This window comes from Haliotis cracherodii, unplaced genomic scaffold (assembly GCF_022045235.1).
Source record: "Haliotis cracherodii isolate W230 unplaced genomic scaffold, xgHalCrac1.p SCAF_5, whole genome shotgun sequence".
NCBI classification, from domain to species: Eukaryota; Metazoa; Mollusca; class Gastropoda; order Lepetellida; family Haliotidae; genus Haliotis; species Haliotis cracherodii.
In genome coordinates this window covers 25,792,269-25,864,357 of record NW_027266308.1, presented here as the reverse complement: position 1 = coordinate 25,864,357, position 72,089 = coordinate 25,792,269, and the positions used below count along the sequence as shown (strand labels likewise).

General features: G+C 39.3%; 3 protein-coding genes across 6 annotated transcripts in view; 1 reads left to right on the top strand and 2 right to left on the bottom strand.

Moving 5' to 3' along the window:
- LOC139443320 (REST corepressor 1-like) overlaps positions 1 to 11,046 on the bottom strand; it is a 17,102-nt gene extending 6,056 nt beyond the window's left edge. For both annotated transcript variants that reach the window (XM_071224300.1, XM_071224301.1), the window contains exons 1-7: positions 10,821 to 11,046; positions 10,656 to 10,712; positions 4,205 to 4,276; positions 3,273 to 3,325; positions 1,901 to 2,062; positions 647 to 768; positions 147 to 204 (exon numbers count right to left, since the gene is read on the bottom strand). In XM_071224300.1, coding sequence (XP_071080401.1) covers positions 147 to 204; positions 647 to 768; positions 1,901 to 2,062; positions 3,273 to 3,325; positions 4,205 to 4,276; positions 10,656 to 10,712; positions 10,821 to 10,923 — 627 coding nt within the window. In that variant the 5' untranslated portion in view covers positions 10,924 to 11,046. The remainder of the gene's footprint in view (positions 1 to 146; positions 205 to 646; positions 769 to 1,900; positions 2,063 to 3,272; positions 3,326 to 4,204; positions 4,277 to 10,655; positions 10,713 to 10,820) is intronic.
- Positions 11,047 to 22,377: 11,331 nt separating this feature from the next.
- Positions 22,378 to 23,052, bottom strand: LOC139442122 (uncharacterized). The gene has a single exon (XM_071222924.1). It carries the CDS (start codon positions 23,050 to 23,052, stop codon positions 22,378 to 22,380), a length of 675 nt encoding a protein of 224 aa, XP_071079025.1.
- A 3,482-nt stretch (positions 23,053 to 26,534) lies between these two features.
- Positions 26,535 to 56,978, top strand: LOC139442797 (CLK4-associating serine/arginine rich protein-like). 3 transcript variants are annotated; one of them, XM_071223688.1, is made up of 19 exons: positions 26,535 to 26,599; positions 30,263 to 30,406; positions 32,394 to 32,491; positions 33,972 to 34,070; positions 34,809 to 34,891; positions 35,667 to 35,751; positions 37,187 to 37,317; positions 38,068 to 38,164; positions 39,914 to 39,992; positions 40,754 to 40,827; positions 41,726 to 41,767; positions 42,746 to 42,934; positions 43,517 to 43,915; positions 45,013 to 45,183; positions 45,661 to 45,706; positions 46,825 to 46,885; positions 48,663 to 48,721; positions 53,722 to 53,885; positions 54,577 to 56,978. In XM_071223688.1, the coding sequence occupies exons 2-19, from the start codon at positions 30,308 to 30,310 to the stop codon at positions 54,671 to 54,673; spliced, it is 2,073 nt and encodes a 690-aa protein (XP_071079789.1). In that variant the 5' UTR covers positions 26,535 to 26,599; positions 30,263 to 30,307; the 3' UTR covers positions 54,674 to 56,978. The 3 variants fall into 3 exon arrangements, with proteins under 3 accessions (XP_071079789.1, XP_071079788.1, XP_071079790.1); XM_071223687.1 differs by having other exon boundaries at positions 26,541 to 26,588; XM_071223689.1 differs by lacking the exon at positions 54,577 to 56,978 and having other exon boundaries at positions 26,541 to 26,588; positions 45,661 to 45,710; positions 53,722 to 53,808.
- The last annotated feature ends 15,111 nt before the right edge of the window (positions 56,979 to 72,089 follow it).

Sequence of the window (72,089 nt, the reverse complement as noted above, 5' to 3'; positions counted from 1 at the left end):
GGCCAAGTATGAGGTTATCTGGATCTACTCTACACTTTTTAAACCAAGACATATTTTGGTAGTGGAGGACATAAATGCGAGCTCATCTCTAAATGCATATACAAATTTTCTGAAATTCTTTCACTAGGGAAGCTGGAAGTACCTACCCCGTTCTCCTTGTTATCTGTCTCGCTGTCACTCTTACTGCCTTCATCAGATGCATCACTGGAAGAAGAAATCATTATCATAAATATCATAAATGTAACAGAGGTATGGGGAGCACTGACAGTACATCACAGCCTTGAAAGTGTCTTAGACAGATAATAATTCATGGTAAAAGTTCCATTACAGAAAACAGAGAGCCTATTTTTAGATTTTTAATGCATATTTATTAACAATGGTCTATTCACAGTATTCGAGTTCTAAGTACCAAATGATTTTGAGTGTTTCTTAGGCCTTGTAATAGCAGTTACGGACTTTAGCCACTAGTCCAAAGTCCATGTCCAGTAAAATTCTGTTCAGACCGGTAACCTCAGCCAATAATTGTCCACATAATAACAATAAAATCTTCTGAAAATGATTTTAAGAGCTTTGTTGTGTTGGTAGTCTCAAATGTATTTGGCACAGACTGTAATTATACTAATAGTAATAATGGTACGGTACGCACCTGTCCCCATCCCTCTGACTGGCTAGCTTCTTTGCCTGGCGATCCATCAGACTGGTCCGTGACCGTGTCTTCTTCCATGAGTAATAATATTTCACCAGACTGGCTATAGACTTGTCAGGTAGCTGTAACAGAGCATCTTCTATATACAACACTTCTCCATGCACATACAACACTTTGTATACAGCACTTCTATATATACAACACTCCTCAATACACATACACCACTTTGTATACAGCACTTTAGAGCTGAGACAGTCCAAATTTACTACCCGGGTACCCGACCCCCTATTACCCGACCATACCCGGGTACCCACTGTAGGTCTCAAGAGCTGGGTACAAAATGTCCAGTTGGGAATTGTTTTAGCACAGCCCTGTCAGAAACTATTCAGATACATGTATCCAATGATCAGATCAGGCGTACACTGAAGTAGACTAAGTCTTATCTTTACTCAAAAGGAATGTGTGCTACGTCAGAAAGAAATGAGAACATTAGTGACTTGTAGCATAAGCACTGAGCTATAGTAATGTGTTGTCATTAAACTATATATTTTCGTGACCAAACACGGGTCCCTGAGGTACTGTGGATACCCAGGTCCTAATCAGGACCCACCCAACCCAAGTACCGAAATTACCCGTCCCAGCCCTACAGCCCTTCTATACAACACTACTTCATAAAAACACCTTCCAATACCAAGGGGCAGAAAGCTCCAAGCCCCTATGGAAGTTAAGTAGAAGATCACCTATTTTGATCGCTAGGTGTACTTATTCTCAGTCCCTGTGGTGATTGCAAGTTAGAAGGATGGTTGCTTACAATATCGATTGGCTAGACCAGACTTGATTATTTACATATTCCTCTTCTACAGGTGAGGTGAGGTGAAATTGGGTTTAACGTAGCATCCAAGATTATTGCACTTATATAGCGACTTGCATGCACGTGTGTGTGTGTGTGTGTGTGTGTGTGTGTGTGTGTGTGTGTGGCTGCTTGTACTAGACCGGACTGATGCGGATTTATAGTGCTAGCTCACGGAGATACCATGCCGCAGTTTAACATGAATACCCCACTCAGACACAGTATACTGACACCGAGCCGACCAGTCCTTGCTTTAACCCTTAATGCCCCACTTCTACAGTCCCAAGTGCATTTCCAACATGGTGTGTCTTCTGCCTATTCTGGTAAAATATCTTTCAGATAAAACTTTCTGCTTGAACATACTAAAATATTCAAATACTTTCAAAAGTTTAGTGTGGACTTACCATTTGCCTTATCCGATGAAAACTTTTCCCATGGAAACTAAATGCTTGCTCAAAAAGTACTTTGTCTTCTACTGTCCATTCATCAGGAAAGGGAGTGAAGTTTGCCAGATCGGACAGAGCTCTCTCAACATTGTGTTTGTGCCAGAACAACATGCCTAGGGCCTGTAACAACAAAAATATCTCATTTAAACAAACCATACTTACATTAGCTGTCTCCTGTATGGTACCGAAAGACAGAGGATCATAATTCAAGGGCATCAAGGTACAGATCAGCAGATCCTGACATCTTACATGTCACAGATGTTATGACCCAGATTTCCATGTGGTCCACCTCATACCTCTGCCACAGGACAGATTTGATGAATCGTCACATAGTCCCCTTAACAAATTATAAATGTTTTGCATGTTTCATTTTCAAAGAGTCTACGCATTTAGATAAAAATGAATGAAAGAAGTAACTTTCATTGAGAAAATATACTCAAATGTGAAAAACCAGTATTTATCCTTTGTTTACATTGGTTGTACGGCTCAATGTGCTGAAATCAAAGCCCAGTGGAGAGCTAGCAAAATGGTCACCTTGATGTGTAAAGATATATTGACATGCACATCACTGTTGCTGTTGTAGTAAGATATTAATACAATTATGCAAAACAATATGTACAGTGCAACGAAAGGCTAGCGTCAGGCCAGTCTGTTCTGATTTCAGAAAAAGCATGCTTGTTTACAAACAAGAGTAGTCTGGTTATGTAATATGTAAATTAGCTTGTGGCAGTGATGTAATCCTGAGTCATCACTGCTTCTGAGTGTGGTGGTTTAAGCTGTCAAAGAGCACTTGGATCATATATGTCCTAACCATAATCATAGTTGAAACTATTTGCAATAAACAAAACTTGAGCAAAATGTTTCATGAATAAACGGTATGTAAATATAGGCACTACTCACAATCCATTATGTTATTTACTCTAATCATGGATCATAGCTTTGTACCTTTCAGACGAAAATGTGAACAGACTTTAAACAATGTAAAGTTATATACTGAGATTTGACTGTTGTGAAATTACCCAAGATGGTAGTTAATGTCATGAATAAGTAATATGTTATTTCCTCCAATGTCATGTTAACTTATTATTAGAATAGAACATGAATCAGAACACTTTCTGACCTGAATTATCAAATTGACAGCTTAATTCAGTAAGAGCCTAAGTTAAACACTGAATCATGGAAATCATCAGACATGGTATGAAAGTATTGGGCCCAGTTCAACAAACTGATTGTAGTGCAACGACTGAAATAGGTCTATGTTAAAGTATAGATTTATGATCACCAATATGATCACTTTGTGGAATGAGGCCCTGGGAAAGTAAGCACTCACCTGTTCTGTGTTGTAGCCATGCTTCTCTTTGGCAATGTTGATGTATTCATCAACTGGAACACAACATCATCATGGTTATTGATAGTGAGGTAGTGAGTGAGTTTGATTTTACTCCGCTTTTAGCAATATTCCAGCAACATCACGGCTGGGGGCACCAGAAGTGGGCTTCACACATTGTACCCATGTTTGGAATCGAACCTGGGTCTTCGGCGTGACGAGCAAACGCTTTAACCACTAGGCTACCCGACCAACCCTGGTCTTTGTTAGATCATCCCAACACAAACCTATATAAAAACTCCTGTTAGCTCTAGGGCCGCATATAAGTTGAACCTTAATTGCTGAGAGGTTATTTTTATTCAATTTGGACGGAATGTCAGTTGACATGGTTGAGGTGAAATGGGTTTAACATCACATTCAAGATCATTGCACTGTTATTGATTATTTCTGGCAGCTTCTACTATTGTGGACTAATGCCAGTTTAATAGTGCTAGTTCAATACAATACCATGCTGCAGTTTAACATCCAACACCCCACACAGACACAGTTTACCAACTCCGTGCCAAAAAGTCCTTGTTTTATCCCCTCCATGAAGAAGGGTAACAACAAAGGGAGATAAGTCTAATTACATCATTAGGGAGTGTAATGTCCATTGTTTTTGTTTGTTTGTAACTACCCTGTATGTGTACATGCCAGGGGAGGATGAAATCAACTCATGTGTCTTGGTTCAAGATTTCGCATTATTGTGGAAAGTGTATCTTGTTCGTCGTCAACGATGTGGATGTAGGTCACATATACAAAATGAACCTGTTCTAAATGAAAACAAACACAAATCAACATGTGACCACACCTTGAGTCTACCACTTCTATGAATCCATAAGCATGACAAGGAGATTCAGAAAAAAAAAAAAAATAGTTTCCCAAATAAAACTTACCTTTAATTTCAGGCAAGTCTCCAGTAGGGGCCCACACCAACATGGCTTCCACTCTAGACTCTGTTCGCATCTCTGCAACAATACAGTTGATAATATTCACCCAAACCATTTTCCACGATAGAATGAATTCCTGTACAGTTACTAATGAATCCGCCTGGATAAACAAATTTCTCTACAAGAGTCACAAGGAGATGACACATCCATCTGTTCTGGTGCAATTCAGAAATGGAGTTATACCCTTTTTGGTTCATTTCCATTGGATACCTTCAGTTCAGTGAAGAATAAAATAATGCTGTTCAAAATTTCTTAATATCCCAAATCATAGAAACGCGCCAGTTCACCACTAAAGTGATCTGTACAACAAATTTCATCAAGAAATATTCAATGGTTTTGGAGTTGTGCTCCGGAAACGGGAAACGGACAGTGGATGGATGGACATGCTGATCGCTATATGCCCCCCGTTTTTAAAACCTGGAGGGATAACAAATGAAAGTGACGAAGTGACATCCTATGGGTGTGTGGGTGAGTGTGTGTGTGTGAGTAAGTGTGTGTGAATGTGTACGTATAAATGGACAAGTCAAACCGTAATCATCCGCAAAGTTGGTTTTTTTTCTTTGGCCTAACAAGGTTTCACTGTATTCAAAAGTAATTGAGATTTCAGGCATAATTAAGTAAATAAACTAAAAAGAGCTTAACACTGATGACAACTGAAATCTGACAAATCTGGAAATATCAATTTAGGTATCCAGCTACTTCCAGGACACAACTGTGTCTACTCCAGTGCTATCCTTCCACAGGAGCAGGTGTTGTTCAACAATATGAATGAATCCCTTGTATTTTACAAAAGTCACATGTTTTCAAAGTGATATTTTCGTCACATCATGCAAGATGATCAAAACTGTCCAACTGTTAGACCAATAAAATAATTGCACAAGGCAACCATCAGAAAGTCTGATACATTTCAACCGTATCACCTTTCTCACAGATCTATTGTCTGGCACTTTGAGAAAGGATTGAACCTGGCGTTAAGCTTAGCTCAACACAAACGATAATGAAAATGATTTATTATGTTAGCAATTATAATAGACAGCCTATTGCATGTGCACCTAAACTCAAGAAGCACTGGGCAGAATTCTAACACTACATTCACATCATTCTTATGCCAAACAATTCCCTTGGTGGTCATTTGTGGGGCTTCAGTTAAAACATAATTATATACAGCTGGCAACCAAGCATGCATGAGGAGACAACAGTTTGACAAAAGTGAAAACAACCCTAGGTCTGGTAATTGTTCAATTTCTGTTGCACCTACTAAAATAAATTTTAACATCTCTACCAAAGAAACCACTTTCTAAACAATGTATTATTTCAACAGCTGTTAACCTTTGACAGTAGTTGGTAAAAATAATTTGAAATCTATAGAGAAGTTGCCAGGCCTTCAAGTTTGTTTCTTTGACTAGAAACCAGCTGTCTCCTACTAATTCTTTTGTTTAAGCCATTGCAAGATTCAAGTTCAAAAATCAATTTATACAAAGCCAGTGCATATTAATCCAACAATCTTGAAATGAATGTTGATGTCTACCAAGTCTAAAAGGTATTTGTATTAAATTAATTTTGGAAAGTTTGACATTTGTTGGGAGTCTCTTTTCCAGATTAAAACATATTTAATTATATTTAATAGGGTTCTTTGATAATAGACAAGATAGGAGAACTTCTTCTTTTAATATCCTGCTGCTACATTCATTCTAAACATTGTCAACATCTTCTTTCCATGGTTAACGAGTCAGTCTGGGACATAACCCACTAGTCCAAAGTATTCAGTGAATACCCTGAATACAATCCAATCTCGGCAATTTGATATTTCCTCAATACTCACACAAACATCAAAACAATGAATAATGTGGATATATTATTTATTCTCAAACGTACTCATTACCCTCCCAAAAATAGCCTTCAATTTACGTCATTGGGTTGTCAGCATGTTCGAATCTCCAGAAATGATGTCATGATAGAACGATGTTTTATCAAGAAATAAACCACACATCATTCTTCATTATTCTTTGTGATTTATTGCATAGCCATCTGCTATACATGAATATAGCACTGGTTTGTTTTTTGTTTCTCTATTAGTTATGAGACAGAGAAAAACTCAAGGAAAAGAACCAATTTAGCTGTGTTAAGACTGCTGGTGGTAAATCAATGTATTCACTGTATCATTATTGCTGGAAACCATCCTTTAACAAGGCCTAGTGCTGCCTGGTGAAAGGAGAGCGTCTATCATATTTACATGTTACATGTGATCTACACTTGGCTTACGGCTTGATGTTGTGCCTAGGGTCTTCTATGATCATGACCCATCGACACACTGCACTAGGTAAACATATTAATATATATTTCTGGTTACCATACTGTCCCTAGTTTAGAATCAATGACCCTGAACCTTTTTTCTTGAGTAACAACATATTTTTTATCACATCCAGGTATTGTTTTTTATTTAATGCCCCTGGCACACATATTTTGTGCTTCACTATAGGAAAAAATGTAAAATAAAACAAACATGATAAAGACCTACCGGTACCTATCCAAAGTATGTTGGTTTTTTTGTAAAACAATTTTTCACCCTCTTTTAACCTAATATTCTTAACACTGATCAACCTTGGAAATTTTAGTTTTTTCCAGGACTAGTGAGAAGCTTGTCACTAGTCCCCAGAGTTCATAGCTAGTCCTGCTTGAACAAAACCAAAATGTTCAGTATGTTTACATTTTCTGTCAGTCATATTCAGTTCAATTTGTAGCAAACTTGAACATTTGAACTAGTTCAGAATTATAGCCCTAGACCTCAGTGAGGACTACCATCTTTGGATTTTTACTGGTCCTCTGTGCAATTAAGTAGTCTCGGGCTAGCGGACCAGCAGAAATACCGAAGGCTGCCAATACAGGTTCTGCTGCACTTCGAATATAGCAGAGGGTAGCACAAAAACAATGCTGTGAGTTCATGAGCACAAGCGCTTTGAGCATGTTGAGGGTCAAAAGGTCATAATAAGTAACCAATTTTGAAGTCAAGGCTTCTTCACAAATCGACAGGCAACTTATCACCTATCTACTTGGAAGAATACTGGGCTTTGCTTTTAAGCTGCTGTCAAAAGTCAATGTCCATGCATTCTTACAGTTCAGAAAAGTACTGATCACTGAACCCATTGTATCACGATTCATGAATGATTGCCATTGATCTTCCGTGTATGGCTATCATGTCACATCCATAAAACCAGCAGTCACCTACATACAAGGCTGTTATCAATATCTCTACACTTTCAGCTGTTTTGACCTCCTGTTCCATCATTCTGTTCACATGAGGTTTACCAATTCTACTCTTGAAATGTTTGTGGCAGGAAATGGTTTTCATGATTAAATTGTAAAAAAACACCAACCTCATCGAAAAGTCTACATACATAGGCTGTATCATATAAGCAGGGTTAGACATGGCCACTCCTCCGTTTGTCCAAGACTAGTAAAACAACATACCCGGGTAGTTGTGTGGTCCCAAAACGTAGGTAAATCATTGGTCCAAAATGAGCAGCGGATTAGTTAGATTTGACCAATGAGAGGTGATTTGTACTAGTACCATTTCCGATGTACCCAGTACCAAAAGGTAACAAATTGGATACTAAATGCTACCAAGGACTTAAAATGTCTAACACAAACGCACATATTGTGACTCATTTTGACATAAAACATATACATCCAAATAGAACAAAACGTCATGCCATATCTACAAACTTCAATTCTTCTGGACCATTGTACATAAAAGGTGTTATTAATTAATATACATTCATCAAGATATTGATATAAGATAGTTTGTTTGTTGATTAATGCCACTCTCAGTAATATTGTGATGGCAGCCTGAAAATAACTGAGTCTGGAACAGACAATCCAGTGATTGTTATTGTGAACAACAATCCAAGTCCTCGGGGTACAAAGACACACTTTCAACAAAGTCCCTGAGCCTGACCACCTAATCGATTTGGTTGCCTCTTATGACCAGAATAGGTGCCAGGGGACTTATTCTAACCTGGAATCCCCATGAGATGATTGACTCCAAAACCACATATAATATAATATAATATAATATAATATAATATAATATAATATAATATAATATAATATAATATAATATAATATAATATAATATAATATAATATAATATAATATAATATAATATAATAGAGGTTTGTAATAATTAATGATAATGCTAATCCTAAAAGTATTAAAATAATAAAATGGCCCATCAGTCTTCAAAATCTTTCATCTGAAAACTTCAAGAGAGTGTATGCCACATTCTAGAATGAACATTGCACAATGCATCAATGTAAGCATCTTTTCATTTTTATTTTTATTTAGACTATTTTTCTTTTATTCGTACTGTATAAGATGTCCCTTGCAAACCCATGTTACGCATCAGCAACTTTGAAAGTATTACATATCACTATACCCATGAAGATCCGGCTTAAATAGGTTCTCAGCAACGCATGCTTGCCTTAAGAGGCGACTAACAGGATCAGGTGGCCAGACTCGCTGACTTAGTTGATGCATGTCATTGTACCCCAATTACGTAGGTCGATGCTCATGATGTCAATCACTGGATTGTCTGGTCCTGACTCGATTATTTAAAGACTGCCATCACATAGCTGGAATATTGCTGAGCGTGGCGTTAAACAGCAAAAAATACATATCACTTCTTTCCACGGTGAAAACATAGACATGTACGCTATCACAAGCATATTTTGTGTAGTTTCTTTTCCTGAAAATTAATTTATCTATACCTGAATGTATGAGGTAATGTGTTTGCTGTAGAGAAGTAACAATAGGGGAATGCAAAGTATATAGCGCAAGGATTTTTCAGGAGACAAAGGGCATTCAGACATTCATCTGATGTATCATATGTATTGCAATACAGGGGTTGTAAACAAATAGATGTACTGTATGGTAGGCCTGACATTGGGATACATTACTGTATCGCCATAATGTTACGCCACAAAATGGAACCAATCTGAACCATGTACCATGACACATTTGTTGCCATATAAACAGTGTTGCGCAGGGATAGACACAGCCACTAGCCTGTTACTCCAAGACCAGTAACACTCTTGACACACTAGTTAGGCAGAATACTTTGAGTGACTCCTATCCCTTGAGTGATATTCTCACTGAAAAAGTATACATGGTAGAGTGGTATAGACTACGTTCAAACTTAGAGGCTCGGGTTAACATTTTGAGCTACAATATGTTCATCTAGGTCACCCATAAAAAATTCCAATTACTAGTAAAGCCAGAGTATGCAAAAGTACCATTTCATACCCAATTAACAGTTTTCAGGATAAAAATATCCTCAGTACAAGGTACATCTGTGCAAACAGAACAATTCTATCCACATTAATTCGTAACTACCATTTATTGCTGTATTTCCTGTTTCACATGGACTAAACTATTTGAAGCCATTATTAATATTGATAGTTTCGTAAAGTAACTTCAAATGATTATTAATATTAAACAGCTGTCATGATTACAATGATTACCAGTTTCAACATTTTTTAACGGATTAGCAATTCTTATTAAACCATAATTACAAATTGTAATGACACCTTTGACTTCTCAGATCAGACTTTTAAATTCAGATCATAGGCACTCGGTGTAAATAAATAAACATGAACGTCATAATCCCAATGCTTAAAATTAAAGACTCTTGATATTCTGACATATCTATATTACAGCCATTGCATCGCAAAGTTCAACTTGATCAAACAGGGTCAAGATGGCTCAAACTCACCATACGTGCCATAATATTCATCACAAGACATGTACATCATTACCCTAATATGCATGTTTCAGTGACACATATAGTTACCACTATATTATGGCCTAGATCTACCTCAGGTCAATGTTTCAAGCCTTTGATATAATGAAACCGGGTCAACATGGGCTCAAACTCAGTACCACTCATTGCAAAACATGTAAATAAATACCTTACAAATGTCATGAATATTTATGTCCGCAATACGTATGTTACTTATCATGATTGCCTACCTCAGGTTAAGGTTGCAACAACACCACCACCCCCACCCCCTACCCCCAAGGTCCTCAGAAAAAAAAGATTAAAACTGACCTAAACATTTGATCACATAGGCTTAGTTAGATCTACATGTTTGTAGATCTATGTAGGCTAGATCTAGGCCCTTGGTCTTAACTGTTAGCCTACTGATATTCTACCTCCACACAATGACTGATGTTTAAGCAGCATAAAAAAAATAATTACTTAATTGTACCAGGTACAGCTTTAATTATGGAATCAAACAATCATTCATTTCCAATGGGAATCTCCTGTTTAGAATATGGATCGTATTACTTCTTTGATTACAACTTCCCTAAAATGTGTAATTAGGTCAAAAGGGCTTACCTGGACACATATCCGGCACAACAGCTTGGTATTCCTCTCCAATCCGCATTCCATTTTCTGAAAATAATACATCACATTGAAATGGATAGTTTGACAGCATGTCAAGTTCCATTACCAAAATAAATTAAGAACATAATGCTCTGGGTCAACGTCAAAGGGACTTACCATGGTCAGAATCGTCTCCGCTGCTATCGTCAGAATGAGGGCTTGCACCTCGCGATCGACGACCATTGCGAAAATCCTCCGAATTTCTATTCGCCATCACCATCTCTATATTTTGGAGAGCTTTAGAAGCTTTTCTCCGGGTTCGAAGATGTATTCGTTCAATTTTGACGACTTTACACACGCAAACGTTTGCACTTAACAATATAGACACCTTTCGTCCATGCAACACAGGGTTGGAGTGCTGGATAATGTAGTTCCTAGGTGAAAAAAGTGCACAAAGTAAACATAAGCATAAATAAGAATTCAAATATGTAAATAATTAATATGCAACACATTTGAAAGCCTAGTGAATGCCCTTAACCCGAAATGAAACATGTATAACATGTTTGAACGGAAACACTGCGCAATGATACATGTCAAGTTTGCTCTTCCGTACTATTCTTCCAAAGGCGATACATCGAAATCGGGTTTGTTTATTGCCCGTTGCAAGGAAAATTCAGTGAGCATATTTCGTTAACAATCACACGATATGGCCGATTATATTGTTTCTGAATTCTTGAAAATAGGATATTATGGCGAATCTGGCCAAATATCGAGCCAGGGTTTCACACAAGAGGACAATAAAGTATATGAGAATGACATGGGCTTCCATACTTTTTGCCAAGAGCCTGTTATGTGGACCAATATTTCTCTTTAGCACCATGTAAAGATGTATTCGACACACAGATTACGATAAAAGAAGGAAATGTATGACCCCTCGTCTCTGTAGACCAATATATATCGTATGTGTTATGTTTGACATATGTCTTTGTTTGGAAGCACGTTATTTTATGTCCCCTACAAGTCACCATACGCGATTCCTTCAGAGTCTCCTCCCGGAAGAGACAATATTTTTTTCCGCAATACTGGATTGTAAAATCGATTTAATACTTTGAAAACAATCATATGTGTAAAGCACGATTCCTGGCCATGGTCATTTTTTTACATCAATATCACACGATGGCGAGGCAGTGCGTCTTTAACACCTCGATTTCGAAGGCCTATATATCTGTACCAATAGTGCAAACAGACCTTTATCGATTCGAATACTGACTGAATTTACATATATATGTCAAATGATGAATCTTGTGTTTCAATTTTGGAACAGTCAACATCATTTTAGAGTAGGTTACATGACCACGAACATCTGCGTGTTGCATGGCTTCCTAGCTGGGCCACTCCTAGACAATACGACAGACCCTTAGTAAACAGAGCCTCCCCCAGGCTGTGCACCGGAAAGCTTATTATTATATTGGTGGAAAGTGATTGTGTTTTAATGTGCTCCCATCTTAGGAGTTGACCACTGACAGCATTTTGTGTAACGAGATTGATGTATTCGTCGATCGCCTTGAAAAGTCTGCCGAGTGTCACGAACAAAAATATATAATTCACTTTGATCATTGTATTTGTATGACCCCTTTCAGATCATCAATTAAACTTAAACGGAAATTTATCGCTTGTGATGGGAATATGACGTTTGCTAAGGGATGTACTAGCTATAGCTATATAGGAACGCCATTGCTCAGAATGACGTTGACGTCGTGACGTTATGTGAAATCGTGACGAATCTGACGATGTACATGGTAATACGATAGAAATGATGTTTTATAAACGTCAGTCGCCATTATGGAAGAATTTAAGATGATAGGCGTTGTGGAGTTATAACCTGATACGGCAATTGAAACCACGACGTTACATATTGAAACAGACCCGTGAAAGTCCGTAAATTGATCTTCAGCAACCCACCCATGTGTTTGTCGTAAGAGACGACTAGCGTTTTGTTGTTGTTGCTATATGACACGGTTGGTAAATAATCGAGTCTGGACAAGACAATCCAGTGATTGTCATCATGAGCATCGATCCACGCGATTGGGATACGATGACAAGCACCAAACAAGTCAGCGAGCCTGACCACCCGATCCCGTTAATCGACAAGCATTGTCGCCTCTTACGGCAAAAATGCATTGGTTTTCTGAAGACCTATTCTAACCCGGATCTTCACTGGTTGACGAGATTGGGTGGTCAGGCTCGGTGACTTGAATGGTTGATGCAGGTCATCGAATCCCATATGCTTTGGTCGATGCTCATGATATCAAAAACTCCTTTGTCTGGTCAAGATTCTATTAGGTACAGACCGCCTTCATATACGTGGAATATTGCTGAGTGCGGCGTTAAACAACAAACAAACGAAGCGTCAGCTATGTAGTGGGGTTGAACGAATGAATGAATGAATGAATGAATCAGGCTTTTGGAACCGTGACGGTATGCACATGGCAATATAGAACGACCTGATATTTCATTTACGCCAGACGTTGTGAGTAAGCGAATTAGTATGGTGTTCTGCCCCTTTTAGCAATTATGAAGCCCCTATATGCACAGTTGAGGGACACATAGAATTGAATTTAAATAAATCCCCCCCGAGGAGAATTGAACTCGGGTTGTTGGTGTGACGAGTCAACGCTTTATAATCGCTGCAGGCTAGCCAACCATCCCTCATGGCGGCTATGGCTTTACACTAACCCGACATTTGAATCTGTTTCCGTTACCCATGACAAAACTAAGAGAGATCTAATATACATATACATCATCGATGTATGCATGATACTGTCATCAACGCTGTAGCAGTACGCAGTGCAAGCATGCATACACTTAGAACTGGTATGTCATTCAGACCCTGAAACAAATATATCCATTAAAGCCCATGCAAGTCTGACTCCTAGTCCCTGAATCATATTATTTTCCCTTCCGACCAACACTTACTGTAATGGTACAGTCCCAAATGAAGCAAGTCTAGATCTTTCAATCTCACCGGGGCTCCTTTTCAATTTAAATGTAGTTGTGTGTTTCTATCCAAAATATATAATTTCAGAGACTAAGCGTTTGTCTAATAATTACATTAATGCCTAACGATACCGTAAAGTTTGGATTTTAGACTGGATTTTTATTATTTTCTGCTCTGTCTGAGACACGACATTTTCCTAAGCATTCCATTACTAATCAATGTGCGCATGACCAAAACTAACAGTACTCGTCTGTCTAATGCAAAATCTATAAATACCGGAGCAAATTTGATTCCGCATTTGTTAAACGTGGGCGATATTTTTTTCAAGTATACTTATTTCGGCGTTTGTTGAAGCATGTTACGTGCAATTAATCAGTGATGAATTTCACCAAAGTTAACGCACGGTGTATCGTTATTAGATTCCCACTGACCAGCAACTGCCACATTTGGAGTAAGTTTGAAAGGTAAAGCGGCATGATCAAAGTAAAATAATTCATAATTTACGATATTGAGTTTATTACGTGAAAAGTCTTTTAACCCCCCTCCACAACACCCATTCATTATATCATCTCACGTCGGTCAATCCAATCAATGAACGCTTCATTATGCGGTCATTGAACTTCATACAATATGAGGGCACGAATGGTAAACCAGACGTCTGAGATCTACACCCAGCGGGTTTCCTCCCACAATAAGCTGACAGCTTTTTGTATAACTGGAATAATGTTAAAAGCGGCGTTAAAACCAACTCACAGACATCATACATATTTGTATATAATTAAATTAAATATGTTTCAAACTGGATGTATATAGCAATATATTTACAAGGTGACTTCCAAAACTGTCGAAAGACGGTGATATAGTGTACATTTGCAAAGGTTCGATATCATATTTTGTATTTTTATTATAAAAATTATATATTATATATATATATATATATGTATGTGTGTGTGTGTGTGTGTGCGTGAGTGCGTGTGTGCGTGAGTGCGCGTGTGCGTGCGTGCGTGCGTGCGTGTGGATGAACTTGGGCCGCGAATATCTACTGTAAGATCAAATCTCAGGACCTCCTAATGTATTATTTACTTACAAGGTATAACACCTCCCAAGGTACGCGTTACCTATATGGAGTCGGCACGGCCTCAAGCCGTGCACGGTTGTGTTGTATAAACCTAGTCCAGTCTTTACAGACGCGAACTCTACACATTCAGTGACAGTATTGTGAGCCTGCATAGTCCTGGCTCCAGTCGCTAACAGGACTGCAGTGTCAACACGAGATCGATGCTGCGTCCATAAGTGACGCACATATGACCATAAACAAGCGTGCACGGAGTTGGTCATGCATGCAATGTACACAGCGACAGCGTACCAGAGGTTGATCCTCGGTACACTGTCATTATATATTGCATGTGTTAATATAAATGTGTGCGTGCGTGTGTTTGAGTGAGTGCGTACTGTAAATCACTAAATTAATGCGTCACCAAATTAATGCGCATGTGAACGCCGCCTTAAAATGCATCGTGACATAAATGTGTATAGCCATATATACCCTTGCACTGTAAAAACGAATCAATACACGATAACACCAAGACTGACACTGACAATTCCATATATAGTATTGGGTGATGGCAGTTCTAGTGAAGAGTATCATTTCATTTGGTATCTTCGTAAATTTAACTTAACTGTTTGACATGTGATCTAACTTTCATAAAATCAAAAACAGGAAAATCTTTGAAGAAAATCAGCCCAATTCTTTTAAGGTAAAAAGCTGTGTCGTGTATTCAACACGACTTCTGTATAGTGGTGAACAATTCTACTCGTCACTGAATATGCACCCATGTGTGTGTGTGTGTGTGTGTGTGTGTGTGTGTGAATAGCCACTGAAATCTCCCTCGGGAATCTTTGTCTATATATAATTAAAGTCATTATCAGGAATGGACATTCTCCTCCATGGTGACAGGGCTTTGTATCGCGCCTGTAGATTCAGATTCAGATGCAATGATGCCCGACCCACCCCATTGTAACACTATGCACTTGCAGTGTGTCGTGATCAGCTCGTGTCGTTCCGTGACATGTTAATTCTTGTAGGTTATGGAAAAAAGCGACTGCTGACGAATTAATGGACACGTAGACGCCTGCGTTTTCAAGATCTAGGCTCCGTTCTAATTGAAATCTTAGCTTTGTCGCTATTTTAAGACAATCGTAAATCTAGTCGCAAGAAAGACGTAGGGCTATATATATATATACGTATGATTGCTTTGTGGATTTGGATCGGTGTCTTTAATCATATGGTTATACATTCGTCTAGATTCGGCAGTATTTGACGAACTCGACCATAGTACTCTGTACGTGGAACTTGTGACACCTAGCGCTTTCTAGACCACGTGACCTATATATTAGCGTCACTTCCCCTTGATCACCATATATAGTATATGAGTAAATACGTATATGCGGAAGAATTCTTCAGAGTTCAAGTCGAGATCATTTTGATGACAAATAAATATAATTTAAAGTATAAAAATACATTGTAGTAAAGAATGACGAAGTACGTGTAAATGTCCATTGTCTACAGGGGAACGTTTCAGACACGTATACTGCGGCGGGGAATGCATTGAAGCACATGCACGTGACGCGAACTCATATATCGAACATATCTCATCAGTGATCTCAATTGTCCCGGCCTGCTGTTGTCCTTTTTGTCGTCCTGGGTCCAATTTTACGAAGCGATCTTAGCTCTAAGAGTATGGGCGTTATGCTGTTCTTAGCTCAAGCTCGTTTTGTGCATGTGGGCCCAGGACCCCCGTAAGTCAGTGATAAAGAATGGGAGTTACGATCGACTTAGCGCTAAGATCGCTTTGTGGAACGGGCCCATGTCGTATAGCACTAATATCATTCGTAATGTCCGTACTTTAACACAGACTAAGATAGTCGTAGCACTAAAGTTGCTTTGTGGAACAGGGCAATGGTCTCGTATATGCTTCGTTCTTATCTGTAAATGAATAACCTTCTTAGCACTTATAATGTCCCCCCCAAAATACGTTTTGGCATCTATTAGAAGCAATGCGGTATATGCACAAAGAATATGTGGTGTGACAATCAATAAATAATTTTTTAAAATTCAAAAACTTTCAGGGGATTAAAGCTGACGTGAATCTTAATATTTTATTACATTATTTATGCTGCTCAAAGCAAGACTAGTGAGTGTTTTCATGTTTTGCCTCACGCCATACGGTAATTTGGTTCAAAACAATACTATTTACGTATTCATGTTTTGAAACCTTTATATTGATAAATGTAATTCAAATTGATAAATGTCCATATTCATTATTTCAACGTTTTTTTCTTTCCACAATCAGCATATTTCATTGTACATGTAAGTAACTAAAATATTGACAGTTGCATGCGATGTCGTAAGCAGTGCCGTTATGAACACGATGATGTGCCATTTCCATGAAGTCATGGTAAACAGATCAAATCTCAAGAACAGTTCCAGTCTTCACGCCTCTGAAACCGTGAGGGATTGGAGCATCAACTCTGTTACGATAGCAGCGGAAGAGCAGAGAGATCTATTTTTAACGGAGCAACAGCGTTACCGTTGGCTAAAGTAGGTCAAGTACTTGGAGCACGGGGCGATCGATATCCAGTCGGTGCTCGTGACGTCATAAGGCTCAGAGCCTTCGGATTTCCTCGGTAGTTTCCGGTAATGCTGGCAACAGAAATGGTTGGTCTCATTTGCACGTATCTGGTGTTTGTAAAACACTCACACACACACACACACACACACACACACACACACACACACACGTTTGATCAAACGGTTATTATAACAATGCGTAGGCGTTTATATATATATATATATGCGTTTGCATACAGTAGTTCACTTATGAAAACAAGCAACGGCTTGATCTCATCCTCCAGTAAAAAGTGTATTGTTTTATCTTCATTCTAAATTGATGAATACCTGAATCTATTCGTTAACATAGCCTCATTTCCCGATCCCATTAGTCGCATCTTGCGACAAGAAGACCTATTCTTATACCCGGATCTTCAGGCATGGTAACGTCACTGTGCGCCCCCATCGCTCCTGTCCCATCCTTACCTTGCATGCACCGATTTTTTCTCGCTCTTGTGAGTAATTTGGTTGGGTAGCTATGTTTTAACGTCATGCCATGGGACGAAGCTATGGCAGTGAATGCGTCCAGGGGGTTCATCCAATTAAAATGGAGATATGATGCGCTGGATAATCGAAAATAGCCTGGTCCCTTTCAAAAAGTTGCCACGGTGATCTTTGTTTATGGTAAAGTATGAGAGTTACGATCGCCTTAGCGATGAGGTTGCTTTTTGGAAACCCACGAAGATCCGAGGAAGAATAGGTTTACAGCAACTCATGCTTGCCGTAAAAGGCGACTATGCTTGTCGTAAGAGGCGACTAACGGTTTGGGGTAGACAGGCTCGCTCCCATTGGGTAGATCGATGCTCATGATGTCAATCACTGGATTGTCTGGTCCAGACTCAATTATTTACTGACCGCCGTCATATAGCTGGAATATTGCTGTGTGTTAAACAACACGAAACTACAAACAATAACCGAAGTCGACCCATTACGCAAATGGGTATCGTGGCTCTATTCTACTCCGGACTATATAAGTCCTTATAAGGAATCATTCATTTTGTGTGATGAAGAATATGTTGTATGGATGTTAGCAAAGCAATGAAGAGAATGACTCCGTATTGTTTACAAGCCTATTTTTAATTACACTGTGACGTTTCGAAAAAGAATATATGCAGAAACGTAATAAAGACTCTTTTTACGCAAATAATAAAAAATTGCTGTGGGGGTCGTTGTCGACAGATATAAATATTTAAATAGTGGCGTGTACAAATATGTTTCTTGGTTGTTGTTTAAGGCCACAGTCAGCAATTTTTCAGCTATGTCACATTTATTCAAAACAAGATTGGATTTCTAATAACAGGTATGTTTAGCGTTATCTGTTTATCTACGCAAAGAGATATATTTTATGACCCCAGGGTAAGGGTCTGGTAAGATGCTGCAAGGATATATATTTTGAATATGCCTTATTAACTGGTTGCCTATTAACCCCCCCCCAAAAAAAACATATTGACAAATACAACCATACATGACATGAGTAGTGCACATAATCCAACATGACAATTTGAATATGGCTGTCGCGGCGGCCATGTTGACACCGGATCGTAAATTACATGCGCAGTTCATAGGAGTCGTTCTAGCATATCCTTTAACAAAGACATGAGAGGTGAAAGACTACATGCATAGATGTGAATCTCGGTCAGTTCTCACAAGCGCGGTTTCAAGGAAATGTTAAAAGTTTAGGTTAATCCTTTTCCGTGATGAGAGATTTGCGCCGTGGGAAGTAAGAGCATACCTCGATTTGCCGCGGCGATGATTATGGCAGAACATCTGGGTGAACGTGGCGGTTGTAATGAAACAAATAGTGTAACGAAGATTATGGAACATCACCGCTATTACACACGGTTTCCTCGCCGGTGGGATACAAATATTGATTGGGTGGACACAATGGCGGCCCAGTATATCAACACTTAAACGTAGAATATGAGACGCGTGCAGCTTTGATATATGACGCGCAAATCGTGTGAACAGGTTGACTGGGTCCCTCGCTGCTCAAATGTTCAACGCTGTTTTTTGCCCCCGGGCCTTTACAGGCTATATCAGGGCGTCCATACAGACCTAATACTGTCTGGCTATACCGAAATTATTGAATGTCTGATGTCATGACAATCTTCAGCCGTGGCTGTGTCTGGGCTCTTGATTTGTACATTCCATTTTATGTGCTCCGTGCCTTCTCATGTGAGGTGAGGTAAAATTGGGTTTTCTCGTCCAAGATTATTGCACTTATATATAGCGATGTGCATGCACGTGTTTGTGTGTGTGTGTGTGGCTGCTTGTCCGGACTGATGCCGATTTATAGTGCTACCTCCCTGAGATACCATGCCGCAGTTTAACATGAATACCCCACTCCGAGCCGACCAGTCCTTGTTTTAGCCCCTTAATGCCGAGCGCCAAAACAGGGTAACAAGTACCATCTTTTAACCTCTTTTGGAATGACACGGCTGGTGATCGAACCCCGGACCTTCCGCTATCCGGGCAGACGCTCTACCACTAGACCACGTAGGCGGTCCCTTCTCATGTGACAGCCAGATAATTTCTCAGTAGCACAGTGCGTAGGTGCGCATACTCATTATACATGGGTAAATATATGTCTTTTTCCAGTCATCGAAACCAGCCTGATGATCAGTCAAGTTTCGTGTTTCTGCCATATGTCTCCCATAAAAAATAATAATCAGAGTTTGGAAGTTCAAATTGAAAACGTGTAAGGCCAACAATGCAACAGAACTGACCTGTCATGATAATCATCCTTGGGGCGGTCGGGTAGCCTAAGTGTTAAAGCATTCGCTCGTCACATCAAAGAGCTGGGTTGAATTCCCGACATGGGTACAGTTTGTGAAGCCCATTTCTGGTGTCCCTTACCATGATATTGCTGGAATATTGCTAAAACCGGCATAAAACCATACTCACTCACAATCATCCTCAGTCATTCTGTAAACAGTAATGTATACACATTCACAGAAATTACCTTGAATATACTAAATACTAAATAAATGATAATAAATAAGGATGCACCAAACTTGTAAAAAATAAACTTGCATTTTTGATACCTTTTATATGAGACAGATGAGCAAATGCAAATTCTATCCCTGGAATACCCAACACTCATAGAATGAAATAAGGGGAGATCTGTAAGAAAGGCATTGGTGTCAAGGGTGAAGTTAAAGTCACAGAGTCATACAAAAAGGCTGGAAGACCTCAAGTAACATGGCCTAAATCTGTGAATTTCCTCTCAGCACAAGTCACCAGTACAACATCCTGATTGGACCCACATTGCAAAACAAACAATTTGAGTAACCAATATAGTGTCCTGTTTTTCTCACACAAAAATCCCAGTTCACCCGATTATGTTTCTAGGTTTGTCAGCACCATATCCGCTCGTGGGTTTCAACAAATTTTTAAGCATCCAATACCTGCATCACTTACGTCTTTCCTACCACATCAAGCTGACTTTTCCTGATATAACTGAAATACTGTTCAAAGCCCATTTAACCCAACTGACTCGTACATAAACCCCACACCCTAGCCATTTGCAGCATAGGGATAGAAATTCACATTAGCTTGAGTATTAGTTTTTATGGTGTCTTGACATGTTATCACAAATCATGTAAGTAAACGATTTAGGTTAATTTCTACGTTCCTACGTAAATGATTATCAATATACTGAAGAACATTTTGTGTCACTGTAGTAAATATTTAAGTGAGTTTTCACTTTTGGAAAAAAGGTTCTATATTATGCACCAGTGACTTGTTGGTGACAAATTACATTAGGACAATGTCATGATTTTAGCTATTTTTGTTCTATTTCATTCTAAATTTCAACTGAAAGCAAACATCTTCAGGACACTATGTTTGTTTAACACAATATTCCAGCCTTAAGATGGCGGTCTGTAGATAATTGAGTCTAGACCAGACAATCCAGTGATTGACATCATGAGCATTGATCAAAGCAGTTGGTATACGACAACATGCATCGACCAAGTCACCGAGTCTGAACAACCAATCCCATTTATTGCCTCTTACAAGCATGGGCTGCTGAAGACCAACTTCTAACCCGGTTATTCACAAGGGTCAGGACACTTCAGGTTAGTATTAGTCAAATGTCCCAGAAAACAAACAGATTTGAAACACTGCATATACCAAATTGAAAGATGGATGTTACTTGATCATTCCTTGGTCTGAAAAATATTCACCAAATAACTCATGATTGTCTATTATGTACCTACAGCATTTTAACTGCTAAATGGTAGAAATGTTTTGCCTTCATTTCTATTCCTCAGTACCTGAAAAAAAATCCACACAAAAAAAGCAAGTCATAATCCAACTTGGTAAATACTTTAATAGCAACAATATGACTATAGGGTTTGTGCATATGAGTAACATGCATGCCTACATTTGCATGAACAAAAAACAACAACACAACTGCCTGTGATTCGAATGTATGATTGGCATTAAATGATAAATATTACATCATGAAAAAACAACAACAGGGTAATACTAGTAACATCAACAATTGTTTTCAGTCAACATGAATTATTATAAGTTATTGCAAAGATTGGCAGGAAATGTCAAGTGTATCTCAATTATGCAAAATGGCAGACAATAAATACTGGTACTGGCACCTCAACAATATCAATAAATATATACGTGGCAATAAATTATGTAACTTGGTTAAAAATTAACAACAACATTGGCAACAACATTCTAAACACATTTCAATTATGCACATCTTCAACTAAGTTCAAGATACTATCAAAATGTGACACCATGACAAATGCTACAATACAAACTTCTGATAAAAAACCCAACACATATTAGGCCAAATCAATGTTATGGTTTAGATACTGTCACAATGTTAAATAAAATGCTCTGTAGGCATATATGTTTAAATCATATACTACCAGTAAGTTTCTGACTGATTTAAGACCATGAAATATTTACTTTGTATTGTTGACCTTTCTGAAGACTGAAGAACTGAGTGTACTATTTTTTTTCTCACACACATATATCAAACTTTCTCTATTTCTTTTTTGAAAGTTATACAGAAGTGTAGCAGAAACACGATGTAGTGATCACTCTTCAATAAACACAGGTACAAGATGGTCTTCTGGGACACAAGAAGCAAGTACCCTTTCACTGTTGTCTTCAGATTGCTCAAAATATGACTGATTCTCCTCAAAAGCTGGAACAACATGATCAATACCCATCTGTTCTCTATTGACCTGTTCTACACATTCAGCAACAGATTGTTCAACACCTAAATCCTGAAATACAAGAGCTGGGTTTGCTTCTCGACTTTGTGCCCCATCACCTTCATGTTGAGATGTGGCTGCATCACTTTCTATGTCAACTTGAGGTGAATTGAATCTCTGTTCACTCCAAATCTTCAACAAGCAGTTTATAAAGGGATTTTCACTACCCTCATGTGTAGTAATTGGATAAACAGGGGAATTTGGAGGAACATTTCTTGAAGTTCTTGTATGGATTTCCTGTGTGGTTGTTCGTGTAGTTGTTGTTGATTCTTTTGTCTTGGGACTAGACAGTTCATCCCAGATATCTTCTAATGACAAGTCTGATTCTGTGCAGTATAGGTTGATCTCGGTATCAGAAACTTCAGGGGTCTTCTGCTCACACACAGATAAGAGATCAGTGGATGACATCTGGTGGAATCGAAAGTTTTTATATCGTGCCCCTTGTTTTGTTCTTGAAGTTGGCCTTATAGGTGTTTTGAACTTATGCTTGTCCATTATGTTCTGTCAAAATGAAAATTTGAAACACATAAACACGCAAACATATATAATCAGTTACATCAAGTAGATCTGTCTAAGATAAAAAAATGATCCTTGTACAAAGATTGCCTTGATCAGTCAAGTTCAGACTCTCTGAAAACATGTTCATTCATTTTGTGTTGTGAAAAGTGAATGAGTATGGAACATATAGGCCTACTAGTATTTCAATAATTCCAATATCCTTTCCTTACATGTGTCTTGCATTCAATAATGAACACTTGATTGCATCTTATTAAAATTAATAATGCTGTCTCTTCTAGATTTTAACAGAATGATACTCATATTTCTACAAGTACCGACACATCACAATGTAGTCTAGATTAAAAAAGAACACATAGCAGCCTCTGTATCATTATGACATTGTTTCGAAATATCTTTCCCCACTTTCAGTATGCGAGATTTGTTTCCGACAGCCCGGTTTAGCGATATCTTGACCTACGATTTCGAAGTTACTGTTTACAAAATCAAATCTTGACTATGTGATCGTATCTCAACATTATTTACAATATCTACCACAGCTTTACTCAATAATCTGTCACAGGAATTGCACTTACATTTAATTCTTATCATCGATATTATATCACTGGAAGATTCATTTCTGCCACTTCTTGTATGTAGCAGTCGACAAAATAAGCTGGGCTCCTACTCCCACAAGTGTTGATTTGTACTGCGCCTATTGTCGTTGCGCAAAGTGACCAGAGAACCAGACTGTCATCAAACTGAATATGGCGCGCCGTGGAGGATCATGGTCGTCGCAGCACTAGGCTAGTTAAAAATGTTGTGCGATGAATGTAGCTCAAAGTTGATATTTTTCTTTGGTTTGGGGGGCTTACTGTTTTTAGGAATATTACACCTATGTCCATTGATTTATTACTCTATTTTTTTTAACTACAAGAGAGGAGACTGGTCCGCGTCTACTGATATATTAGAACGGCTACCGCCTCCCTATTCGAAAGACAGCACTAGTTTTACATAAACGGTCGTGCTTCATTTTTAGGTTTTGATACCATGATGATGAGTGAGTGGGTATGGTTTAACGCCCTTTTACCAATAGTCCAGGAATATCATGGCTGGGGACACCAGAAATGGGCTTCAGTCCCCCTTCACACATTGTACCCATGTGGGTAATGGAACCTGGGCCTTCGACGTGACGAGCGAGCGCTTTAACCACTAGACTGCCCCACCGCCACACTGGATGAGATTCGTTGATGGGCCTCTCATGCATTTTATTGTCTCTTAATCTTAAATAAAATAAAGGCACATTTTTTTGGCAACTGTCTTTTGCACCAAGCTATTTGAGGTATATGAAAAGTACTGAAGTGTTGAATACTTACTTCTGAGTGCATTGTCCTGTTAATTTAAACGTTAAAAAATGTTAAAGGTTAAACTAATTATTCTCATAACGTTGTTTTCGTTAAATAAAGAAAATTGTATTTCAATGAGTAACATACTACTCACAATAACAACACTACTTAATTTGTTCTATGAAGGCAATGGTCTTGCCAAATTAGACAATCGTTTATTCTGGGCTGTGATTTGGCTCTTAAGCTGCTTTTCGCAGTATTTCAGTCACATAACAACGTCTCCGATTATTATGGGAGGAAAGTGAAAAATGACGTATACAGAAACATAAAAAAGGAAGTAAGGATAAGAATTTATGGATGAACAACTTCTTTATTACAATTAAGAGCGACGTTTCGGTGTAGGTTCTAAGCTTGCTTGATAACGGTGTTAGAACCTACACCGAAACGTCGCTCTTAATTGTAATAAAGAAGTTGTTCATCCATAAATTCTTATCCTTACTTAGTACTCCAACTTCTAAATGCCTATCAAAGAAATTAAAAAAGGAAGTGATCATCTTAAAAACCCGTAAAGTGAAATTAAAAACAACAACAAATAGCAAGGAAATATTGAATACTGATAAAATATTTTGAAAACCAAACATGAAACACAGAAAAGTGTTCATTTAAAAGTCCAAAGGTCAAGTGAGAATGATAGAAAAATTAAATGAAAATTCAAAATATGCGGAAAACAGAAAACTAGTTTCACCGCAGTGTAAATATTCCCGCCGCGGTGAAAATAGGTTTTATTTATATTTTGATGAACAGTCAAGCTTTCGGCCTCTCGGCCTTCTCCGGACACACTGATGGTTTCGTACGACGCTATACAAGATCCTTCTTCAACCGACTTCTCTACTGTGACGAGGGTGGGGCGATTTCTAGCTCAAGCCAGTTACACCACTGCTTGAAAATGGATCTCGGATGATATAGAACGAAACTACCGAGCGTGTCAGATGAAGACCGAGAGGCCGGCAGCTTGACCGGAATTTGATCATCCTTTTCACACAGGTGCCCCACAGGACTATGTAATTTCGGGGTGATTTTCATACTAATGATTGCTTTGTTACCTTTACTAGTTTTAAGGGACTCTGAATTGATTTACGAAAATGAAATTACAACATTTTTTAAAGGTTCAATTAAATATATCCGTGTTTAAATATAATGAAAACTAAGGATGTTTGTTTTCGCAAAAACGAAATCACATTTAAGTTATTTTTGCGAAATGGAAATAGCTGACGAATGTAAGGACATTAGTGCTTTTACTGATTGACTGTTCATCGTTAAGGCAATTCAATATTGATACGGGGCGGTCGGGTAGCCTAGTGGTTAAAGCGTTCGCTCGTCACGCCGAAGACCCGGGTTCGATTCCCGACATGGGTACAATGTGTGAAGCCCATTTCTGGTATCCCCCGCCGTGATATTGCTGGAATATTGCTAAAAGCGGCGTAAAACCATACTCACTCACTCACTCACTCACTGAATATTGATACAACCGTTCTACCCTTGACTTTATACAGAGTAAAGTAAGTCTCAACTTTCAATCCTGGCATAGAAACACAACAGCTCGTGATAAACATTGCAAATATTGCAAGCAAAATTGTATATATTGCAAACAACAATTGAGATATTGAAAACTTGTTAATATTGAAAGCAGATTAACTGGCTTCATCTTACTATATGTACCACAAGGGCGTATCCAGCATTTTTTTAAAGGGAGGGTTCCAGAATATCAAAAACCTCTCTCGTATAAAATTTACTTCCTACAACATATTACATGGCCCCCTACCCACACTGAGACAAGTTTAAATGGGCACGGCTCCCATGGCAGAAAGCTATAAACACGCAATGCCATTTAGAAAGTGGTCAAATGTAAAAAATGTTATATTTTCGATGACACTTTCTTTGTAAAGTACAGAGAAGCACGAGAATCTGTACTTTACAATGAAAGTATTATCCAAAATATAATATTTGACCACTTTCTAAATGGCATTGCGTGTTTATATTATATAACATATCAACTCTTGTTTAGCTATTGCGATAGGCTAATTATCTCCCTTAGTAGTTAGCTCCAATGCTATTGGACGTTCAGGAAAAGCGAATGTAACAGTGAAGTTTAATGGATGTGTAATGGCGGTGGACAAGTGCTCGTAGGCGGTAAGTTACAGGTATTGCACACATAATCATGCACTAATTAGCTCATTATTTTCAACCTGCAGCCATGCAAATTGTAATATGTGTGGTATGGTATCGAGGTGATGGAAGAAGGTAGTGTTCAGGTTTCCAATATATTTGTGTGTGTTTGAACTTCGCCGGTAACATCCGATCCATTCGCCTACCGTGCAACCTAATTATTACGGAAGTGCCTCTGTCATGGATAATGTATACAACTATGAGACCTTTTTTCAGGTACTTTTGGTATTCACCCAGGTAGGTTTTTTGTTACACGTGTCGAATAAGACGAATGTCAAAAACTGACTGTGTGACAGTTATGGAATATCGCTGTTGGGTCGTTTCCTTTACTGTATGTTCAAGTATGTTTGTTCTGAAAATTATCCGCCCGTTACACCAGTTTCAACATTGCCTGTGTTAGGGCAAACTGACCCTAGCTCTATATAAATGTTTATGAATAATCCTGTCCAGGAGCAAACAGCTGTTAAGATTTTAAGAAATTGAGTCACATGTCTGTTCGTTATGCCTCAGTCAGCAACATTCTAGCAATATTATGGCAACTTGTATAGATAATCAAGTCTGGGCCAGGGAAACCAGTGTAAAACCATACACATTCATTTGGGTCACAAAAGGAATGGAGATTTACCTGATTATTTTGGATTTACTTTGCAAATAATTGAACGGAAGTATAATCCTAACCCCATAAAGAACATAAAGGAGACAGAGCAATACAGTGTCCAAGAGGGGGTGCAGGCTAAAACGGCACATCAGCTAAAGGGCACCAATTTCTCTGGCGAAAACGGCACCGCACTTGGCGAAAAACGGCTACTATGAGTCGGGCGAAAACGGCACCTCTATTTTTAATAACGATAACAACGATTTTTGTAGTAATATGTAGGGTTTATTTACATGGTATTTGATTAGTGATGTATTTACATTGTATTTCCTCTTTTCCGAGTTAAGTAAATATTATGTTTTCTCGTGTCTTTTTCAGTCCGGCAAATTTCTCTATAACGGGCCACAGAGAGTCCTGTTTCACATACGCGATGGGTCCACTGGTCACAGTTATCACATGATACAGCATGTTGATTTTTTCTGACATTCTTCTCGCATGCAACACATCGAAAGACCATTGTGAATAATTGTGGCCTCTTAAATACAGTTTCAGCTTAAATTGAGTAAAGGTACTTAAAACTTCAAAGCGTATAGTGTTTTCACAATAAGTTAACTGCGCCTCCCAATCAGAGTCGGTGAGTAAATTGGAGTAGGGGGCTAATTTCTTATTTGTTTTATTTCACAATTATTTGTGTTTGTAAGAGACAATGTTAGATGAATATCATTTATTTGACCAAGGTAAAAAAAAAAATAAGGTGCCGTTTTCGCTCGAGTCGAGGTGCCGTTTTCGCTTGAGTCGTGGTGCAGTTTTCGCCCGGTGCTGTTTTGCTGAGGTGCCGTTTTCATTATAACCCCCAAGAGGTACATACATGTATTTAGCATTTGGATGTATCTATTTGTTACCTGAGATATATTCTTATATTTTATGGGACGAAGGTTAAGTATAATAGAATTAACTAGAAATGAATGTCTAGTATACACATAGTGAAAAATTCGGCCAAAAATTCTAAATAGAGCGGAGGCGGGTATTAATGATGTTGTGGTTTTTATAGATGGATTTATAAATCCCATCTCAAACATGTTAAACATACACATTTACCATCATAAATGCACATGTCAATAGTTAGTATACTTTCTCTTTCGGATTGAGCCTTCAATAGCCAAAAGGTACATACTATCAAACCATAACAATATATATGTGACACAGCCTCCTTGAACTCACTAAGTGACATCAATATTCATGACCTACATTGCCCATACGCCAATCATATCTTGCTGAAGTTGGGTTTCCACCAGATATTTATAGACTAGCCAACCGCGGACTCGATGACGTACTTCTGTCCCACAATGCAGTCTTCCCGTCACATTGGCGGTCGTTATAATCTTTATTGGTAAAGGCCTCCACTTGAAACGTGAGTGCGGCATTTACCGATAACTCAACCACCAATAGTCCTAGTTGTTTCAGTGAATTGAAACGACTGATATTTATGTTTCCTTTATCTAAAACTAACATATATGAGATTTATACATAATATATACAAATTTTGCACTAAATAAAATAGAATGCAAAATACACAAGAAAGCCATGTTCACTCGATTTACAACAAGATGATGTTAATACATTTAAAAAACAAAATAAAATATATAATTGATCTAGTATGAATATATTTATATATATAAAACATATAATATATATCGTAACATGTGAAGTATTTTCACAAAAAACACGATGAAAAGTCGTAATATGACATTGATAAAAGTTAACGAAAAATGTTATAATCATAGTATTTAGAAGAGTAAATCTCTTTTTAAAAAGGCGCTCTTCAAACAGTAATCTTATTTCAGGAAACAATGAGTCCACCAAACAAATCGGGTCTACCAAACAGACAATTTTGCCTGTGTGTGTTATTTATACATGAATTTGAGTAAAACGTAAAAAAAAAATGTTTCCAAAGCATAGCGATAGTCCATCAACATGATCAATGTCTTCTCGTCACATTACCAGATTGATATTATTTTGGGTCTTACACGGTCAGGATTTTATAAATATATCTTTAGCACTACACACAGGTATGAATTACTTAAGGTGTGAGTTCAATTTAAATTATCGGTAATTGCCAACTGAAGTCATCGGCAGACCCACCCTTCATTGGTAAATGCTGAACCTCAGGGTTTGCGTTTTCGTGCTGTGTTACAAACCTACTACATTAAAAAACCGTCCACACTGCATAGTGTGGTAAAAGAGTTGACTGAAAACACATTTGAGAGAACTCATCGCACAAATGCACAATGTTCTTATTTGCATAGGGTTTCCCCCTTACCATATCGGTAATACCTGCCTTCGCTCTAGTAAACCAGGTTTCCAAGGTGGCCTGAATTGAAGGTGGCCAAGGTGAATTGAAACATGTGATAATTTTGTGTCTTGTCTCACAATTATGTTCATGGATATCTTTTCATACTCTTTTATTTACTAAGAAATATTCTTAGACATGTTGGGTCCAGTTTAATCAAAGTAGTCAACATCTAAGAAATTCATCGCTTAGGCCTTTTCATTCACTCATTCACCTAGTCTTACTGATGGTAAAGGTGTGAAAATGCTTTTGCCTCTGTGATCTTGAAACCAATCCTGAAATTATGAAGCATGTGAAGTCACTTTCTTATTGATGATAAAGGTAGCTAGAAGCAGGGGACTTTATGTTCTGAAATTGTGCTGCATTAGACATGTCTTCTTCATATCTCTGACTGCTATGCTAACAATAAAATACAATGAAAATGCATAATCAACTTTAAATAAAAAATGGAAAATATGTGTTTTTTTGTGCTCAAGTCCATCTCAAAAACATTAAATGAGGGAAATTTGAAAATGTTTTTTAGTGGCAATAAAAATGACATGCAGGATGTTCAAGTGATGCACAAATGCCTGAGAAACATTTAGTATTTTTCTTAGCCTGACATTTTGGGTTAAAGTGACACAGAGCAATCTGCACACAGGATAAAAAATGTGTCTGAGAAAATGTTGCAGATATTTTGATTTGTGGATGCAGATGCTGGTTGATGTTGATGGTGCTTGGATAGATTGAAGCGACAACATGTGGCATGAAGCTCGCAGGCAGGAGAAGAAGATCCGAGGCCTTATGGTCGACTACAAGAAGAGGGCAGAGAGAAGAAGGGAATTCTATGAGAAAATTGTGAGTCTAAAGTAGTTTAGAAGTTATTCTTGTAATAGTTACAAAGTTAATGAAGAAAAGTTTGTTTAAATGACATCTCAAGAAGCATTTACTGTATGTCAATGGAACTTGGTACATGTCCTTCTTAAGGTGGGACCCAGATGGGTTAAAAAGGTCAGTAGTGACCTTATTGAAAAGTCAAGGTCACTGTGTAAAGTATGACTTTTTTATCCTAGGCATGTTGTATTGTGTGACATGTCATGAAAATCTAGTATGAGTGGTAGGTCACTGTGACATACTTTCAGTGAGTAGTATATGCTAAATTTTCATTGTTATGTTGAATTCCCCAAACAACATCATATTTGGCTTATATGCTGGATAGCTCTTTGTAATCCTTTTGAAATACTTGTTGCTGATATCAAAGGTCAAATTTACTTGCAGGATCATTCTAAAATTTAGAACATAGCATCCTTAGAGTGGTAAGCTTTGGATCGACCTTCATTAAAGGTCAAGGTCATTTGGAAGGTAGTTTTGTGTCTTTATGTACTGAACCAACCCTGTATGTTTGTATGAGATGCTTGTAAGAGCAATGGCTCATGTTTTAGAAACTAGAAATATTTAATTGTGTGATCGCCCCAACTTGAGGTTCAATGTCATTAAACTGGAAGTGCTTATAACTATTTCATTAAAGTAGTTAGTGGCATAAGACTTTCTGTTTTAAAGTTTTCTTGCATCAGACATGTTTTTTTAAAATCTGAAGTGATGTAATTAAGCTGGGAGTGCTCATAATTTTGTTATTGTATTAGCGCGGAACTTTCTGTTTCAAAGTACCGTTTCCATGGTCTAGTGGTAGAGCGGAAGGACCGGGGGTGATACTAAAAGATGTTAAAAGATGGTACTTGTTGTTACCCTGCCTGGTGTTTGGCATTAAGGGGCTAAAACCTGGACTGGTTGGTTCGGAGTTGGTATACTGTGTCTGAGTGGGATATTCATGTTAAACTTTGGCATGGTGAGCTAGCACTATTAAATCAGCATTAGTCCGGACTAGTACAACCTGACCTGAAGTGCTTTCAAGTTTGCTATTAAGATAGCTGCAGGCACAGTTTGGGGGCATTCAGGTCAAGGTTAGAATGGGTCTGCTTCTGTTTTTGCCTGTAATGCAAACACTTTTCTAGTGGCTATGTCAAAATAATCATGTGGCAATCTTAGTGAGAAAATATTGCCTTTGGATAATTGGAAGATTGTCAATATAGTTATGTTAACCCTTGAAGATCCGGATTAGAATAGGTCTTCAGCAACCCATGCTTGTTGTTAAAGGCAACTATGCTTGTCGTAAGAGGCGACTAACAGAATCGGGTGGTCAGGCTCGCTGATTTGGTTGATGCATGTCATTGTATTCTAATTGCGTAGATCGATGCTCATGATTTCAATCACTGGATTGTCTGGTCCAGACTGTAATATTTACAGAATTTCGTCATATAGCTGGATTATTGCTGAGTGTGGCATTAAATACCAAACAAATGCAAACAAAGTTATGTCCCCCCCCCCACCAATAAGAAAAAAAGTAGGGGAGACATGTTGATTTTGGCTCGGTTCTCGACGGTGTTGGGTTTTAAACAAAACTTGGTATATCCATCAGTTAAACTGGTGCCTTTGGCTATTTTAAGCAATTTTCAAACTTTCATTATTTTTATGTTTCCATGGAGACAATTTCGACTTTGTCTAAAGCAATTCTAGGCTTTGTTTCTGAGCCATAACTTGAAAACCTTTCAAAACTTTTCAACCTTAATGTGGCATATGCATTGCTCATCAGTGTAACTGGTGCCTTTTGCTAGTTTGAAATTCTTTTGATATTTTGTTATGTTTACATGGAATCAATTTGGACTAAGTCTCTACCAACATATGTTTTTGAGTAAAAACACATTCAAGTTTGCTTGTTCATTTTGTTTGACAATAAAACACATTCTAGTTTGTGTTGTTACCTTTTGTTTGCTTACTTGTCTTTCAGAAACTAGATCCCACCCAGTTTTTGAGGGTCTATGGAAGGCCATACAAGATTCACCTGGACCAGGCTGTGGCCATGGCGGCCGAGAGTCCACAGAGCATGTAAGGAAGCCTTCAATAGCTAATGGTCACAAACATGTGCTGGTACTAATCATATTTACTGAAAGAGGTAAATGAGTTGTCTGTTCTTGGATGTGACAGGTACTGTTATACAGTAGTAATGCTGATGGGGTGGTCTGTAGTCAGTTGTCAATGGCCCCCGTGAAGATCTAGGCTTGAATTGTTCTTCAGCTCGCCATGCTTGCCGTAAGTGTAGACTTACAGAATTGAATGGTCAGACTTGCTGACTGGTCTATGCATGCCATCATATCCCAATATTGTAGATCAATACTCATAATATCAATCACTGGATTGACTGGTCCAGACCCGATTATTTACAGACTGCCGTCATATAGCTGGAGTATTGCTGAGTGTGGCATAAACAACAAATAGACAAAACAAACAAACATGATAAGCAGAAAAATTATTTTACACTAAGCAGTATTCCATTGTTTTATTTTTAGTTAACCTCTTCAATAAGATTCACACCAATCGTCTGCTTACACTGTACAGTGTTTGTATTGGGCTAAAAAAGAATGGGGTCCAATTGGACATGGCAGTTAGAAGCTCTGAAGCCATGCAGTGGTTTGGGGGCATAACAACTCTTTGTGATATCATTAACAGCGGTGGAAACTAACATTTTTAGTTCACTAGTCCTTATAATGATAACAAATAGCAAAACATTTAAAAATGGCCCATTTCTACTAGTCCTTATGATACCTTAACTATTGGGCAGTTTGGCAAGGACTACAGGACTAGTGCCAATTTCTATCCCTGATTAATTAGTATTACATAAATGTCTTGTGTGTTAAAATCATGTGTAAACTATATTACAGTAACATCAATTTAATTATATCATTAAACAGTTACAGTTAGCTCCAGTGATCGGCTTAATTGTCCTGTGATCTTGTGGTGCCTATCTCATTAGGATCTGTGTTGTAACAGTTTCTCTTTCCGTTTTCTATACCAATCGGATACATGCTTGTCACTCCGCTTTTTTGACGTGAGAGAAACATGAAACAAAACAGAAATAAGTTATGAGTGAAGTAAACATTATGTAAATTAAAATAGAGTTTGTAACGAGTCTCGGGGATGCATGAAGGTTTGTTTTCTTGCATCCCAGTATGTTTCTTTGCTTATGTTTGTATATGGGATGGTGTAAACGTCAACACTGCTGTATTAGTTTACACAAGACAGCCCTTAAAGGATATCAGTCCTTAGGTAACATCTGACTCTGACATCTGACTCTGCTTTCTACATTCCACTGGCCCTTTGAAATGTTACTGGCCACAAGCTGTTGGGCTAGCAATGTATTCCCTCCCTTGTAAACACCATATTAAAGATACATGTATATAACAATTTCATAAAGCATCAAGAGATTCGGTTACCGTGGTAAATCCAGTCGTGTAACATGTACAAGGAAACACATTTTGAACTACAAGGATTTTTTAATATCATTTGTTCAACTTTGTTTTGTTTATAGGATGCCCTGGCAAGGTAACCGTGACAACATGATTGACAGGTTTGATGTTCGAGCTCACCTTGATACAATACCTGAGATCAAGAAAACAGAACCAATTACGTAAGTGTTGTGTGTTTGAGTGATAGATTCAGGAGATAAACCTACTGTGTAAACCTACTTAGACATTCAGCTAGTCTAACTGTAGATACCTCTTTTTGTAATTTGGAACCAGGCACTATAGTTTAATCTACCGATAGATCCAGGTTTTCATACACAAGTTTTTGTGTCAAAAGACTTTTGTGGTATCAAATGGAATTAGATACCTGATTATAAATGATACCTTTCCTGTGATAGAAACTAACACTAGTCCTTACAATGATAACATATAGCAAAACCCTTAAAATGGGCAAATTTGTACTAGTCCTTCTGATACCTTTACTATTGGGCAGTTTGGCAAGGACTACAGGACTAGTGCCAATTTCTATCGCTGCTTTCTAATGCATTATAGGGTCAATGGGTGGCCCAGTAGTCTAAGGTGACGCGATTCGCTATGCAGAGTTGCGTCCCTTGGAAACCTATGATTGTGGGTTTTGAATCCCGGTTTTCCCCCGATTATGTTTCTAGGTTTGTCAGCACAATACCCATGCTCGTGGGTTTCACCGAAGTGGTAAATGTCTGAGACCTGCATCACTTCGGGCTTTCCTCCCGCATCAAGCTGACATGCCACGATATTACTTGAATACTGTTAAAAGCGGTGTTAAAGCCAACTCACTCACTAATGCATTATGAATATGGACATTGTTTGTTATTTGTATTTCACAACTGTTAGACTTGGGCTGAGCTGGTGTTTTGTTCCAGACTGAATCGTGGCGAGGACAATGAGGAGAGGCAGGCCAACTATGAGAGGTACAGAACCCTGGTGGAGAGCGAGTCAGCAGGATGTAAGTCTTTCCAGGACACTTGATGGTGGACTTCACTTACTTGCCCTGTGGGGATGCCGAGTTTGTATTGGTCACAGATATCTATGCTTGACGTAAAAGGCCATTGACGGGATGTGGTCGTCAGGCTTGTTGACCTGGCACATAGTCGCCTCTTGGTCGACCAGCATAGCTTGATGGGGACCTGTTCTAACCCAGAATCCCTGCAGGGTATCTTGTATAGAACATAGGGATACAGGTAATGGGGAGACAGGTAACAGGGAGACTGGGAACGGGGATACAGGGAACGTGGATACAGGGAACGTGGATACAGGGAACGTGGATACAGGGAACAGGGATACAAGGAACGGGGATACAGGGAATATGGAACGGCGGTACAGGTAACAGGGGTACAGGTAACAGGGATATAGGTAACGTATCAGGGAATGGGGAGACAGGTAAGGGGGAGACAGGTAAGGGGGAGACAGGGAACGGGGATACAGGGAACGGGGATACAGGGATACAGGTAATAGGAAGACAGGGAACAGGGAATGGTGATACAGGGAACAGGGAACGGGGATACAGGAAATGGGGAGACAGGGAACAGGGAGACTGGGAACGGTGATACAGGGAACGGGGATATACGTAACGTATCAGGGAATGGGGAGACAGGTAAGGGGGAGACAGGGAACGGGGAGACAGGGAACGGGGAGACAGGGAACGGGGAGACAGGGAACGGGGAGACAGGGAACAGGGACTTTGTGGTTATTGATGTTTGACTGCTGACTGATGTTTGCAGTGACAGAGGAGCAGGCTCTACACCAGATCTACATTGATGAGCAGTTTGGACCTCCAGACAGAACAGCGGAGGAGGAGAAGAAGAAGTGAGGAGCTTTTTATTCTTATCCTTTATACTGTCACGTGGGTTCAGTTCCCCACATGGGCACAATGTGTGAACCCATTTCTGGTGTCCCCCACCATGATATTGCTGGAATATTGCTAAAAGTGGCGTAAAACCACACTCACTCTTTATTCTGTCATCCTGGTTGATTCCCCACATGGGTACAATGTGTGAAGCCCATTTCTGGTGTCCCCCACCATGATATTGCTGGAATATTGCTAAATGTGGCGTAAAACCACACTCACTCTTTATTCTGTCACCCTGGTTGATTGGGTTATTGCTGGAAAATTGCTTAATGCACCATAAAACCAAACTCACTCTTTATTCTGTCATCTTTCATGCATTAAAAAGAGGATTACTTTCATCAGGAAAGTTCTTAGGTAAAACCTATTTGCATTTGTTTCTGGTTATTCCCATTTCTTCATGAAAGCATTGATGTAATGGTTGCCAAGTCATGTTAAATCTATACTGACAGAGCAGTATTAAAAAATACTTTCATATCAGGATGACCATATTACTCCTTGCATCTCCCTGAATTTCAACATGTTATCAATATGCTTGAGAGGTACTAACAGTCAATCGTTATTATGATATAGAAGCATTATTTGTGTATTTGTGTACAATCAAACTTTTTAATCTAGTCCTGACCAAAGTGAAAACCTTATTGAAAAACAGATTTCCTCTTAACAGAAGAATAATGTCCTAGGTATTATATGAAGACGTTCTTAACAATAACTGACATCAAGGTTTCCAGGATCTGGACTGAAACATTTTCCCTTTATTTTTTGTTAAATCTTATACATAGAGCACTTTAGTCTGCACACTAGTTGTCCAGTATGTTGGACTCAGTGCATCTTCCCAAAGCAAGGGCATTAACTAACTGTAAAAGTCCAGTTTCCACCCTTGCCGAACTCTGTAATTTCGTAGTTTGATCGTAGCACAACCAGTGGCGATTAGGAGTTATGTCTGTCCTCTTGACCAATCAGATTCCACCTCTTTATTTCACTTGCATTTGATGCAAACAAAATGTTAGCGCCCAGTTAAGACAATCAGATTGATAATCAAGATCATTTTTTTTAATAATATCACGAGGTGCATCAAAACACTTGAACACCTTGATTGAAAACATGAAAAGATTTGGAAAACATCTGTTGACACCCATTTGGCAGTACACATGCTCTGCAAATCCTGCAACCTACACAACAGTTGCCATGTTGTTCATGAACCAAATGTCAATTTCATTACGTGCTTTTGATTGGACTATGTATTGATCGTTAGTCCAGCCAAAATATGACTCCATAATTCCTGCCTACTTCGGCAAGGGTGGTCATGTAACACACTTGCCTCAGGAAGATGGACTCAGTGAGGCCTTCATTGTTCTTTTTTGAGTTTACATGTGTTTGTTGTGTGTGGTCCAGATTGGTAGACAAGAAGGCAGCCATTGGCTACACGTACGAGGACAGCACGGCAGCTGGTGATGAGGATGAAGATGAAGATGGAGAGGAAAGCGATGAAAGCAGTGACACCGATGTTGAAACAGCCGATTTAGGTATCCTCAAGCTATAGCTACAATGTTTCTATGACCAGCTTTTGTTTTATGAATATGCAAAGCATCTAGAATGTGTTGTAACAGACTAAGGGCTGTAACAATACCCATTGTCGTCATGATGTAATACGATACGCAGAAACTTGACACTTGTCAAGTCTGGTTACACAGCCCTTTTCAATCATCAAGGGGAATTACAGAGACCAAACATTATTAGTGAACCAATGGTGTTATGTTCTTGTGGAGATTATAGACACCCAGTCATTTCTGAGCACCACTTCATCTACACCCAAAGGGAGTACCATCAACAGAATATTTATTTTTGTGTGTTAAAATTGAAATTTCCAAATCATGGTGGTAAAGAAATTAAGCTGAAGTATTTTAGAAGGCTAACATCTGATTGATTAAAAACCCCACGCATCCTTCATTTTGATAGGGCAGTCAAAGTTGCTCAGGGTTCACCTGACTCTGTTCAGCAGTGATAGAAACTGTTTTAGTCCACTAGTCCTTATAATCATAACATATTGCAAAACCCTTCATAATGGCAAATTTCTACACAGGGGCTGTGGGGTAGCCCAGTGGGTAAAGCGTTCGCTTGTCATTCTAAGGACCTGGGTTTGACTCCCCACATGGGTACAATGTGTGATGCCCATTTTCTACTGTCCCCACCTTTACATTGCTGGCAGATTGCTAAAAGTGGCGTAAAACCATACTCACTCACTCACTCACTCCTGACAAATGATGCTGTTTCAGACGTGACGCTGGATGTGGATGAGCTGACAGTGGAGCAGATGGTTCTCATCAACCAGTGTGCCGAGGCGTACGGCATGAAGCAGGACGACTTCATCAGGTAGGCCAGTGTGAATTTAATGTGCAGAGTTGCGTCCCTTAATGTAAGCAAGAATTCTATGATCCCTCGTTTGTATCTCAGATTTGCCTGTATTATGATTCTTGGATTGTCACCTATTCTCGTGAGTTTCACAAAAGTGGTAAACTTGCATCACTTCTGACTTTTCTCCCACATTCAGCTGACAAATTGGAATGCTGTTCAAAGCCTACACACAATTCAGGGGTCCTGGCGTCAACACTTCCACAATTCGCTGTGCAGAGTTATGTCCCTTAGGCACGCTAGAAACCTATGATCGTGGGTTTGAATCCCTGTTCCCCAATTAAGTTTCTAGGTTTGTCTGCACATAACCTGTTCGTAGGTTTCACTAAAGTGGTAAACACCTCAGACCTGCATCTTCTCACTTTCATCCCACATCAAGCTGACACGCCGTGATATAACTGGATTTCTGTTAAAAGAGGTGTTAAACCTCATTTATTCACTGACACACTAATCAAACATATGCAAACATCAATAGTGTATGAGTCTCATGTATGAGCTACAAATGTATGAGTAACACTGGAAATTGTTTCAAATGTTTATGTTCATTGTAACTGTGATAATCCTAGGTTCCCCTCAATCTGTCAATGAGAACGTCAGGGTAATGACACTGCTTAAGGCAAGGGGTTACGTCAGTATGTTTCAGTGCTTGTTAGTTTATATAGGGCTCTGATGTCTGTACTGGAACAGTACCTGCATCAGTGACCACTTCATGAAGATCAAGTCTTCGTTGTGAGCAAAAACTCTTAAATGTGATGGTAAACCTCACCTCGCCTAACCATATGCTCACTTCACCATATGCCCTGCTCTCCACACCTTACCTAATCTCACTTCACCATATGCCCTGCTCTCCACACCTTACCTCATCTCACTTCACCATATGCCCTGCTCTCCACACCTTACCTCATCTCACTTCACCATATGCCCTGCTCTCCACACCTTACCTCATCTCACTTCAACATATGCCCTGCTCTACACACCTTACCTCATCTCACTTCACCATATGCCCTGCTCTCCACACCTTACCTCATCTCACTTCACCATATGCCCTGCTCTCCACACCTTACCTCATCTCACTTCACCATATGCCCTGCTCTCCACACCTTACCTCATCTCACTTCAACATATGCCCTGCTCTACACACCTTACCTCATCTCACTTCACCATATGCCCTGCTCTCCACACCTTACCTCATCTCACTTCACCATATGCCCTGCTCTCCACACCTTACCTCATCTCACTTCAACATATGCCCTGCTCTCCACACCTTACCTCATCTCACTTCAACATATGCCCTGCTCTCCACACCTTACCTCATCTCACTTCAACTTATGCCCTGCTCTCCACACCTTACCTCATCTCACTTCACCATATGCCCTGCTCTCCACACCTTACCTCATCTCACTTCACCATATGCCCTGCTCTCCACACCTTACCTCATCTCACTTCACCATATGCCCTGCTCTCCACACCATACCTCATCTCACTTCAACATATGCCCTGCTCTCCACACCTTACCTCATCTCACTTCAACATATGCTCGCCAAGCAAAAGATTCTCCTCATGGATACAATTTTAAAACCCATTGTGTTCTCCACCTATGTTATTCCTGGAATACTACCCAAAGTGGTTTAAAATCCCTCCTCCTCATTAGTATACGAGCCATGAATGTATCTGCAGTGACTTGATGCTGGTGTCATCTGGTGTGTTTAGATTGCTGAGGAAAGACAAGGAAGAACTGGAGGCACTGAGACAGGCTAAACTGCTGGAAGAAGAGAAGGCCCAGTTTGCTGTACGTACTTCTGACTGTAGGGGTCCTGGGGCCGAACTAGTCGGCTGTGCTCCGTAGGGTGGGGAGGGCTGGCTTAGGCACTTGATTCTTCAGTGATTGTAACCTGAGAATCTGGAGATTGAAAAAAAGCCCCCAAATTCCATTAAAGTGACTATAATATATTTGTTTGTTTGTTTGTTGTTAAAAGCCGCACTCAGCAATATCCCAGCAATATGACGGCAGTCTGTAAATAATCGAGTCTGGACCAGACAATCCTGTGATTGACATCATGAGCATCGATCCACGCAATTAATATACGATGACCACCCGATCCCATTAGTCGCCTTTTACCACAAGCCTAGTCGCCTTTTAGGGCAAGCATGGGTTGCTGAAGACCTATTCTGCCCCGGATCTTGATGGACTATATTAACACCTTATAGAGCAGATGATCCTAATAAGAAACAAGGCTGCCCTGATTAGTGTGTTGAAGATGACCCTTTGAAGATGCGGTAAAGGATTGGCCTTCAGCAAACCATGCTTGTTGTAAGATGAGACTTCGGCATCAGGTGGTCAGCCTCGCTGACTTGGTTGACGTGTTATTGTATCCCATCGTATTATGGAGATCTATGCTCTTGATGTCAAACGCTGATTGTTTTGTCTAGACTCAATTACTTACTGACTGCCATCATATGGCTGGAATATTGATGAGTATGGTGTTACAAACAAACAAACAAACTAACACAAATCTAGAAGATATTTCAGTCTCTGTTTCTTAACTTCAGGGTCGAAAGTCTCGAAGAGAACGACGAGCGTTTAAAGACAAGCGTTTGCAGGGAAGGAGAGTAAGCCCACCAAGGTTGGATGCTATTTTCATTGTTTGAATGTGCCTGTGAAAGAAGGTATTTACTGTTGTATTGACAGTGATAAACAATAGGATGGAGAGTAACATATTTATCATCAAAACCGGCTTTCACATCAGATATCGCTTTGGTGAGAGTGCTCAAATGAAATTTCATCACAATGCTTTGCAGACCATCACCATTGTGACGTCATCGGTTAATATTACACCAGAGTCGCTATGTGGCTGTAATAATGCTGATATGTCTTACTCACCCAATGTTGCGTCACGATCAAACCACTTCAATAATCTCTCTCTTACTGAAGCTGGTTGGCTGTACATTTTACACAAGACAGGACTGATTTCAAGCTGAAAAAAGGCAGATGATTTTGGATGAGTTATCGAATCTCACCCTCATATCTTTTGATATCAACCCATAGATAAATGATGCACGGGTTTCCAATTCATCTTAGGCGCTGCAATTCACTGTACAGAGTTGCGTCCCTTTGGCCCAACAAAAACCTATGATTGTAGATTTGAATCCCAGTTCGCCCTGATTATGTTTCTAGGTTTGTCAAAACCATACCCGTGCTCTGTGGTTTCACTGAAGTGGTAAAAGTCTGAGACCTGCATTACTTTGGGCTTTCCTCCCATTTTAAGCTGACACACCATGATATAACTGGAATACTGTTAAAAGCAGCATTAAACCCAACTCACTCACTCATAGATAAAGTTTAACACATTGTCTAGCATTGGTTAACTTGGTTGAGGTGCTGTTATCTGCACTAAAATGACGTGAAACAAAAGATTTCTGGTCAGACTAGACATTAATTTTCTCACAGTATTTGTCTAAACCTTCACTGATTTACAGGTGTGACTCACTCACCCATTCACTTTTTCTGCTTCCTCACTTTAGCTATGCTGCAAGAGACAGTCCCAAGTATGAACCATACAGGAGGTAAGTGTACTGCACAAGGAAACTACTAACCTTAAAACCATCACCCCTGTGAAGATCAGTGTTAGAATTGGACTTAAGCAACCCATGCTTGTCGTAAGAGGCAACTATGCTTGTCGTAAGAGGCGACTATGCTTGTTGTAATAGTTGCTTGTCGTAAGAGGCGACTATGCTTGTTGTAAGAGGAGACTATGCTTGTCGTAAGAGGTGACTATGCTTGTCGTAAGAGGCGACTATGCTTGTCGTAAGAGGCGACTATGCTTGTCGTTTGAGGCGACTATGCTTGTCGTAAGAGGCGACTATGCTTGTCGTAAGAGGCGACTATGCTTGTAAGAGGCGACTATGCTTGTCGTAAGAGGAAACTATGCTTGTCGTAAGAGGCGACTATGCTTGTCGTAAGAGGTGACAATGCTTGTCGTAAGAGGCAACTATGCTTGTCGTAAGAGGCGACAATGCTTGTCGTAAGAAGTGACTGACAGGGTCAGGTGGTCAGGCTCGCTGACTTGGTTAGTGTAAGTTTCGTTTCCCAATTGCGTAGATCAATGCTCATGATGTCAGTCACTGGTCCAGACAGGATGATTTACGGACCTCTTATGGCTAGGATAAACAACAAAGAAACAAACAAAGATTAAGTGTGTGAGCGTCTGGCCAGAAGTCCCTATTGCTGCATCGTGTGATAAGAGTTGACTTTTGATTGTTGCTCATGCTGTCGACCACTGTTTTCCCTAATTGTTTTGTACAGGCCGTAGTGAAATAGCTACCTGTTACATAACCAACATTAACTCGTTCTCCCATGTTCAGATGGAAGTTGATAATGTGGTTTGCAAAATTTCTCATTTGTTTATTAATCTTGCTGTCACTGTTATTTCATTTTAACCACGTTGTTTTCCCATCTGGCCCAAGTTTCTATTTCTCTAGGGTTTGTGTTGCTGGATATAGTATAATTAACTTGATTTATAAACATTGATCATACCATTTCAGGTCCTCATCATCTTCAAAGTCAAGGTCAAGGTCACCTGAGAATGTTGGGAAGGTCATGTTTATCACATGTTTCGGGGACGACAGTGACCACGAGGGGAAGAACATTGTCGTGGGACCATCACTGCCGACTAATCACCAGCACCAATCTCGGACTCATAGTGACAAATCTGATTCAAAGAGACAACCATGGTCGGTTCATCACTTTATTGCTCAGACAGTGGGGGGTGCGGAACAGCAAAACGTTACAGGCAGTCGTAGCCTCTGGTTTACACTTTGCCATTAAGACTGTACCACTATGGGTACAATGACGACATTGTTAGTTGTCCCTCGTAGTAGGTTATTGATTCCAATAACTTGAAGACCCAGGTCAGAGACTGGAGAAAGGTACCCAGAACTGTTCAGGAGCATTGTATCAAAAGAGATTTTTCTCATACACAGCATGAAAATGATGTTTTCCTTTTGTATGAGGATTAGGGGAACTGGAATGCTGAATCTAGACCGGCTGTGCTGATGATATTATATGTCTGCCAGTGTGCAGATTTTCCTCTTTCAGATCAAGGAGAATGACCAGCATGAAAATTTAAAATCTTTTTAGTGACTGAAGAAGTGAATTTTCTTATTTGATATTTTTAGCTGTCATTTGTGATTTCAGAAGTACATGTTTTACATGTTTAATTCTGAATGTGATTCTGGTGTCAAAAACTTCGTGGGGTTTAGTTTTGAGATATTACTGTGCTGTAATTATTGAGATGATATGATGCATGTTTTCAGCTCAAAGAAATCTTCCTCAAGAAAACATCGATCACGTACCCGATCAAGATCGCGGTCAAGGTCAAGATCAAGGTCATGGAATCGTAACAATAGAAGGCGGCGCTCTCCTTCAAGGTCACCTTCGTACTCAAGGTCACGGAGGTACTCAAGAGAAAGACGACCATTGTCAAGAGACCGTAAATCCTACCCTCGTTCATCACCTAGACGATACATGGATAGAAGGAGATATGGAGAAAGGTACAGACCGAGATCTAGGTCTAGGTCAAGGTCAAGGTCACCAAGAAGGCGATCTAGATCAACTTCAAAGTCTTCAGCAAGGTCTCGGAGTTCTCGGTCTAGTTCTCTGTCAAGCTCTAGCTCAAGATCCCGTTCCAGATCCAAGTCAAAGAGCAGGTCAAGGTGTGGTTTATTTCTTTGTATGTTCCTGATTTGTCCCACCTGGGGATTTTCGAGGGGAAATAGTCTCCAGTGAGCCATGCTTAAACAAGGAGTGGAGTAAAATGGCTGACAGAGATGGTTCCTATCAGGGATGACTGTTTTTATCTTTTCACACAATAGGCTGCTCAAGTATTGCTCAAAGTTACATCAATCCTTTCTTTTTGCTTCTGATGCGGTCAGGTAGCCTAGTGGTTAAAGTGTTCGCTCATCATGCCGAAGGCCCGGGTTCGATTCACGACATGGGTACAATGTGTGAAGCCCATTTTTTGGTGTCCCCGCCGTGATATTGATGGAATATTGCTAAAAGCGGCGTAAAACCATACACACCCACTCATCATCAAAGTATCAAAACCTAAAAATGAAGCACAACCGTTTATGTAAAGCTAGTGCTGTCTTTCGAATAGGGAGCCGGTTGCCGTTCTTATATCGTATCAGTAGACGAGAACCAGTCTCATAAAAATCAGATCTTTTACTCAGATACAATAGCTCTCTGCATCTAGATCAGACCCCTCCATTTTTGGTGTCCCCTGCCGTGATATTGCTGAAATATTGCTAAAAGCGGCGTAAAACCATACTCACTCACTCATTTTGCTTCTTCATTTGACCCTGTGGAAATCCCTGGTTTGAGCAGGCTTCCAGCAACCCATGCTGATTGTCAAAATGGATAAGGTAGCCAGGTTTGGCAACTTTGTTGATTGAGTGTCTTCGTGCACCAAAGGTGTTGATCGTTGCTCACATATTGATGACTGGATTGTCTGGTCCTGACTTGATGTTTTTTAGATTTTTAAATGTAGATGAAACCTACATGAACTTTAACATGCAAAATTAATTTTCAATGCATCAAAAGATTTTGACAGGATCATTTAAGATGAACACAGATTGTGACAGGATCATTTAAGATGAACACAGATTGTGACAGGATCATTTAAGATGAACACAGATTGTGACAGGATCATTTAAGATGAACGCAGATTGTGACAGGATCATTTAAGATGAACACAGATTGTGACAGGATCATTTAACATGGAACACAGATTGTGACAAATTGTTCATTTCAGGTCCAAGTCACGTTCAAGGTCAAGGTCAAGGTCAAGGTCTCCCGCCAGAGTTGTCCCAGTGACGCAGCCTGTGAAAAGATACCGCCGCAAGAGTCTGTCATCAAATGAGAGTAAATCTGACGATGAAGATGACAATGACAAGAGAAGCAGCACCAGCTATGGCCATAACAGGTATGAGGAATATCATGAAAGACACACTTCTAATATATGGACAATCCAAGTCAACAAAATGAATCACTTACGTTCCAGTTAAGTGAATGACCAATGATTTCGCATTATTTTTGTCCCATCTGTTACTAGTCAAGAATGTCATCTGCATATTATTTAAAAAATTGATCTCAGACATGAAATATAATTCTAGAGTAGAATATTTTGTGTATGTGATTCTTTGAATGATCTCGCTTGTTGAAGCAACTGAGTTACAGAGCTTTATTCGAGGGGGCACAGGGAGCCTAGTCGTCTAAGGTGCCACAGTTCCCTGTGCAGAGTTGCGTCCCTTGGACACAATATAAACCAATGATCATGGGTTCAAATCCTGGTTCACCTCGATTATGTTTCTAGGTTTATCTAGTGTGTTTCACGTGTGACTGACTGACTGACTGACTGACTGAAATGTTTTGTCTCATAATCCTTTCTTTTACTTTGCAGACCGACCCAGCCGATCGTTTTCTCTAAGAGTGCTGTTTTTAACCAAGTCAGTAAGAACCATTTGACTTTCAACTGAGTCTTTGTGCCCCTTGCAAGCAGTTAGCTCCTTTCCCCCCACTCACACAGTTGTCGTGACTCCAGTGCCCCACCTTCAGTTTCTATGTTAAGGCCTGCACTAGAACCCAGTGCACTGTCAGCCCTGGGGCCAGACCAGCATGCTGTATCTAGAGACTGTTGTGTCATGGACGACGTATTGTAACAAACTGTTGACTCCTACACTTGAATTGAGAATAGGCTGGTTTATGTCTTTTGTTTTGTTGTCCTTGTTCTTGACAAAAAATGTGTTTGTTAAAGATGATTTTGAAGTTTTTTTTATGTAGTGTCATATTTGTATAAGATGAACTTTGATACATTTTGAATAGATTTATCTTGTTACAGTTTATTACAAATGTTGTTGTTGATCAGTAACCCATCCATGTTTTAAGTCACATACTTAATACTTGAGCTGGGAACATTTAGAAATATAAATTGCATTAACAAATATTTAGTACATTTTTTATATTCTTGGTGGACAAAATTAAAAAATGTCCATGTTAACTCATTTATTGTGAATGCAGCATTGAACTTATAATGAGCCATTTTAATACCAGTACATACCAATGAAGGTGTTCTTCTGGGAGTTTTATTTTCTGCTGGCCTCCGTATCTGCGTGCAATATTTCTTTTTTATGTGGGAGTGGATGTGGGCCCCACCTTTGTATTATGTGGGAGTGGATGTGGGCCCCACCTTTGTATTATGTGGGAGTGGATGTGGGCCCCACCTTTGTATTATGTGGGAGTGGATGTGGGCCCCACCTTTGTATTATGTGGGAGTGGATGTGGGCCCCACCTTTGTATTATGTGGGAGTGGATGTGGGCCCCACCTTTGTATTATGTGGGAGTGGATGTGGGCCCCACCTTTGTATTATGTGGGAGTGGATGTGGGCCCCACGTTTGTATTATGTGGGAGTGGATGTGGGCCTTGATATGGGCCCTGCCTGTGTATTATGTAGGAGTGGATATGGGCCCAACCTATGTATTATGTAGGAGTGGATGTTGGCCCCACCTATGTATTATGTGCGAGTGCATGTGAGCCCTGTGTATAATCTAAGAGTGGATTTTTCAGATGAAGCTGACCCCTCAGGAGCGACTCAAACGCAAGATGCAAGCTCAGCTCAACAAGCAATGTAGGCAGCACTTATATCATAGCTGAACAAGCAATGTAGGCAGCACTTATATCGTAGCTGAACAAGCAATGTAGGCAGCACTTATATCGTAGCTGAACAAGCAATGTAGGCAGCACTTATATCATAGCTGAACAAGCAATGTAGGCAGCACTTATATCATAGCCGAACAAGCAATGTAGGCAGCCCTTATATCATAGCTGAACAAGCAATGTAGACAGCACTTATATCATAGCTGAACAAGCAATGTAGGCAGCACTTATATTGTAGCTCAACAAGCAGTGTAGGCAACACTTTATGTTGTAGCTCACCAAGCAGTGTAAGCAGCACTTATATTGTGTAGGCAGCACTTATGCTGTAGCTCAACAAGCAGTGTAGGAAGCACTTATATTCTGTAGGCAGCGCTCATGTTGTATAGACAGCAGATATCATAGCTGAACAAGCAATGTAGGCAGCACTTATATTGTAGCTAAACAAGCAATGTAGGCAGCACTTATATTCTGTAGGCAGCGCTCATGTTGTATAGGCAGCACTTATATCATAGCTGAACAAGCAATGTAGGCAGCACTTATATTGTAGCTAAACAAGCAATGTAGGCAGCACTTATATTGTAGCTAAACAAGCAATGTAGGCAGCACTTATATTGTAGCTAAACAAGCAATGTAGGCAGCACTTATATTCTGTAGGCAGCGCTCATGTTGTATAGGCAGCACTTATATCATAGCTGAACAAGCAATGTAGGCAGCACTTATATTGTAGCTAAACAAGCAATGTAGGCAGCACTTACATTGTAGCTAAACAAGCAATGTAGGCAGCACTTATATCATAGCTGAACAAGCAGTGTAGGCAGCACTTATGTTGTAGCCAAACAGGCAGTGTAGGCAGCACTTATATTGTGTAGGCAGCACCCATGATGTTAGACAGCACTTATATTATAGCTCAACAAGCAGTGTAGGCAGCACTTATATTGTGTAGGCAGCACTTATATTATGTAGGCAGCACTTATAGCTCAACAAGCAGTGTAGGCAGTACTTATATCGTAGCTGAACAAGCAGTGTAGGCAGCACTTATATTGTATCTCAACAAACATTGTAGGCAGCACTTTTATCGTAACTCAACAAGCAGTGTAGGCAGCACTTATGTTGTAGCTCAACAAACATTGTAGGCAGCACTTATATCGTAGCTGAACAAGCAGTGTAGGCATCACTTATATTGTATCTCAACAAACATTGTAGGCAGCACTTTTACCGTAACTCAACAAGCAGTGTAGGCAGCACTTATATTGTATCTCAACAAACATTGTAGGCAGTACTTATATCGTAGCTGAACAAGCAGTGTAGGCAGCACTTATATTGTATCTCAACAAACATTGTAGGCAGCACTTTTATCGTAACTCAACAAGCAGTGTAGGCAGCACTTATGTTGTAGCTCAACAAACATTGTAGGCAGCACTTTTATCGTAACTCAACAAACATTGTAGGCAGCACTTTTATCGTAACGCAACAAACATTGTAGGCAGCACTTATATCGTAGCTCAACAAGCTGTGAAGGTTGCACTTATTCCAAAGGCCAAGAAGCACTGAAGGTGGCACTTGATGTCCACTAAGGGGTGTTACTTGAAGCAACTTTTTGCAACCTGGGTCATATCAGGGCATTGATGAGTTGATTTAAGGTGCTGTCATCCATTGTTCATGGTGTTACAAGTTTATATTTGATGTCACAGATCTGTAATTCTTTGTGATTCAAAGGTTATTGTGCTGATGGTCAATCTTTCTTGCAGACAAGGCAGACAAAAAGGCTGAGACGATGCGGATATCTAAAGTGGAACAAGAAAGAATGGTGAGTTGGAAGGTTGTGAATATAGATGACAACTAGAAAGTCCTACCTAACATCTAGATAGTCGTACCTAACATCTAGATAGTCCTACCTAACATCTAGATAGTCCCACGTGACATCTAGATAGTCGTACCTAACATCTACCTGACATCTAGATAGTCCTACCTAACATCTAGATAGACATACCTAACATCTAGATTGTCCTACCTAACATCTAGATTGTCCTACCTAACATCTAGATAGTCCTACCTAACATCTAGATAGTCCTACCTAACATCTAGATAGTCCTACCTAACATCTAGATAGTCCTACCTAACATCTAGATGGTCCTACCTGACATCTAGATTGTCCTACCTGACATCTAGATAGTCCTACCTAACATCTAGATTGTCCTACCTGACATCTAGATTGTCCTACCTGACATCTAGATAGTCCTACCTAACATCTAGATGGTCCTACCTGACATCTAGATTGTCCTACCTGACATCTAGATAGTCCTACCTAACATCTAGATGGTCCTACCTGACATCTAGATTGTCCTACCTGACATCTAGATAGTCCTACCTAACATCTAGATTGTCCTACCTAACATCTAGATTGTCCTACCTGACATCTAGATAGTCCTACCTAACATCTAGATTGTCCTACCTGACATCTAGATTGTCCTACCTGACATCTAGATAGTCCTACCTAACATCTAGATTGTCCTACCTGACATCTAGATTGTCCTACCTGACATCTAGATAGTCCTACCTGACATCTAGATAGTCCTACCTAACATATAGATTGTCCTACCTGACATCTAGATTGTCCTACCTGACATCTAGATAGTCCTACCTAACATCTAGATTGTCCTACCTAACATCTAGATAGTCGGACCTAACATCTAGATAGTCCTACCTAACATCTAGATAGTCCTACCTAACATCTAGATAGTCGTACCTAACATCTAGATAGTCGTACCTAACATCTAGATAGTCCTACCTAACATCTAGATGGTCCTACCTAACATCTAGATAGTCCTACCTAACATCTAGATGGTCCTACCTGACATCTAGATTGTCCTACCTGACATCTAGATAGTCCTACCTAACATCTAGATAGTCGTACCTAACATCTAGATAGTCGTACCTAACATCTAGATAGTCCTACCTAACATCTAGATGGTCCTACCTAACATCTAGATTGTCCTACCTAACATCTAGAAAGTCCTACCTAACATCTAGATTGTCCTACCTAACATCTAGATTGTCCTACCTAACATCTAGAAAGTCCTACCTAACAGATAGTCCTACCTAACATCTAGATTGTCCTACCTGACATCTAGATAGTCCTACCTGACATCTAGATAGTCGTACCTAACATCTAGATAGTCGTACCTAACATCTAGATAGTCCTACCTAACATCTAGATAGTCCTACCTGACATCTAGATTGTCGTACCTAACATCTAGATAGTCGTACCTAACATCTAGATAGTCGTACCTAACATCTAGATAGTCCTACCTAACATCTAGATAGTCCTACCTGACATCTAGATTGTCGTACCTAACATCTAGATAGTCCTACCTAACATCTAGATAGTCCTACCTGACATCTAGATTGTCCTACCTAACATCTAGATAGTCCTACCTAACATCTAGATAGTCCTACCTGACATCTAGAAAGTCCTACCTGACATCTAGATAGTCGTACCTGACATCTAGAAAGTCCTACCTAACATCTAGATAGTCCTACCTAACATCTAGATAGTCGTACCTAACATCTAGATAGTCGTACCTAACATCTAGATAGTCCTACCTGACATCTAGATAGTCCTACCTGACATCTAGATAGTCGTACCTAACATCTAGATAGTTCTACCTAACATCTAGATAGTCCTACCTAACATCTAGATAGTCCTACCTGACATCTAGATTGTCGTACCTAACATCTAGATAGTCGTACCTAACATCTAGATAGTCGTACCTAACATCTAGATAGTCCTACCTAACATCTAGATAGTCCTACCTGACATCTAGATTGTCGTACCTAACATCTAGATAGTCCTACCTAACATCTAGATAGTCCTACCTGACATCTAGATTGTCCTACCTAACATCTAGATAGTCCTACCTAACATCTAGATAGTCCTACCTGACGTCTAGAAAGTCCTACCTGACATCTAGATAGTCCTACCTAACATCTAGATAGTCCTACCTAACATCTAGATTGTCCTACCTGACATCTAGATTGTCCTACCTGACATCTAGATAGTCCTACCTGACATCTAGATAGTCCTACCTAACATCTAGATAGTCCTACCTCACATCTAGATTGTCCTACCTAACATCTAGATAGTCCTACCTAACATCTAGATAGTCCTACCTGACATCTAGATAGTCCTACCTAACATCTAGATAGTCCTACCTGACATCTAGATAGTCCTACCTGACATCTAGATAGTCCTACCTGACATCTAGATTGTCCTACCTGACATCTAGATAGTCCTACCTGACATCTAGATAGTCCTACCTAACATCTAGATTGTCCTACCTGACATCTAGATTGTCCTACCTGACATCTAGATAGTCCTACCTGACATCTAGATAGTCCTACCTAACATTTAGATAGTCCTACCTGACATCTAGATAGTCCTACCTAACATCTAGATAGTCCTACATGACATCTAGATTGTCCTACCTGACATCTAGATAGTCCTACCTAACATCTAGAAAGTCCTACCTAACATCTAGATAGTCCTACCTAACATCTAGATAGTCCTACCTAACATCTAGATTGTCCTACCTGACATCTAGAAAGTCCTACCTAACATCTAGATAGTCCTACCTAACATCTAGAAAGTCCTACCTAACATCTAGATAGTCCTACCTAACATCTAGATAGTCCTACCTAACATCTAGATTGTCCTACCTGACATCTAGATAGTCCTACCTAACATCTAGATAGTCCTACCTAACATCTAGAAAGTCCTACCTAACATCTAGATAGTCCTACCTAACATCTAGATAGTCCTACCTAACATCTAGATTGTCCTACCTGACATCTAGAAAGTCCTACCTGACATCTAGATTGTCCTACCTAACATCTAGATAGTCCTACCTGACATCTAGATAGTCCTACCTAACATCTAGATAGTCCTACCTAACATCTACCTGACATCTAGATTGTCCTACCTAACATCTAGATTGTCCTACCTGACATCTAGATAGTCCTACCTGACATCTAGATAGTCCTACCTGACATCTAGATAGTCCTACCTGACATCTAGATTGTCCTACCTGACATCTAGATAGTCCTACCTGACATCTAGATTGTCCTACCTAACATCTAGATAGTCCTACCTGACATCTAGATTGTCCTACCTGACATCTAGATAGTCCTACATGACATCTAGATTGTTCTACCTGACATCTAGATAGTCCTACCTACACCCATGGGATTCAGGGATCGGTCCCCAGGACTGATACTTGTTATCCCCCAGCTTATCATCTGGTCCGTCTGTCCATCCGTATTTCGTCTCAGGAGCATGACTTGAAAACCGTGAAAGATATTTCATTAAAACTTGGTACATGTATTAACCAGGTGCTGTATTTGTGCCTTTTGTAATTTAGGAATTTTTCACAATTTCATTTCCCCCTGTTTCCATGGAAACAGTTTTAATAGACTAATAGCTGAAATAAAAATAGGTGTCGTTTCCAGAGAAGAACTAAAACACTATTCAACATTTTTCATCCAGACTGGTACATCTGTTAATCAGGGGTTGAAGTGTTGCCTTTAGCTATATAGGAATTTTAAAAAATATTTTTTTCCTGTGGATTTTGACTCTGTTTATTGTGGTGTGTTTGTCTGGACCATATCTCTAAACTTGCTAAAACTAATAGGTATTCCTTCTTGAAACTTTGCAAACACAAAGACCAGGTTATCAACTAGTGTTTTTCGCTATTTAGGGACTTTTAGAATTTAGATTTTTTCCATGGCAACAAGTTTGACTTGACTCTGTTCATATTGGTGTGTACCTGACATAAAATACAAAGTTCTGAATCGTAAGTACACAGTATTGTTTTGATAGCTCAATAACTATTCTTGTATATGGACAGACAAATTAGATAGAAATTCTCTCATCATGTTTGACTTAAAGTAACAGTCAGATCATTTGTTCTTTCGAACTTGTAGGAGGCAACTAAATTGATTGGGTGCTGAGACTTAGTGACTTGCTTGAATTCATTGTACTCTGACGGATCCAGTCTGATTGCTTTCGTCGCCACTCGCCACTTTCTGTAACCTGCACAAAAACTCTTTCCCCTATCAATGAATGTTATGTGCGAAAATACGACAAACCAATGAGAATGAGTGTATGACTTCAAGTACAAAGAATCCTGCAGGAATAACTTTTGACTTTAAAAATATGCCCAAGATACAGTTAAACATGTTTAGTTATACTGTATCACTATGTGTTTCCAGTAGCATCTGGAATGTATATGCTATATGGGGGATATGTATGAGAATTGTTGCATAACGAGTTGACAATTCTTTTAATCTATGCGGTAACCTGTGAAGATCCGGGTAGAGAATAAGTGTTCAGCAACCCATGCTTGCCGTAAGAGGCAACTATGCTGGGCGTAAGAGGCGACTAATGGGATCGGGTGGTCAGGCTCGCTGACTTGGTTGATGCATGTCATTGTATCTCAATTGCATAGAATGATGATCATGATGTCGATCATTGTATTGTCTGTTCCAGACTCGATTATTTTCAGATCGCGGTCATACAGCTGGAATATTGCTGAGTGCGGCTTTAAACATGCTGCGAGGGGCGGTGGGGTAGCCTTGTGGTTGAAGCGTTTGCTTGTCACACTGAAGGTACAAAGATGTACTTGTTGTTACCTTCCCTGGAGCTAGTGAAATTCAATGGTTAATGAAGAATTAGTGGTTGCAGGTTGGTTCTTTCAAATGACAGTGTGACTTGGTGTGTGTAGTTTATTAACTTTATGTGTTTGTTTTCAGGACAGGGAAGAAGACCTGCGTTCTCGTGCGATGGAGATGCGGCGCCGTGAACGAGAGAAGAGACACAAAGAGATGGAGGAAAGGGAAAGGAACGCCACATACAACAGTGACAGCGACAGCAGCCGCAGTCCTAGCAGATCGCCACGGCGTTCAAGGAGAGATAGGTAAGCTAGGTTCTGGTTATGTTGGGGTTTTGTTGGCATCAACCAAGCACTTCAATACAATGTTCATAATTGTCAAAAATGCTATTTGGTATTATCATAGCTGCCAACTATCCCAAATTTTTCGTATTTGTTACAAATTTGCTACTGAATACAAAATATGATTTCCTTTATGCATACATATAAAATGCTAATATAGGGGGAAATCAAAGGACTAAAAATTCATAGACAGCCATAATAGAGGGTCATTATTTAGCTTACACTGTCAGCTATGAATGTGAACACATCTTCTTTATGACTATAATGGTGTGAAGTCTGTTTATAATCTGTCCAATAGAGACACACCTCCCATATTGTCGGAAGTTGCTGTAGTCAAAATGGAAACAAAACTATAAATTGATAAACTGATCACATGGCTGTATTGTCCTGTGAATGAGTCATATTGTTGGGCTTTGGTCTCTTGACCAGAAATACTAATTGTAATTTGGGAAACTTGGCAGCTATGCAATATGAGTATAATGATATTTCTTCAAGCAGGACAAATGGGCACTGGACAATATTTAGAACTAGCCATTTTGACTGGAAACTAATACTATTTTGAGCTAACATAAGTAATTGGCCATTTTGATGTTAAAACGAAGTTCTATTTGTGCAGGCTTAAGTTTTAGGAATGAAACACATTCCCTTTTTCTAGGTCACTGACTCGATCCAGATCACGCTCAATATCACGGTCAAGGTCAAGGTCGAGGTCAAGGTCAATGTCCCCTGCTCGTGGATTGGTTTCCTACTGAATAAAGAAGCTCGGGGGAAAAAACGGTTAACGCACAACGAGCAGTGACAATATTCACAACTGCAGAATGGGCACATTGTGATGTTTTGAGGTCTAAATCCAATGACAGCCGGCATATACATACAGCCCAACTTATTTCAGTTGTGTCCATTGTTTGTACACGGGCAAGCACTGTGTGGGGAACTCACACACCAGGTGCAAGTGGTGTTGCCCTGATGACACTGGGTGTATGGTAAGGTGTATATATTTATATTACCTGAATAATACCAGTGGTTCTCCACGGCTTCCTGAACGTATTAGCTTGCTAATCCAAATAATTGGCTTTGTGTGCAGAAAGAGCTGTGTTGTCAATATTCTACAAGTCAAGAGTGGCTGCATTTAACCTCTGACGGAAATAGGGTTTTGTTTAGTGAAGTGCAGTTTTTATAATTGTATTTCTACAAATAAATTGCATGGCATTATGTTTATTAGGGGAGGGGGATTTTGTTTTTTTAGGGATGTAACTTTGCGTCCGATATCAGTTTTGAGTCATTCAATAAACCAATAAATATTTATGTTTCGATATGGTATGTATCATATGATGAAAATGTGATTGACGGATACCAAATGGAATATGTTTTATGTCAATCATACCTTTTTTTATTTTATGTTAATTTTGCTGTAAATCGGCTGTTCTTTCATCTTGGGACCATCTTATAATTTTTTTTCTCCAAATTTCGTCACATCCATATGGTTTTTCATCTGAGAATGAGTATGAACTTACCAGTGGGGTGGCCATCTGTGTGCGTTCCTCTGAGACTGGTCAGAAACCTAGTGCTTCCTTGTCATCCTCTGAGATTCTGGTTGTACACAAGCCTGTTTAGCAAGGGAAAAATATGGCAGTGTACCGAAACCTGCTCAAACTGTATAGAAAACAGTGTATTTCATGGTGCCATTGAACTGCAGTGATGTAAATGTTATACCGTTATTGTTTAGAGGTGAGCAAACATTTGTGAATTGTCTCCCTTAGAAGATTTCATATTTATTGTTCATCATTCACAGTTTCACAAAGTGTTTGCAGTGATGTGAGTCATTACCCTGGTAGGTTAATATAGACTTACGGCTGTCATACAACTGACCCTGAAACTGACACTGTTTGTCATGACACCGAACCTCACTGATGGCTATCATGGCAGCCCAGGCCACAGGCTCCCCTAAAAAAATGGCTGAAAGATTTGGAAATGAAAGTCCAGTTGGAGATGAAAGCCCATGCATTTTGTCTTGTGATATATATATATGCATAGATAGGTAAATATGCACGGTTGGCACATACACAGCATATGCAAAAAACACTAAACTGCTGGAGAAAAGAGATCATCTAAACCATCAGCAGCATCTATGACCTTATGCACAGGTTGTTTAGTTGGATGCTAGTGTGACTCAGCAATCAGCTTACTGTATTCATGTATTTGTTATCATGAAAGTTCAAATTGTATTGTTGGGATGACTGTTAAATGCAAACCTTCACCTTAGTGTTATATTGCCCTCACAGCAGAAAGATGATGCAACAAGGACAGACAATTCTTTGTCACTGTTTGTGAATATTTAAATCAGCTGGAGTGTTGCCATAAATTGTTTAAATCCTGGCTGTATCAGCCATTATCTTATAAGTTGTAGCAGGACCTCGAGGGGTACGTGGGGTTTTATGCATCCTGTGTTAGGTTTTATACAAGCCGGGACTAACGAGGGATGCATAAATCCCATGTACCCCTCGTGATCCTCCAACAAACTTATCTTACTGATAACTTCTTTTGGGTATTATATACTGATGTTTGTAATGCCATGTTTGAAGCAAGTTTGTTGAGAACGATGTCCTTATGTTATTAAACATCCCTATTGAGTGCTTTCTGGAACAGGGGGCCAAGTGTGTTGATGAATGTGTCGGAACTGGCATGCTGCTTACATTAGTGAGTGAGAGAGTATGGTTTTACGCTGCTTTTAGCAATATTCCAGCAATATCATACATTGTACCCATGTCGGGAATGGAACCCGGGTCTTCAGCGTGACGAGCGAACGCTTTAACCACTAGGCTACCCGACCGCCCCTGCTTACATTAAGCTTGGTCTTTTGAAATGAAGAGAAACATTGATTATTTTTACCTTTTGTAAATGCAGTTTTGCATGGTTATTTTAGTAGTTTGCTTGAGGCTTTCATGTCAGGTGAATTCTGGTTTGCTGAGTATTGTGTCATGAAACTATGTATAATTATGCCATGAACTGAAAATGACTTATCTGAGCTTTGTTGTGCTTTGGTCTATTCTTGGTTAAAACTGTTAAAACTGTCTCAACTGTCATTAACGTCAGTATCAGCGTAGAACATTTTGAAATGAAAAATACTTGTTCTGGACTACTCAACATTTGCTTAGGATCAAAAGTCTTTATTCCTAGGTTTGGTCCTTGACAAATAATGAGTAGTATGTATTCAAAATCATATGCTAATCTTTGTTGGAGGGGAACGTATTACCTGATTAATAGACCATGAAATGGCAGTTCATATTTTATTTCGCGTGGTGAGAATATTTAGACAGTAGCATAAATTATACCTGAATTGTCATACTTCATCTCCAGCAGTGTACAGGTATTGGTGGAGTGGTAGCATTCCGTGACCACCATGTTATCTCTACCTCCCTGATAAGTGACTGCAGGCTCTGAACACATCCATGTCACACACCCTGCTGCTGAGTGTGTAGAGAGCCTGTGTGTGTCTATGATTGAACAAGTGTGCTCCACTCTCACAACTACTGCTGTGGTCTTGTCTGATGATAATAAACTGTCTTGCTTAACATTCTGTGAGTTTTTCTTCAAATATGTTCTTTTGAGGTTCTATGTCTGTGCAGAGTTGCATCCCTTGGACATGCCAGAAAGCTGTGATCAAGAGTTTGAAAACCTGGTTTGTGCTGATTATATTTCTAGATTTGTCAGCATCATAATCGTGCTTATGGGTTTCACGAAAGAGGTGAATGACCTGTATCACTTTTGGCTTTCCTCCAAAATGTTTGTTTGTTGTTAGCGCCACACTAAGCAATATTCCAGCTATATGACGTTGGTCTGTAAGTAATTGAGTCTGGACCAGACAATCCAGTGATTGACATTATGAGCATCGATCCACGCAATTGGGATACGATGACATGCATCAACCAAGGCAGCAAGCCTGACCACCCGATCCCGATAGTCGCCTCTTACGATAAGCATAGTTGCCTTTCACGCCAAGCATTGGTTGCTGAAGACCTATTCTACCCCGGATCTTCACGGGTTTCACGTCACTCATTCACTCACTTAATGGGAGACTGCCTGTGTGGTCTAATGGAAGAGTGTTTGATCCCCGTTCGTGTCATACCAACAGACTTTAAAAGATGGTACTTGTTACGCTGCCTGGTGCTTGGAATTAAGAGTCTAAAACAAGGACTGGTCGGCTCGGAGTCACTATACTGTGTCAGAGTTGGGTATTCATGTTAAACTGCGACATGGTATCTCAGTGAGCTAGCACTATCAAATTGGCATTAGTCCGTACAAGTACACTGAATTTCTCTTACTCTTGAGCTTTTAATAAATGACCAGGGTTTTACCTTGACTTACAAAATTAGTGGTCCAGTGGACGCCCAATAATTAATTTTAAGGGTCCTTGCAGTTAGTGTGATGGTCCTGTAAAGTAATGAAATGGTGTAGTGTACTGTATGTTTTGATACCCGGTAATTACTTTAGAGCCTGGATTGAATCAAGGATCATGTGGACAGTAGTCATGATTGAAGGATGAAATAACAGACACCTACAACTGCTCTTGATGCGCTGTAGGTGATATGAATATTATTGAGCATCTTTTTATATTCTTTTTCTGCATCGAATCTCAACATTTGTGTGTACTGTATGCACATTTGTGCATTGCATAAAACCCTCAATGACCAATGAAAATGACTCCTCTGAACGATTGTTAGTCATAAATCTGCATTAACAATATCGCCTTGTTAAAGCAAGCCCTTCATATTTTTCAACTGAAGGGTTTCAACTCGGGAACACTATTAAATTCTTTTTGTAATTTTGTTCTTTAGATATTACACCAGTGAAATGAATTCACTTGTAAATATTAAATGTGCAAGATCCTAGATACGATAGTAGGCATTCTATTCAATATTGGGATTAAATTACAACATATGGCTTTTAGCTCACCTGACTTGGCACTTTCATAATAAGGAGTGTATGGACAAAATACTTCTGTTTCAGGAAATCAAAATATACCTGGACTATAGACAAAACCTTTTGATAGTCATGTGTAGTCTTTAAGACTAAGTAACAGATCTTCTGATTCATGCAGGTTGTGATAAGGGATCAATATTGAGTTTTTGCCTGGAAATAATAGCATTTCGTCATCTGGTCGTCACACAACTAGTAAAGAGGCAGTAAAATACCTAACACCTTCAGTTCAAGTGGCACTCTCTTCTGTATTATACGACGCTTCTACACTAAATATTTACCGACTTCATACTGGTCCAAATCATCTGGACTGATCCATTGTCTGGCGCTGAATGTTTTATGTAAACACCCCTGTCCAGTTCTAAGTTTTGTTACTGCAGCAGGGTTTTAGCGAAAAGAAGAAAACTTTGAACTGCTGCGCGGATACAATCGAAGTCCGATCTTGTGGCCTCGAGTGAACGTAAAAACATACATGTACCTTACGGCATTTCAGCTTTTCGTGAGAAGTCTGATTTAATCAAAAATGGTATTGTTGATTTTGAGAAGTGGTTTTTGAAACCTGATGTACAACATTCGCTGTACAAACTAGAAATGAAGCATTCATTTTGAACACAATTTAATGTTCCACCTCCCTTGGTCCAGCGGTTCTATAGGTGAAGGTGTTTACAAATGACATCTTACCTTACACATTAATGTTGGATTCTCATTGGCTAAAACCCATTCTATTATTTTCAACGTACCCCGCTAACATTCAAAGTACATTTCTTACGCTCCCCGCTAAAATTGCCGAACTGTTGGTATTACATTTGCAACATACCAACCGTAATTTTGCATATCTAATTCGTTATTCTCCGGATATTTACGATCTTTTCCAAATGAAATAGCTCGTTTGCTAATGAACGAAGTGGATAAATGCCTAACTGGCATTCTTACCGATTCTTTTCAAAGCATGCATGCAGAAGACATACCTGAGGTGAGATAAATTCGTTGTTCGCCGGTCCCTAGGGTGACATCATAGGTTATCTCACCTAACATTATAATAAGCATGCAGTTATTTTTCATGTAGCCCGCTCATGTAGACCTCTGAGAAATCAATCAGAACACCCCATAGGTACTTTGCTTATTTCGCATAATTATCGATGAGCCGAAATGAACCGATGTTTTTTTTACGAATGCTTTTGGTAAGAGAAGTAACTTGCTTCGTTTGCGTCGTCTGCAAGCTGTCAATATGGCTGAATCAAAGCGTTTCCCAGTGGTTCGCTCGTAACGCAGAAGGCCCGGATTGTTGTACCACATGGGTACAACTCGGGTATTTATGCCATACATAATTCGATATGCCAATGCTTTTTTTTATTTCTTGTTTTACGCCGCAAAATTTACTGAGGATAATTCCTCCCAGGAATCCTATGCGAGACACTGTGAAAAAGTACAAGTCTTATTCAATCGATTTAACAAATGCAGTTTTTTTCTGAAATAGAAGTTAAAATTGTTCTGAAAAGACATAAATGATTTAGTCTAATAACCTCGTGTTAACTACTTCCCTAATCACATGACTTGCATCAACTACTTCGACTAATAACGTCATCTTCCACTAAACAACGTTTCCTGCTAAGGTTAGCTGGCCCAATACTATCAGGACTTGAAGGAGAATGATTGCCCTAACAATGGGCATTGAGCACCTGTGTCCCAACCCCCCCCCCCCCCCCCCCCCCCCCCCCCCCCACACACACATACACACCCACACCCGGTGATCAAGGGACAGGTAGACGGTGGAGTCCTTCCCTGATAATTAATTTGGTCTAATGTGCTACAGAATACTGACAATCAATATATTTGCATCTCAAGTAAACGGTTATCAAACAATTGACCTTTGTGTATTTATCCTTGAAGGAAACACTTTTTACACCGGTTTCTATACTCGCCATAAACACGTTTGTTTCTATTAAATCACGTCCTTATTAAACAATTAATCCGCAGCTTTCAATGAAATATATTTGTCCACCATGTTTGCTGACAGTGCGTTTTCGCACAAAGCAACGTTTGATCTAGGTTAAGTTCACACAAAGCGATTTATTGATGATATTTCTTCAGAAAAATGACCACACTCCGCTGACCTGACAGGACAAACATGGAACCCGGACAACTGAGTGCCAGTTGTGCCGGTTGATACAGCAAAACGACCCTTTGTGCTCCGGCGTTTCACACGAGTAGGTAATGTTTGCAGATTAACTGTGTTCTTCACACGCGTGTGTAGAAGCGAAGGGTCGAGGGTCATTATGTCCGGTTTTTATCATCAAAGATACCGTAAACCGTCTATCAGAAGAGCCACGCGTGGTTAGTTGTCCAAGGCACCGCAATACGCCGTGAAGTGTCCTTTAAGTGTGTTAGAAACATATCGTGGGTTCGAATCCTATATTCGCCCTAGTTATGTATAACATTTGTCAGAACGTTAATCTAGTCCTGCAAAACGAATGCGGAATAAATATATGTATTTTATGAAAACAAAACCAATCTAGATTTATATAAAAACAACTCGTACCATCTATATTCGGCATGAGCAAGAAATTGTTTACACGTTTAGAGGAATTCGTATATTATAATAAAATATTTCATTGACTACATGTTAGTCACGACCACTCTTGGGTATCATGTCAGACTGTCCTCCCGCATCAATTGAGCTGATGCTCTGTTAAAACTGACATATTGTTCAAAACAGCGTTAAGTTTAAATCACTCGCTCATTTTATTTGGGAGACTTGATTCAGTGGCGCGTGAATATTTCTGTCCTTGTATGATCATTATCATTGGAGCAATCATATAGCTCGAGATTCTCATGCTAACAGCTAACAAGCTAAACAAAAGAAGCGAGCTCATTTCCACCTGTCGCCATGGTAAACCCCCAAGCCGAGCAAAAAAGAAAGGGTCAAACTAAAAACCATGTTTCATTATGCCTGATGATCGTACGCAATACCATGGGTGCGTGAAACTCAGAGTTGCAAAATGATATAAGGAAAGTGTATTCAAATCTGTATGTATGCTCTACTTTGTATTGAGCACTCTCTTCTGCAATTGGATCATACTTGTGTATATATATATATATATATATATGATCCACACCTGTGCGGGTTGAAAGCCCAAAGAATTAGAGAGTCAATATTCAGAATATGCATCGTACAAAACCTTCTCGTGAGGCAGGTACAATCAACAAAATAGAATGTATATAATTATACGCATAGTCCTTTACGCTGTACTTAGAGCATACTGCAAATAAAATGTAGATACACATAATTATACAAATTTGTGTTATCAGCACCCCCAAAAACAACAACAACAAAGATAAGAAAAGAAAAACAACAACAAGGATAAGAAAAGAAAAACAACAACAACAAAGATAAAAGAAAAGAAAAGAAAAACAACAACAACAAAGATAAGAAAAGAGCAACAACAACGAGAAACCCTATTAAATTAATGAAATGTATAAAAATAAAATTTAAAAAAGTCTGTGAAGAAAGAAAAAGTGACGGTGACCGCTTGTTGTCTAACACCGCACTTAGGAATATTCCAACTATATGACGCCCTGTAAATAATATGACGCCCTGTAAAGCTTCGATGAAATAATTGGAGACAGTGTGGATAAAAGGCTTTACGTGCTGTTCCTGAGTTCTGCCCCAAGAGCTTTAATATTCTGGAACCAGCCTTCAACATTTTAAAAAAAATATTGAATAACAGGACAACATAAACAGGGATATCGAATAAAGCCACGGCAATGAAAACGGAGTCCCGAGCTTCAATTAAAGGATTTACGATTTAAACGCTGTCCTTGTTTGACCCAATAGTGGTCAGTGTAGGCCGTGACCGCTGATATGGGTCAAGAGGCCGTTAACAATAATGGTCAGAGGAGATGTAAACATAGTACCCTTGACCTAATGACCACCGACACACATCGCAGGACTTATGAGTGCTAACCTTATACATCGACTACAATAACAGCCCATTCACCCCATCCCTCCCCGCATCAGCAGCCACGCCCACTTCCAGACTGAGCGTGGGAACGCCCGGGGGAACGGTCAACCCCCATCACTGGCGTCTTTTCGTATAATACAAATACATTCCTAGTATCAAATGTCCGAACCCTGTGGTGTGTTCCCACCCTACAAGGCCGGGGTGGACACAGCCCGGGGGTCAGCTGGCACGGGTGCTGCTGCTGCTGGACAGGGTCGGCGTCTGCTCGGGCTGAGGTGACATCTTCCTGAGCCTCTTGCTGTGATAAATGATGCGTACTTCAAGCCCGTGAATATAAATGTCAGAATGATTTTGTGGCAAGCTGTAATGTAGGCGGAAGCCGACTCGATACAAGACACGACACGCAACAGCGCAGCACTCGATGCTTTTGACTACCAGATTAACATTTGGCTGACTTATAACAAAGAAAATGATAAAGGACTATAACAAATTATTGTCAATTATACAAACGTATTTTTTTGTCATTTTTTTCACATTATATAGATAAAAGTATAGTGAAACACTTTGAAAACGCATATTATAATGTATGTAATATTTGGCAAAATGGCCACAAAAAATCTAATTAAGTTATTCTGTGTATATTGGCCTGAAATAATCAAACGCAATGTCATTTTGTCACACAGTCATTATTCTTTGTCATGCCAGTAAATATTCACCGCTAAAATCGTTTTCTTGTCCTGTTAAAGTTGATGATGCGTTTTCGCTGTGCGTCAGCGTATAAAGTAATATTATAATATAATATATAGTATATAATTGTAATTTCTTTATTTTTTACACACAAAGTTAGAAATAACCGTTAATAATCGTATGTGCGTACTACTTCGCGCGCACTATTGTATTGTTTACGTGATCCGGGGGGCATTGCTGACGCCATTCAAATGTTATTGTGACGTAAGGTCGGAATGACGTCATACTAGAATCGACGTCATAGCTGAAGATTGTTGACGTCATTGGACAATTGTGTTTTTATCATCCAAAACTGGCTCTCACAGGAGTTATCGCTTGGATGAGATCATATCTACACTGTAGATATCGCTGCAATGAAATTACATCACAATGCTTTGCAGACCATTGTGACGTCACTGGTTACCATGAAGTCACAATCAAATGACATCACTAATGGCTCTGCTACTGACGCTGTTTGCAGTACTTTTTACACTGAAGACACTGCTAATTATTGTCTACAAATTGAAAAAGTTGAAAGAATGATGTTTGATGATAAATAAAATCTCACCCTCGTGTCTTTTGATATTCCTCGGAATTTTTCCACTTTTATCAACTCGTGCTGATATGTTTGATATCAAAAGACACTCGGGTGAGATTCTCTATTTAAAAAAAACGACGGTCGTGATATCAGTGAGTTTTTGTAAAGGGGAGCTCAAAATAATTAAGAAATAAAGAACAATAAAGACATTGTTATATTCGCACGTGTGCCATACTGATTTTACGAAAAAAAACTCTCGCTTGGGAAATACAGGAATTCTGACTGTTGTTTCGTAAAATCCGTATACCACAAATGCGAGTGTAATAATCTGTATAATTATATGTCATATCATCTTTTAAATTCTCCTGAACTTGCAGCAAATTATTTAGCAGATCGAGTTTACATGACGTCACAATTAAATGACATCACTCTGCCACCGAAGCTTGTTTGCTGTACTTTTTACACTCAAGACACTGGTGGTTACCGTTATTAAACTGAACAAGCTGGAAGAATGATTTGGGATGATGAGTAGAATCTTACCTACGTGTCTATTGACAGCAAATATATCAACACTCATCGATATAATTTTAAACCTCCTGGCCAGGCCTTGCAGTCTTACACTTTTATCGACTCAGGTTTATATATTTCATATCAAAAGACACTCGGGTGCGATTCTCCATGCATCTCTACGTCTTTAAAATCCGTATTTAATATCTATCTCTGTTTGGGCTTTGTGTCTGGGGGCACGGGTGGCCCAGTCGTCTAAGGCGCCGCGATTCGCTGTGCAGAGTTGTGTCCCTTGGGCACGCCAGAAACCTATGATTGTGGGTTCGAATCCCGGTTCGCCCAGATTATGTTTCTAGGTTTGTCAGCACCATACCCGTTCTTGTGGGTTTCACCGAAGTGATAAACGTCTGAGACCTGCATCACTTCGGGCTTTCCTCCCACATTAAGCTGACACGCCGTGATATAACTGGAATACTGTTAAAAGCGGCGTTAAACCCAACTCACTCACTCACTCACTTTGTGTCTGCATTGTTGTAATCTTGTAATCACCAGCCAGCCAGACAACGCTGAGTGACACTGTGAAAAGAGAGAGCACTCAACAGGTACTACAACGTGATTGCTGGTTTGTTGGACTTTCTCTCTCTTGCAGTGACTCTATCCTGAGACACATAATGCAATATATGTTTTGCGGACAGCTTTTGTTACTAACGAAGTCGCTTCTGAACTTCTTCACATTTACAAAGATCATTACCAGGTAGATTGGTGCATTCGGAACGTTTAAATGTGCAGTCTGGATTAACGGGGTTTTACTGTAACTGCTGTATAGAACAAGGTAGGGACAGTCTAGTGGTTAAAGCGTTAGCTCACTCGCTCGCTCGCCCATAACTCTCTCACCCCCCCCCCCCCCCCCCCCCCCACACACACACACACACCACACACACGCACATACACACCTTTTCAACAAGGCGTTCTTCATTAACAAGACAACGTCCTAACCTTTGACCAAATATCCTTCAAATCAATCAATCAATCATTACGTTACGGCCCAAGGATCACTGTTACCTACGTCACCTATGTGATCAGTCAGCACTGTGTATAGACCTCGGACACATTGAGGCTGAACCCGGTAACTGCCGCTGTGTAGATAGATAGTTGGTGAGGCTATACATCAGTTATGACCCCTTTGTAGTCGTATATTATGCCCTATATTTACAACCAACGCAATTATTCACCCAAAACCGAGATAATTATGTCTGCTGGTGTCACCGAGTGTTGGTATTTTGTAACATTATAGACGAAGGATATGGGTTAAGGATGTTAGCACGGTTGTACATTACCAATGGCAAACGGGAGCTTAGAACTTTTATAACGTTATTACTGTGAGAAAGAAAGAAAATAATACTATAGAAGAAACTACTTCTAATAGAATTAGACGTTAATACAATAACCATATTCACAACCATAAAACTATCATAATTATGATGGTAACATTAACATTGGTTTAATGTCGTTTTTAAAAATATTCCAGCAATATAACAGCGGGGGACTCCAGAAATGGGTTTCAAACTGTGTACACGTTTGGGATTGAACAAGGGCTTTCGGCGTGAGGACATTTTAATGATTTTTTTTTTATAGCAACGATACTAATGAAACAAGTACAACAGCAACAACAATAAAATACTTTAATCACAATCGTCGTCGTCGTCATCATCATCATTATCCCAAACACTATTAAAGACAAACATATTTCTGATGCCAAGAGCATCAGATCTGATTTTAATGAGATTGCTGCAATATCATGCAGTCTTAAATATCAATGTTTAGAATCGTTTGTTTTTAATTGATGTAATATATATTGCAACTGTTCTCAAGTGGAATGTTAGTACAATAAAAAAAGCATCTGTTCTGTATAGTTAAAATTTAATGTCGTCGTGTGCATCCAACGCTGTTCTAGTTCACCGTTTAATGCCATTGGCAATGTCAGTGAGAGACATTCAACTACATGCAAAAATAACTGACAAACGTTTGTGTCTATAAAAGCAGGGACCATTCACACACGTGCGTATGGATGTCGCTGGTGAATATATGGAAGTCCATCTGTGCCACGTTCCCGTGTTCAACACCTTCGTGAGGCCTCGCGTGCACTCGGCGTGGCGTTGCCCTATAAACCACTGCCTGTCAGGCTTGTTGATGAGGCTGCAGAACTTATTAACAAGATACATAATAAACCATTTTCTCGTGTACACGTGATATTTATAGCGGTTTTATGCCCGACAGTTATGTTATTTCACCGTACGCCTGTGCCAGCACTAAATACTGTCGCGTCAGCTGTTGATAACCTCACTCACTCACTCAGTCGCACGCCAATATTACCTGAACTCACTCGCGATCCGTCATACGACTGGATAATATTACCCAGGCAGATTGGTTTTAAGGTCCCAAGGACACATTTGTATCCTGTAACGAATATTCTCAGCTATCACATATGAATACAGAAGCGGGCTTTGTGTGAGTTCACAATAACGAGAACATTAAATAAATATATGAATAAATACTAGATAAATGATACATTTAGGGGATAAATGAATGTATACTATGTAGATACCAAGGGGATGGCTAACAACAGAGAAAATACATAATAATAGACAAAATATACGAATGCCTGAACAGATGCGTGTATACATATAGCATGGATAGATCAATGAGTGATATACAAGAACATACAAACGTCATAACACCTGTGAACGTCGTAACACCTGTGAACACACGTGAAAATCACACGAGATTACCGCCAATCAGTCAGGTTTCTCGAGCCACGTAAAACTCTATGGCCTGTCGTAATGCTCCCGGGGTGCAGATAACGTTTTAAACATTGGGCTCGCCGACAAGCATCTTAAATGTGATTCAATCCGTGTGTTGAACGTCGATTTGTAAACTTACTTTCAGCCAATCCATATATTTTTGAAATTTCATAAATATGGAATATGCCATGGATTTTGTGCATATTATTTGATGGGTACTTCATTTTTATTATTATATTAGTGATCTGTGATACTTTACGTGTACAAAATGTCAGTCAACCGTTAACTTTGTTTAAATGAAAACCAGAAAAATATTCCATTTCTTAGTGTTAGCGACAACGTGAACAGACACTATTTTCTGGTGTCAATGATAACGTGAACATACACTATTTTGTATTGTCAACGATAACTATTTCTTAGTGTCAACGACAATGGGAACATATACCATTTCTTTGTGTCAACGACAACGTGAGCAAAAACTATTTCTTTGTGTCAATGACAACGTGAACATACACTATTTCTTAGTATCAATGACAACGTGAACAGTATCAATGACAACGTGAACATACACTATTTTTTAGTATCAATGACAACGTGAACATACCCTATTTCTTAGTATCAATGACAATGTGAACATACCCTATTTCTTAGTATCAATGACAATGTGAACATACCCTATTTCTTAGTATCAATGACAACGTGAACATACCCTATTTCTTAGTATCAATGACAATGTGAACATACCCTATTTCTTAGTATCAATGACAATGTGAACATACCCTATTTCTTAGTATCAATGACAATGTGAACATACACTATTTCTTTGTGTTAGCAACAACGTGAGTATACAGCATTTCTTTGTGTCAGTTGGAACGTGGACATATACTATTTTTTAGTATCCATGACGTAAACATATACTATTTCTTAGTGTCAACGACAACGTGAACATCCACTATTTCTTAGTATCAATCACAATGTGGACATACACTATTTCTTAGTATCAATGACAACGTGAACATCCACTATTTCTTAGTATCAATGACAACGTGAACATACACTATTTTTTAGTATCCATGACGTAAACATGCACTGTTTCTTAGTATCAATGACAACGTGAACATCCACTATTTCTTAGTATCAATCACAATGTGGACATACGCTATTTCTTAGTATCAATGATAACGTGAACATACATTAATTCTTAGTATCAACAACAACGTAGACACACACTTATTCTTAGTATCAATGACAACGTGAACATAAACTATTTCTTAGTATCAATGACAACGTGAACAGACGCTATTTCTAAGTATCAATGACAACGTGAACATAAACTATTTCTTTGTATCAATGACAACGTGAACATACATTATTTCTTAGTATCAATGACAACTTGAACAGACACTATTTCTTAGTATCAATCACAACGTGGACATAAACTATTTCTTAGTATCAATCACAACGTGGACATACACTATTTCTTAGTATCAATCACAACGTGGACATAAACTATTTCTTAGTATCAATCACAACGTGGACATACACTATTTTTTAGTATCAATGACAACATGAACATACATTATTTCTTAGTATCAATGACAACGTGAACATACATTATATTTTAGTATCAATGACAACTTGAACAGACACTATTTCTTAGTATCAATCACAACATGGACATACACTGTTACATTGTAGCAAATAAAACAAAAACACATGCTGTTACTAAGCATCAACGATAACATAATCATATGTTAATTTTGAGTTAGTATCAAAGACAAATTAAACTCGTATCTACTGTTACTTAGTATCAACTACAAAATAAACATATATTAATTATTCCTTATTATCAATCAATCATTATTCATTACACTGGTGAGAGGCAAAGCCATATTTACATTGTCTGGAGCGTGTTACAAATGCATTCACTTTCTTAGTTTAAAAGCATGATGATTGAACATAGATACATTTCTCATAGTTTTTATACAATCATATGTCATTTATTTACAAAATTTGTTACCATTTGGGCTGTGATGGAAATAGTTATTTCAATATTTTGCTCTTAAGGCCTCTTCAGTACCATACATAAAAAATGATTGATACTTACTATCAACGACAACTTAAACTTGTATTAATTGTCACTTAGTATAAAAGACAACATAAACATGCTATATCTGTAGTGTAGATGTGTACCCTGCACGTTGAGGTTGTGATGTACAATAAATATCTTGAATCTTGAATCATAAACAGTTCAAAGTTGTCACACACAGAGATATAATGCCCCCCCCCCCCCCCCCCCCCCCCCCCCCCACACACACACACACACACACACACACTCTCTCTGTGTATATATATGTGCGTGTATGTGTGTGAGCGTGCCTGTGTGAGCGTGTGAGCGTGTGTGTGTGTGTGTGTGTGTGTGTGTGCGCGCGCGCGTGTGTGCTCGTGCACGCGCTCGAATGAAATTGAAGTGATGGTGTCAAACGTTACAGGGGTTATGGCGGGGATATGGTTTCGGGCGTCGGTCAACCCATCACCCATTATGCCCACTGATTCCGGCGACAGCTGAAATACCAACGAAAGATGATTAAATTCTACATCATAATACAATGAAACAGGATACTCCAGCGGGTTTAACTTATTTCGAAGTGACCTTGGGATAGTGACCGCAGCTCGTCAACAGCATCCAATTTCATGTAGATATCCGTGTGAAAATTTCACATATATAATTTATGACGATCCTCCCTCTTCTCTCACCCTCTCAAACTCTCCTTCCCTAGCCCCCAGCGTCCTCAGCTGCCCCACCCCCTCCTCCCGCCAGCGTCCTCTCCCCCCGCCCCCACCCTCCCAATGAGATGCCTGACAATACATAATGTCGGACAGCGGTAAAAGCCCGTCTACTCCGGGACGTAGATCAAAGACTTCGTCAATAAAATGGGACATAACATCTGGTTTCGGTAGAACCCGTCATTGCCAAAATTGCCAACATTCTATGTAATTGATGAGGTCCGTTAGAGGGCCATACACGTGCTAACTATCACTCCGCCCTGGCCGGGAGTGCTTGCCTGGACTAACAGTTGACCAGGATGCGATCATATTACGCGAGAAGAAATAGTTCCCATCGATGTCCGAATACCATCCGTCTTCATCTGTCAGCAGTTCCCGCGAGGTGTTTGGAAAGAAAATAGTCGAATCTGTGTAACGGGTTTCCTTGACCTTTATATATACAAATACATATTCAGCGTGTAAACAGCGTTAGCTCCCGAGACAAATGTAAAAACAACATGTATCATACAGAAACTGTGTAGAACTGCAGGCACGGGCCACTACAAGTGTTTTTTCCCAGACCTCTTCAGTTTATTTTTTATGTTTTAGCTGACCCAGATATCCTATAGAACGTGCACACTTTATGTGCATATATAACAATTTCAATGATGAATATTAATTCCTTATTAATAAGACTTCATATTGTATATACGTAAATTTGAAAGAGAATCAAACGAACTGCACAATATTGTTAATAATTATATACACAATAATTTTATTATTAAATTCCATGAGGCTTATAGGTTATGTCCAATCAAACATGCTTTCGTGTTGGTAGCGTTTATGCAAACAATGTCCCAATTGCTTGCGTAGAATTAGTTGCCAACGCGAGGCAAGTACCAGATCTCCCCGCGCCAATCTTGCGGCTTTCCCATAGCTACAGAGTAATTGAGCTATCACGCTTGGTTGGGTGCCATCACCTCATTATAAGGTCATGGAGTGTTAAAAGCGATGGCCAGGATATCGGCCGAATTCGGGCCACTGCTGGCAGGTCAGCTGAGGTGAAGGTCATCTTGCCAGGTCATGTCGAGCCGCGACCCTGTCGGGACATACGTCTGGCTTAAGACTTGTGGGAGATTTAGGGGACTTCTCAAAAGTATCAGTTTTGTTTTTATGGCCTTTAAAACGAGATGTTATCCTGAACGCTTTTCTGGAGAGAAATATAAAACAACAGCTTTCGTGAACTTAGAAACGCAGTATGAAATCAGATGTTTATACAGTCCTTTAAATCATGACAGTCATAAATAAGGATATGAAGCGACATATATGATGAAAACGATGTATATGTACTGTAACAAGCACATTCAAGAAGAATTTATACTCTTTGGAAAATTATCCACTCAAAAAATAAATCTCCACAATCATGAATACAAATTATTTCGCTACATCCTCTCAAATAATGAAGCCACCAACATCAATTGCATATGTTTCCATATCTATAATTTCAAGCAATAAATACCCGTTGATCTTAATCAACCAATGACATTTATAATATTATCAAATCTGTAATATTGATATTTTCTTTAAATTATTTCCTTGTGTTTACACGTATACATGTATGCAACATGACAATGAACGACAAACGAAGGGGTGGTTGGGTAGCCTAGTAATGAAAGGGTTCGCTCGTCCCGCCGAAGGCCCGGGTTCGATTCCTTACGTGAGTAAAGCCTATGTTTGGTGTCCCCCGCCATGATATTTCTGAAATATTGCTAAAAGCGGCGTAAAACCACACTCACTCACAAAGGAAACCTACTATTACAATTTTTAAACTTAAAAAACAACAACAACAATTAATTCATGACGTACTTTGCTTCAAATACGAATTTTTAAT

What these genes read in the sequence shown, in the direction of transcription:
- LOC139442797 (XM_071223688.1), top strand. Translation starts at nt 30,308, where the DNA reads ATGTGGCATGAAGCTCGCAGGCAGGAGAAGAAGATCCGAGGCCTTATG. An exon ending in GCGGAGGAGGAGAAGAAGAA is followed by an intron (nt 35,752 to 37,186) that starts GTGAGGAGCTTT and finishes TGTGTGGTCCAG; the next exon opens with ATTGGTAGACAAGAAGGCAG. An exon ending in TGTTGAAACAGCCGATTTAG is followed by an intron (nt 37,318 to 38,067) that starts GTATCCTCAAGC and finishes ATGCTGTTTCAG; the next exon opens with ACGTGACGCTGGATGTGGAT.
- LOC139442122 (XM_071222924.1), bottom strand. Translation starts at nt 23,052, where the DNA reads ATGGACAAGCATAAGTTCAAAACACCTATAAGGCCAACTTCAAGAACA.